The sequence below is a fragment of the Schistocerca piceifrons genome, chromosome 2 (genome assembly GCF_021461385.2).
Source record: "Schistocerca piceifrons isolate TAMUIC-IGC-003096 chromosome 2, iqSchPice1.1, whole genome shotgun sequence".
Lineage (NCBI taxonomy): Eukaryota > Metazoa > Arthropoda > Insecta > Orthoptera > Acrididae > Schistocerca > Schistocerca piceifrons.
Genome location: NC_060139.1, coordinates 361527937 through 361600025, shown reverse-complemented (window position 1 = coordinate 361600025; position 72089 = coordinate 361527937). Strand labels below are relative to the sequence as shown.

At 41.9% G+C, this 72089-nt stretch overlaps 1 protein-coding gene across 1 annotated transcript; it reads right to left on the bottom strand.

Annotated features, from left to right (window-relative positions):
* Positions 1 to 12616: 12616 nt before the first annotated feature.
* Positions 12617 to 52146, bottom strand: LOC124775387. The gene is made up of 3 exons (XM_047250221.1): positions 51874 to 52146; positions 29883 to 30473; positions 12617 to 13009 (listed from the first exon to the last, which is right to left on the bottom strand). Exons 1-3 carry the CDS (start codon positions 52144 to 52146, stop codon positions 12617 to 12619), a joined length of 1257 nt encoding a protein of 418 aa, XP_047106177.1.
* Positions 52147 to 72089: the final 19943 nt, after the last annotated feature.

The window sequence follows — 72089 nt, the reverse complement described above, 5'->3', positions numbered from 1 at the left end:
TTGCTATGTTAGTTTCTGACATGGTGTCGCGGACGGGAGCGTTAGCTGGCACACATCAAGAGCCCGCTTCGGCTGGAGGCCGTGTCGAGAAGGCGCGCCAACATCCAGCTTCTGCAACAGCGACGGCCGACAATGAGTGACTGTCGCCACCTCCTCGATCGACGACTTCAAACCTTCAATCAACCAACAAGGCAGACTGGTAGCACGTAAAGTTTTAGAACTGTATGGCAGACCTCAGATTTTCAAACTTTAAAATTTTTCTCACTAAATTACAGCAACGTAGCATGAACCTTTGTTCCTCATTGTCCCAGTTGCATTACCAAGCAGGGTCCCTTCCTTTTCCGGAATGAACCAGAGTGTCGTTGAAATTCAAACGCCAGCATTAAAGTAATATCATTCGATTTCACTGCTTCAATTTCAAAGTTCAGTTAAGGTATTCATAGTTGGCTACAATACTTAGATTACGCAAGCACAAATTAAGAGTGCGAGCTTTGCTACCATATTTTAGCTTACCTGTGACTGCAGCTCAGCTTGGTACGTACTAAATTTTACTACTGTTAATTGTTCAGAATCATTTAATTCAAGTTCAAAGTTAAATCTCTTATTTCTAAATTGCGTAGATTCAAGTAGCTTTTGAAATGATTGTTGAGGTAGCCCAAGACTAACCTTATTTTATTGAATTTCGATGTGCTTCAGAAACAAAGCTCACTATTAATTTCATTCACTAAATTAACTTTCAACTTTCCTGTTTTATTCATTCTTTTGCTAAATTAAGTCATAGCATAGCGAAATTTATTACTTCTGACAAACATTCAGTTTTCACACAACACGTGTCAACCTTCAGTTGCCACGCTCTTAGTGCTAATTATATGTGCAATAACCTTTCTTTTTCAGTTACTATAGTAATTGTCCATAGGACTGGCGACCGTAATTTCCCCCAAATCTCAAATATCTAATTACCGCTAGTTAACACTTACCACGCTAAGCCCTTAACTGCATGCCACTCCCTGTGTGCTGGCTGATTTTTTTCTATTTTCAACAGACTTTAAATAGCTGTAAAGGACGTTTAGTTAGAGATACATAAAAACTACAGGTATGGTTTAAAACTTTAAGGTTTCAACTTTACATGGGTTAACAGTCATGTGTATGGGGCATATACTGTTTCCAAGAAGTGATGCGGATTTCTCCTCGATTTTGCGAAAATAAATTTCTGTCAAAAATTTATTTTTACTACTTTATTCAATTTAAAGAAGAAATAAATTTTGGAAAGTGATCATTTGACACTAAAAAGACATTTGTTATACCATTTGCACATAAAGCATAGCTACATACACATAAGCTATTTTGCATAGTGAACCACAGTGTGATAAAGCTTGAAGCACAGGGTGACACACAAACCTACATTACACTCACTGCTCTCATAAGAAGTATCTTTCCTCCCAGCTTTCCCAGTAATGTTCTTTTGTTTTCCACTACACACTACACGACGCCTTTGTGCTTTCATATTCCCTTCTGCCATTTCCACACGGTTCGGAAAATGTTTCTTCGACAGTCGAGCAATCGTTGCAGATCCATGAGAATCCTCAATTCTCTCTCCTCTCTGTAACACTAACGCTGTGCAGACCTCCTTTATAAACTTAAGAGTGCTCAGTTTCTTCTCATTGATGCAATTGTGCAAAATACAACCATTGGAAACTGCCATAATTATACAGTGGAAGGCAAGATTTCTCCACCGCTTCACTGTTTATTGATCAAGTGCTCCATATGAAAGACGCTGATCAAAAAGGTCTACACCAGCTTTATGTTTGTTGTAATCCAGCACTGCCACTGGTTTCAACTTCTCATTGCCTTCTCTTGCAGCAACAGGCAACACTGAGGATGTGTGCCTGGTACTTATCATCCACACATCCTTCTTGTCTTTCCATCGCAATGCTAGCACATCGTTCTTGCGGCGAAATATTTGTTCACCTTTTTTGAGCTTACCCTCTTTGAGAGCCTTGGGCAATCCTTTTCTGTTTGGCATTACAGTCCCTACAAGACCAGTGTTGGCTCTAGCCAGTTCTTCGGCTAGCTGAACAATGGTGTAAAATCTGTCAACATATACAGTGTGGCCCTTACCTTGGAGTGAGCCGAGCAATCGCTTTACCACTGCAGAGGCACTGTTGTCCAGTTTATCATCCCTTCCGTGGTAAACTTCAAAGTTGTATATATACCCAGTTTTGGATTCTGGAAGAATGTATAGCTTCATGCAATATTTGTTTGGCTTATTAGCCATATAAACTTTGAAACCTACACGCCCTCTGAAAGGACACATAACTTCATCAATGGTTAGTGCTTCACCTGGCTGATAACTTTCTTTGAAATTCCTTACCAAATCATCCAGAAGAGGCCTGACCTTATGAAGGGCATCAAAGTCTACTTCATCTTTCCTTTTTTGCTTTGAATTGTCATTTATGTGGAACATAGACAAAATATTCAGAAATCTGTCCCTTGGCATAATATTAGGGCAAAAATTGCAGCTAACCACTGGATCACTACACCAGTGACTGGCCATACTTGGCCTCTCACTGATTGACATGTGGAGGATAATAGCCAGAAGCGTCTTTGTTTCAGCAATTGTTAGCGTCCTCCACTGCTTGAATCTAGAATTGGGCCCTAATTTGTATTGTGCTCTCAGTGGTGCCAGCTTCTGTCTAGCATATAGGTTTGTTCCTTCATAATTGAAATAACCCTGTCATTTATAAAATGAGAAAAAAAATCTAAATATTCACTTGACTGACAGGGTCCTACATTATTTAGCACACCATGAGACCCTATAAATAACAAAATGTTCGGTGTTTGATTCACTATAGTCCTGTCATCCTGTGAAATGTCACTCAATCTTGGCCTCTTTCGATGATGAGGATGATGAGTGGGGAGGGGGGGGGGGGGGGGGGGAGGGAAACATAGGCGGTGGCTCACCTTCATCTGACGACAAATCTGTGTCTGAAATAATACAGAACGTAACAGAACAAATCGCAACATGAACTGTCTTGTTCTGCATCGATTTAGTAAGATGTTAGACTTACCTGGACTATCCTTATTTTCTGGCATTTCGTAATCACTGTCACTATCGAAATCCGAAAAATCATCATCAGCAGGTTCAGCAAGTACTTCTTCAATCATTTTTCGAAGTTTTGCATCCTCATCACTCGCCATTGTGAGTAAAAAGAAGATAAACAAGCTAAAACAAAAATAGTAGCGCCAATTTCAACGGTAAACAAACGACAGGACACCACAGAACACCTAACATACGCATGAAAAACACACGTGAATTCGTTCGGAAATATATACGGATATATCGCATTACCTCACTAGGTGCTACGATATAGCGCTAATATGATGAACTACAAGCATTACAGGACCTACAGGTTGTAGCGGGAACGCTAACAATGCGTTTGAAACACTAAAACAATATGGAATGCGGCGGGACGTAATATTACGGCGGCCGCATTTTCTTCGTTTCCGCCCGCGACGTAATATTACGGCAGCCGCACGGTAAGTGTTAATTGTTTACGTAACGGCCGCACATTTACTTTGTTTATTAACTTTACCCCTTCTCAAAATTAATTTCCACCAGTTCCATCTGCATTTTTCCTTTCATTTAGATGTATCCCTTTCCTCCCTCTTTACCGACAGATTAACTTCGGTGACGATTGCTTTTCCCAAATTTCCATTAGGTACACGCGGTTTAATTTTTCACTGTCATTAAGGTCGATAAGTGAGAAGGAGGTTACAAAAGGCCCACCATTCTCCCTTCCCCTTTCAGAGTAAACACGCAATGTGTATACAAATTCGCATGGTTGAGATTATAGCGTAGCTCCTTCTCCAAAACTCCTCTTATCTCCACTACAGGAAGCCATTTTCCTCACGCATGGCAAGAAACTAAAAGAATTAGTGGAATGCATATTTACACATACAAACCTGAACGACTGAAAGCAGGGGTCGCCTGGCACTTTGGCAAAACTGAGGCATTGCCACGGTACTCTAAGAAAAAAAATCTCATGATCTGATTGGCCGTTGTGGATGCGCGAAGCACGTGCGCAAAGGCCACTTCAACTGTCAGTTCTTCTCTCTCAGTACGAAATATAAGTGAGAGTGCCACAATTGTTGAATGCCAAACTTATGTACTCGTGCACATTCCACAAGGTGTTTGATTTAATGTGCAACTAACACGATAGCCGTCGTACTGCGATTAATCTATCATTTTCCGCCAAATTCAATTATCTTACAGCGCTCACAGTGCCATATAGTGGTAAAGTTTTCTTTAATTTTCTGTTAAAATTTGACATCATTCTGAGCAGCGGTTCATGTTTTACAGCGTTTTGAAACTGGAACTTTAATTATAATCACCCTGCATATGTCTGTCCTCATCTGTATCTCTGTAGCCCCCTGAAGTGCTATGGTAGTTACAGTCTTCTAAGGTGAACTGTGTCGTCGGGTTGTTGAAGTCTGGTGGTAAAACCATGCTGAGCTTCTCTGCATGGGGCTTGCCTATTGATGTTACAGTAAAGGTGTCACATTCAACTGTCATTAGATCTGCGTTGTTGTTGGTAGTTCTGTTCGTCAATGTTATGGCTTTCTCAGGTTTTATGAAAATAGCACTGCCGTATTTGCTTCAGCTAATTTCATTCCAACTATTTATGGTCTTATTGCCGCTTCTTTTGTGCGTGTTTCTTGCCTGTATTATCTGTGAGATCACCTCGACATACGGCCTTAAATAAGGCAGTTCCGGGAGAACTAGCGTAGATTGAATGCTGTCCTCAATTCGCAGCCGTCATTTACGACGACTTTGGCTGTGCTTGTGGACTTTGGTTCGGACACGTTTTGGCCAGCTATATGGTTGGCTTTGTATACAGTTGGGCAATATGGTATAAACTGATCCGTGTATTTGCGTCCTCGGTAATGAAGTTATTTATTCCTGAGGAATTCACAGTTCTTATGAATAGTATACAACAACAGTGCCCTCACATTTAGCAACTCACATTTTTTGTGATGTATGTTAAAGGATATTTCTTTATATTCGGTTGCGTATAAAATATTAAGTGGTTCAACTACTTTATCTATGTACAGGTATGAAGCTTTTTGTACTGCAGTTGTATATACCCACAAACGATTGCCTGTGCTTAGTCACATTTTAGTACATTACTTTAAATTCGCTCAGTCGAGAAGCCCTGGGTCTGCAACGCCAGTAACTAGAAACTACATCAGTGGGAAATTGATGCCAACGAACAAATGTGCATGTGGACGTATAACACTGTGAATAAACGATATTTTCCCAACAATCCGTCTCTTTATTATTCATTATAGCTGCAATGTGTTATTATTTACCTGGGTTCTGATCTGCATTCACAGCAGAAATGAAAAGTGCAACATAATCTTGAGTAAACTGATGTTGAGAATGAGATACATCTCGTCGTCTGCAATGGCACTGTTAATAAACGGAGTCACCTTAACCGATATTCCCAGAAAAATAGGGCGAGTCCTACCTATTGTAATGTCAGTCAAGTGCAAGGGTGTAACATTAGAGCCTGCAGGACATGCAATGCGGGCGGACCCGGTGCTTTAAGGACCCGCAGAAAAGCAAATAAATATTATTGCTATTATCATAAGGTTAAAAATAAATATAAAAAATTAAAATATATACAAATATAAAAACAATATTACGAAAAGGATATATCCACTACGTGGCGTTTAGCAGTCTATCCTTTTCATAATATTGTCATTATTCCATCTTCATTTTTCCATTGTCTCAAGTACAAGTAGAGAACTATTTATAAGGTAAACATGCCAGTATGCACACAAAAGATCAGTTCAAAACGATTTTGTAGAATCAATCAACATTGAGTAACAGCTATAAGAGTGTGTAAACAATCCTTGTCCTTGCAGTTTCTCGTGACACTTGGTTTACAACACGGTCCTCGATCGTCATAAAATTACGACGCATATTAGTTATTATAAAACAATGACAACAATGAAAAAGTATACCAAAATATCACTTTTAGGAAGAAAATTATTTTTCTTGATGTGTAATGTACTCGCATTCGGGAGGACGACGGTTCAATCCCGCGTCCGGCCATCCTGATTTAGGTTTTCCGTGATTTCCCTAGATCACTTAAGGCAAATGCCGGGATGGTTCCTTCGAAAGGGCACGGCCGATTTCCTTCCCCATCCTTCCCTAATCCGAGCTTGTGCTCCGTCTCTAATGACCTCGTTGTCGACGGGACGTTAAACACTAATCTCCTCCTCCCTTGATGTGTAATGTACCTAAGATTCTATTAAGCAATTTTTTTTCCAAACATTTAACCTTTGTCACGTCTTTATTCGACAACAATATCAATTATCCAATAAGACGTTGTGGTGCAATAACGACAAATTAACAGCCATCTCCAGTTTCAGACGAGCGCTCTTCGTAGGAAGTTTAGAATAGGTGTATCGTTAAGTGGCGTTATATCTTTCGAACGTGACATGAATAGTTTAAAGTTTAACATTTTTTCGTGTTTATAATGCCTTTTTACAGAAAAATGAAATTGTTTAAATTTGAGCACGAACATCTTAGTGGGGCACAAAACAGAAAAGAAGGGAGAATTAAAAAGAGAAGCAAACAAATTGGTGAAAATACGTAATTTTTTCTCTTCCTGGTGGCAGAGCTAGATCAACGTTACAGAAGTTTGCAGTGCCGTAAGTGAGTGCGGTTCTTAAGTGAAAAGCGATAACAGCAATTGTGAAATCGGAAAAGAAGATGTAAGAAAATAGCCATAAATACCGGCTGTCCCAGAAGTCTTTTTCCTGATTACAGAAATTTGTAACGCATTTGATATGACACATAGACAAATTGCAAGTGACGTATTCAATTTTTTGTGGACACACATATACATGCCCAAGCTGAACGCCTGATACGGTGTCATGCACAACAAAATCGTATGACATTTTTTCTTCAGTGAAACGGCAATCACAGCCAATGTGTATCTTGAGATATTGCAGTTATTTGTTGTGCCACAAATTCAGGACATTCCGGGCTTAATTTTCCAACAAGATGGTGTCCACCTCATTGGGGGGTAGATGTTCGTGCCTATTTGAATACAGCGTTTCGGGGAAGATGTATCGGGGGTGGCGGTCCCATCAACAGGCCTCCGCGACGAAAGGACATAACACCACTGGATTTCTTCCCTTGGGGCCACGTCAAAGACCAGGTTTATCAAATAACAGTGAATGACATCGCAGCATTATGGCGCAGAATTACTGACACCGTAACAACCACCCCTCACGAAATATTGACCAACATATGAAGGGTTTATTTCAATAGTGGTACAAGTCCATCTTTCTTCATATTGAGATACAGAGTCCTAAAGTTCAATGAGCGCTGAAAAATCTGTGGTTAAAATACCAGAAATATTCAAGCATATGGCTTCTTGCTAGAGATGAACCTTTCTTTCTGTTTGTTTGGCTGATTAATTTCAGAAGCATTATAGACAGAAAAGTAAAGGTAATGGACTTGTACCACTATTGAAATAAGCCCCTCATATGGGTGGAATTAGAATATCGCCTGGACATCCTCTGGCCAACAAAAGCAACACACATGGAAATTTTTTAATCGTTTGTGTGTACACAAAAACTTGAATATACTACCCGAACTTCAAGATAAAAGATAATATGTCTGTGTCATATTTTCTGTGTTAGACGTGTTTGTTATCAGAGAAAGACTTCTGAGATACCTTATATAATTTGGCCCATTAATAGACCGGACTGTTCAAATGATAGTGTAGATTGCCGCTTAGATGTAGATGATGAAACTAAAAAGTTTTATGTTAAATAAAATCTTTATCCGCTAGTGCTTTTTATACCCAAAAAGTGCTAAGCAGGAAAATAGGCCCTTCTCCATTGAACATTACGCAAAGTACACAATGGAAGCACAAAAAAATTTGAGAGAATGCTTGTGTTATTCACTTAAAAAGACTCCATTTGCTGTAAACCATGTTGGCTCTTTGGGGGACAGAAATCGTCGTCAGCTTGGTGGGAAGGTTTCGAGATTGGAAGTGGCTAACCAGAAGTATAGTACGACACGAATCTAGCTACGCATATTTTAACGCATGCATTGCTTTCAGTTCGTTGCGTAGGAAAAATGTAGTTGAGCAGTTATGGATTCAGAAGTAAACAAAAGTGAGAACAAATGGAAACAGGCTCTTGAGCGTATTCTGAATCAACACTCGCACCCTAAACATAGCGTTTCAGGGACATAGGGAGGAAACTGGAAAATCAAACAGTGGAAATTTTTCATCACTTATCGAACTTGTCGCTAAGTACGATCCGTTACGATGCAACCTAAAAAATTAAACAAAACACGCACAAAAGAACCTTAGCCCTTCAATTAAGAATGAGTTAATAAATGTCCTACCTCGTGCAGTTTAAAAATAAATTGAGGACATTATAGTTGTCCCTGTCTTTTCCATTATTGCAGATACAACACAGAAAATTACAAAAAGAGATCAAGTAACTCAGAAATTTAGATACGTTAGTGTTCCATGTGATGTCGCTGGAAACCCTTGTGACATAAAGATAAGTGAAGTTTTTTAGGTTTTTGTGAAATAAGATAATAGTGCGTTAGGAATAGAAAAGAAAATGTCAAGTGCAATAAACGAAAAGAGGCTCTTGTTAACTAAACTCCGTCGTCAGGGTCATGACGATTGTCCGCATAAGCCAGCCATATACAAAGCTATTAGAACGAGAACTCAACAAAGACAAAAAAACTGCAAAACATATGCACTGTGCAGCGCGTAGTTTAAATCTCTGCAAAACATATGCACTGTGCAGCGCGTAGTTTAAATCTCGTACTTAACGATGCAACTCCGCCTGGTGTTAGTTGTCTTCAACAGCCAGTGCCGTTCCCACGTCCGGATGAAGGAGGAGGGCTGGGCATTAGGCTAACAACCCAATCCCGTAAAAAAGCTCTTTCTTACGAAACACAAGCTTGACGGAAAATGTGTATCTTGAAAATTGCGTACTCTTCTTCAGAATGCAGCTGATAATTCATCTTGCTATTGAAACAATTTTGAGGACGGAATGTCATCAGCTACATCCTTGCTAATGAAATCGGAAATTTCACCACAATTTGAAAATAAAAGAATTCGAAGAGTGAAAAAAACGTTTTAATGAACTCTGTCAGGATGAATGGCTAGCGGAAGGAAATATATACACTCCTGGAAATTGAAATAAGAACATCGTGAATTCATTGTCCCAGGAAGGGGAAACTTTATTGACACATTCCTGGGGTTAGATACATCACATGATCACACTGACAGAACCACAGGCACATAGACACAGGCAACAGAGCATGCACAATGTCGGCACTAGTACAGTGTATATCCACCTTTCGCAGCAATGCAGGCTGCTATTCTCCCATGGAGACGATCGTAGAGATGCTGGATGAAGTCCTGTGGAACGGCTTGCCATGCCATTTCCACCTGGCGCCTCAGTTGGACCAGCGTTCGTGCTGGACGTGCAGACCACGTGAGACGACGCTTCATCCAGTCCCAAACATGCTCAATGGGGGACAGATCCGGAGATCTTGCTGGCCAGGGTAGTTGACTTACACCTTCTAGAGCACGTTGGGTGGCACGGGATACATGCGGACGTGCATTGTCCTGTTGGAACAGCAAGTTCCCTTGCCGGTCCAGGAATGGTAGAACGATGGGTTCGATGACGGTTTGGATGTACCGTGCACTAATCAGTGCCCCTCGACGATCACCCGTGGTGTACGGCCAGTGTAGGAGATCGCTCCCCACACCATGATGCCGGGTGTTGGCCCTGTGTGCCTCGGTCGTATGCAGTCCTGATTGTGGCGCTCACCTGCACGGCGCCAAACACGCATACGACCATCATTGGCACCAAGGCAGAAGCGACTCTCATCGCTGAAGACGACACGTCTCCATTCGTCCCTCCATTCACGCCTGTCGCGACACCACTGGAGGCGGGCTGCACGATGTTGGGGCGTGAGCGGAAGACGGCCTAACGGTGTGCGGGACCGTAGCCCAGCTTCATGGAGACGGTTGCGAATGGTCCTCGCGGATACCCCAGGAGCAACAGTGTCCCTAATTTGCTGGGGAGTGGCGGTGCGGTCCCCTACGGCACTGCGTAGGATCCTACGGTCTTGGCGTGCATCCGTGCGTCGCTGCGGTCCGGTCCCAGGTCGACGGGCACGTACACCTTCCGCCGACCTCTGGCGACAACATCGATGTACTGTGGAGACCTCACGCCCCACGTGTTGAGCAATTCGGCGGTACGTCCACCCGGCCTCCCGCATGCCCACTATACGCCCTCGCTCAAAGTCCGTCAACTGCACATACGGTTCACGTCCACGCTGTCGCGGCATGCTACCAGTGTTAAAGACTGCGATGGAGCTCCGTATGCCACGGCAAACTGGCTGACACTGACGGCGGCGGTGCACAAATGCTGCGCAGCTAGCGCCATTCGACGGCCAACACCGCGGTTCCTGGTGCGTCCGCTGTGCCGTGCGTGTGACCATTGCTTGTACAGCCCTCTCGCAGTGTCCGGAGCAAGTATGGTGGGTCTGACACACCGGCGTCAATGTGTTCTTTTTTCCATTTCCAGGAGTGTATTTCAGAATCACAGTCGTAATGGCAGTTTGGACAATATTGTAGACCAGTTGGAAAGCAGGTTTGAGCGTATGGATAATGTTAGCCACATCTTTAAAATTATTTTCCCAAAATTTCTAAATTATGCTTGTTACAAAGAGATTGACAATGCAGCAGTAATTCTTCGAAATGCACATGAGGAAATATTTGCAGTGCATTATCAGACTAGGTAATTGGTTTCTAAATCGCTCTAAGAAAAAAAAAATTAATATCTGTAGGTGACTTAACAGAACAATTGCCGGCCGAAATGGCCGTGCGGTTAAAGGCGCTGCAGGCTGGAACCGCAAGACCGCTACGGTCGCAGGTTCGAATCCTGCCTCGGGCATGGATGTTTGTGATGTCCTTAGGTTAGTTAGGTTTAACTAGTTCTAAGTTCTAGGGGACTAATGACCTCAGAAGTTGAGTCCCATAGTGCTCAGAGCCATTTGAAACACTTTGAACAGAACAATTGTTAATAAAGAACTGAATCGTAGGTGCTAGCGTTCCAGATGTATGCACAACATTTTACCTGTATTAAACTATTCCTGTTACTGTTTCTTCGGCTGAACGCTCATTTTCGATGCTCAGACTTATAATGAAATATCTGCATAATTCTATGAGACAAGACAGGCTTAGTGAACTCAGCCTTCTCAGTATCGAAAGTGAGAGAACTAGATCCATTGATGTCAGTGAAATTATCAATACCTTCGCGTCACAGAAGGCACGCTGCATGGTCTAAGTTTCACTAGAGATACATACGAGTACAGCGAGGTTTTAGAAGCACAAGTACACCAGACAACAGATACAAGTATACGCCTATGCTTATGTACATTAAGTGTCAGTCACTACAATGCATTTAACTGTTTAATGTTTACCGATAATTTTGTTTAACACTTTGAAAATAATGAACAGATAATCACTGTCTTTATGTTATATGGAATTATACAACACACTGAATTGAATTTCTGCTTCTTCCTGCTGTAATGAATTCTACGTAGTTACTTACAGATTATGCATTTCATTTTAGAGAGCGCGATTTTTTTTCAGCTGGGCCAACATTACACCTCTGATCAAGAGTAATATCAGGTTTACTTGTTTCATAATTCGTTAAACATCACATAGTGTACACAGCTCAACAACCTACTTGTCCATTACTTTCTGAAATTGCGTTATGTGAAAACATAAAGAACACATCAGTAAGGAATTCGACATGGAGAGTTGATAAATTTTACAAGTGCGTAAATATTGTGAAAACAGCCACTCTCTAAAAGTCGTAACTATCGCAGTTACTTCAAATATTTTAGTTCTAATGGGATCCACAACTAACATAAATTTTCTGAAAGATAAAAATCTATTCCAGTGGCAGCTACTGGCTGTATTAAAACATTCTTTTCTTTTGAATTCACTACTACTGCGCAGTTTAGACTGTGTAGCCTGTTTCGAGCGGTTAGATAGTATGAACCACAAAATGCACATACTTAGGTTACAAGCCGAAGTATTCGTAAATTCATAAAATGGTAAAACGTAGAGGATTGGTCAGAATTTGCAATGATAGACTTGACATCAAGTTGATAATCTGTGACACAACATACCATTTACAAGTGTCAGAGTGTACTAGAGTACATACGTGAGTTATGCTGTACTACCACTTGAGAATAGCTCCATACCCAAAATTGTACAATAGTGGTGAATATGAAATAAAAGGATGTTTCAATCCAATTAATGACAACCAGAGATACTGATTTTTTATTTTTGTCGTTTAGAAAGAAATTCATTCAGTGAGAAGGTGAACGGAGCAAGTTACACATGGAGTTGAAAGTTAAATTAACAATTATTTCACTCTGCATTATTGCAGACATTGTAGTGCTGTGGCAAGATTTGCCGCATAAAATATTGAAGTCATTATGCAATTCTAGTGCTGTATCACACTGTATAGTCAATGTGATTCACAGGAGCCCCTTACTCTCGAAGTGGCGTATAATGTACTGCATATATGGTCGGGAGTATTCGTTGTCATACACGCCATACAATGTGTCTGGCTGAAAATTTAAGTCCTGTAGAGCTCGCGTGAATTTGTCTCCGACGCGCTCCGAGGAGACCACGAAACCACAGAAGGTGGAAGTGTAGAGGGTGAAATGCTTCAGGTCCTCCATGTCCCTGAGCAGTTCGTCCAGCGGGTAGGCGTCCGCCGCAGCTGCCATCCCCAGCGCGCGCAGCGACGCCTGTAGCTGTGTGTGGTAGGTCTCCAGCAGTGAAGGCAGGCGCTCGTGCACATCCAGGCCGGTGTTCGCGTACAGGAAGTATGCCAGGTCGCGGGCAGGGCTGGACACGTGTGTCATCTGTGGATGTAGAAAGGCAGCAGAGCAAAATGAATTCCGTTGAATACTGAAGTGATAGATTAACATGCCCCACCTGATACTAGAACTGTATACCTGACAAAAGCTTGACACCAGACGGAATATTAGACACTTCTTTAAAAGTGCACACGGGTCTCTTTGGGAGGATTTACATAGTGTAGAACTGGAACCAGTCACAAATATAACTCTCCACTGATTACATCAATCATGGCAGTGTAGTGGTATGTATGTGTTATTTTGTTGGATAGTGCAGTAAGATGAAAAGATGTGGAGATGTGACAGAATGGTAGACAGGAGATTCTGTGCCCAAGATTGACTCAGATTATCCAATTTGCTGCTATTTCAATGCAGAAAATCTGATTTGTCTCCACGGAATGACATAAAAAAATAGAATGAGATACCACGTATGTCAAATGACGCAAGAACAGTGGTCGTAAAAAGATCCCTACCAACAGGGATCAGAGGCGGTTGAACGTCTTTTCATTGACAATCGGTTTCAAACCTGACAGGAATTGCTGCGTGAATGAATGCAGATCCATCCCAACCAGCTTATGAACGATCATTGCTAAGGTAACTCCATGCAGTGGACATTTGAGTTAAGTACATCTCAGAAAGCCATTGCTCACGCCACCGTATAAAGCTGCTGCACGAGATCTACGGGCCAAACAACACAGAAACCGGAAATTAGTCGACTGCAGAAGCTAAATGTGAGCCGACGAGTCGTGATTTTGTCCCTTTATTCAAATGCTACCAGATGACTAGTGAACTAATGGCTCAATAAAGGTTTTAAGATGGAGTGTGTGGAAGCTGATATTCAGGCTGGAGGTGGTTCTGTGATGTTTTGAGGGTGGCTCTATTTGAAATTTTTACTCCATGTTTCGAAATTTAATTTGAGTTTTTAGAACTCTGTCTCCTGCCTACAAAAATTTACGATGGATGAGAATCTCCACATACAAAAGCAGTAAATAGTTTTCAAGGAATACACAGCGCTGTGCAACAAAAATCTACTTGCAGTACCTAATGAATTATAGAAAGAAACTTCCTCAAACACAACCTAGTATTTAAACAGCTTCTGCTATCCGAAAATCCTTGCTTCTCAAGTTAACGCCAGTGAAGAAGCATTTGTGGTGCAGGCAATGGCACAGGAATGGGATGTGGTTTGTAAAGGCAGAGTGGTCACCGTCTGATATATTCCATTTGAGTAAAGAGCAGAGAAATGGCTTGTTGGAAGTCTTGGGACGCTACCCAGAAATACTAACGATAGGCTAGGGGTCATCAACAAAGTCCAGTCTAAGGTACTGAGAGATAAGGTACCAGTTCCTCAGTCACCCTACCAGTTATCACTACTGTAGATGAGAGAGTTAAGAAAAATTATCGATCAGTTTTTAGCTGAGTGTGTAACTCCACCAATGGTCTCGCCCTACGCATTATCGATATTTTTCGTTCCTAAACCCAGTGGGGAAGGATCCTAGGTGGTTGTGGTTTATTGTGCTCTGAATCTAAAGGTAATTAAGGAATCTGAACCTTTGCCTGACCTTCGTAATTGATAAATTGTTTTTCAGATACGGAATACTTCACCGTTCTTGACCTGAATCAGGCCTACCACCATATGTCTCTCCCAGAGAAGTCCATGCCTCTTCCTGCATTTTACATTGAATTAGAAGCTCTTTGAACGCAGCTGAGTTCCATTTGGGTTGACTACGAGAGCAGTCATATTATCACGCTTTCTAGGTTGTGTGCTGGGTGACTAAAATTTAGGGGTGTTACAATCATTTGGACAACATGATTATTTGCAGCAAAACTTTCAGTGATCACCTGGATAATACAGGGCAAGTCTTTCACCCACTGTCGGAAGCCAGGCTGAGTGTGAAATCTGCTATGTTCAAACTGGCCAAAAAAAGAGATGTCATTCCTTGGTCATCCTGTGTACAGTAAAGGTGTACCACACAGATACCACCAATTTAGGTGTCGTGGTCATCCTTCTCCAAGAGGAGGAGGGAAAGAGCAAGCCTGTCAGTTATCCCTGCACCCGCATTATCAAGTGGGAAGATCAAATAGTCTGTATGCGAAGCAGAAGTGCTATCTGTGTTATCTGGATTGGAATAATTCAAGTTTTATCTTAAAGTTAACCCATTCTACCTAGAGACCAACATCCAGACCTTAACATCGGTTCTAGTTAGCCCACGGAAGACGCCGAGGACAGATCGGTGGGCTGTACACATATCTACCTTACGTTTTAATGTTCATCAGATAATGGATACAAATAACCGAGTGGCTGACGCTCTTAGATAACTGTTTCAACACGACTCTTAGGCGGACGAGGGATGACAGGAAGGATCAGGTATGGCTATCCCAGGGGCTGAATCCTCTGGTGTTTAAGTACTTTTATCATTCCTTGTGTGCAGAGCACCTGAGAGTATGTAAGACCATAACGAGGATTAAAGAGCACCTCAGTTGGTCTACTCTTGGTGTTAAATGGCGATGTTCGTAAATTACTGCGCCAGTGTGAGGACTGTTTGGTAGTGAAACTCAGGTGGGGAAGCTTAGCTCTAATAGGGGAGAGCAAACGTTAGACAAGGTGTTCATCTATTAGCTACGTCCCCTAACCTGTACTAAACCGGGTTATCGGTATGTGATGGGTGGTGATGAGTGACTCTTCTGTTTTATTTGCCTGTTGCTGAGCAGGGCAGGTATTATGAGTATAACCATTCAGCATTTTAGTCGTATTTTCTCCATATTTGGGGTCCCAAGGTTATTGTCAATGACTATGCGCTATTTACTGTGTCCTATGAATTTAAAAGGTTCTGTGTTACCAGCGCTATTTCTCATGCAACCATCACCACCTATTACTCGCACCACTATTCACGGAGCGTGTGAGCTGCAATCTTAATTTTGCCTTGATCGTCTACCACAAGAAGTCGCAGAAGAAGTGGGATGAGTATGTTGGATGGCTTAATTTTGCCTTTTACATGACCATGTATGAGACTAATAGGACTATTTCCTCCAAACTTATATTTGCATTCCCTGTTAAATTGTTACTTTCCAACCTCTGGTCAGTTAATGATCTTCTTCCAGTAGATAAGAATATTAAGGCCATTAAGAAGAACGCAGACTCTATGAGAAATAACATCAGGCTTGCACATCAGAGAGTGGCCGCCTGGTATAACAAGGGCTGTCATGTGACTTCGCTATGACTGGGAAACAGGTTCTGCTTGAACTTTTGGGAGCAAACCAAGGAAGGACAGGGGTGCGGGGAGGGGGGAGGGGGCAGAAAGTCACTTTTAATATGTTGCTACGGCTTGTGGGACTGTATAAGGGGCCCAAAGCACCTTTCCAGAGAGATTTCTGATCCAAGAACTCTATACCAGCAAATTAATTGAGGCTCATATCAGCCAGCTGAAGAACACCACTGGGAACCAAAATGCTGAGGAAAACTCTCATACCTTGCCACTCCCGCCCCCATAAGGGGAGAGGAGGCGGATGGGGCAATGTGTGCGTGACATCTTTGGCATTCAGTAATCTATTGTGTCTGTCCTGCGTATGATCTGCCCCTTTGCTGAGATACCCAAGGACGCCTGTCCGCAAGGGGAAACGCGAGCAGCGGGAGCCGGCGAAGATGGGGCGTGCTCGGCAAGTAAGAAGTGGCAGTTGTGTGGACAGTTGCAGTTCTGGGTTTGCTAAACATGTGAGAGTGCTCTGTTGTGCCAGACATAGCTGGAAGGTGGTTGTCTGGCCTGTGGAGTGCTATTGTCACCATGGCACTGGTCAGTTACTCGATCATAGGGGAAAGTGAGCCTGCTCAGGAAACCGTTTGGTACCCATATTGTGAACTGTACGGTGGTGCCTTTTGCAATGGTCAATAATTTTGTTCTTAACTGATGTATGAGACACTGCATCTTCGTCCCTTTTGGATATAGCTGGTATTTGTAGTCATTCCTTCGATTTTCTGTTGTGAGCGAAAGTGCTCATTTGTATTTTCCTACCGGACTGTGTTTAGCGGTTTTTCTTGGTACGTATTTGCGATTTGTGGCTAACGTGGATTATAATTTGATTTTCGTTGCCTACTCTCCATGATACTGTGTGATGTGGCTTGGTTGTTTGTCTACACAAGCCCGCAGTTTATGTCAACTTTTTCTGTAAAATTAAGTGTAGACTGCTTTTCAGGCTCATTACCTATTCGGTGCTTACCAGCCTTGTTTTATTTATTGGTGTCTTTATTTTATTGGAACAGTGTTTAACGCTTTCAGTGCTTATCAAACGTTGTATTTAAGGGAGTTTTGTATTTTTTTAAAATAGTGTTTAATTATGTTTATGTGTGTGTGTGTGTGTGTGTGTGTGTGTGTGTGTGTGTGTGTGTGTGTGTGCAGTTCAGATTAGCCATTATTTAATGCTTATTTATTGAATTCTGGAGCAGACAAGGAAAGGAACCTCACTGTAAGCTGAGGTTGGTCTTACGGCATTCATAAAATCATTTTGTAATGTCAGTTCCTCTTAAATATCTGGAAAATGTGTCTATATTGATAAGACAGCTGGCTAGCTGATATAGTAAATCCCCATTGCTTGTTATTAGTTGTTTTTCGAACTACCTGCCTGTTTAATAATCATCTGATGAGTTGTTTGTTTTCCCTCCCCGCCCTCCAGACTTAGATGACTCCTTCTGTGTATTTGTTCGGCTACTGCCGTTTTTGTTTGTCTGTAGCTCTTGACATAAAGCGTTCGCCTTGCTTTGGCATTCTGTATTTCAGTTCTGTATGGTACATACAACAGAACCTTTACATTTACAGTTAATTTTCCTTATGATTTAATGCAACTGATTTCTGCTAAATCTCTCTCAAGTAAGTCTAAGCAACATTTTCTACAGGCAGCCTTTAGTATAAGTTCAGTACAGTGTTTGGGTCGGCCATTGTGCCTTAAAGGTAACTGTGTTTAAAGACCTGATAACTTACCTGCCCATGGAGACATGTTCATATGTAAGATTACGATTCCTCAAAATAGGTACTAATGAATTTCTTGTATTTAAACCGTGTAAATGCTAAAGCACCTTCACCAGTCATTTACACAGAGGTGACAAAAGTCATGGGACACCTCCTAACATCGTGTCGAACCTTCTTTTGTCAGACGTAGTGCAGCAACTCGAAGTGGTATGCATTCAAAAAGTCGTTGGAAGTCGCCTGCAGCAATGCTGGGGCATGCCGACGCTATAGCCGTCCATAATTGCGAACCTGTTGCAGCAGGGTTTTGTGAACGAAGTTTTACTTCTCAATTATGTCCCATAACCTTCTTTGGGTTCATATCGAGCGATCTGGGTGGTGAAATCATTCGCCCGAAATGTGCAGAATGTTCTTCAAACCAATCATGAACAATTGTAGCCCGTGACATGGTGCACTGTCGTCCATAAAAATTCTATAGTTGTTTGGGAACACGAAGTAATTAATGACTGCAAATGTTCTCCAAGTAGCCAAACATAACCATTTCCAGTCAATGGTCCGTGTAAACACAGCTCACATCGTTGTGGAGTCACCACCAGCTTGCAGACTGTCTTGTTGACAACTCCGGCCCATGGGTTCGTGAGGTCTGCGCAACACTCGAATCTTACAATCAGCTCTTACCAACTGAAATCGAAGCTCATCTGACCATGCCACGAATTTCCAGTCGTCTAGAGTCCAACCGATAAGATCACGAGCCCAGGAGAGGCGCTACAAGCTAAGTTGTGCTGTTAGCAAAGATACTCACGTCGATCGCCTGCTGCCATAGTCTATTAACACCAGATTTCAGCGCACTGTCCTAACGGATACGTTCGTCGTACATCCCACTTTGATTTCTATACTTATTTCACGCAATGTTGCTTGTCTGTTAGCACCGACATATACGGCTCCTCTCGGTCGTTAAGTGAAGACCGTCGGCCACTGTGTTGTCCATGGCGAGAGGTAATGCCTGAAATTTTATATTCTTGGCACACTCATGGCACTACAGATCTCGGATTATTGAATTCGCTAACGATTTTCGAAATGGAATGTCCCATCCGTCTAGCTCCAACTACCGTTGCTTGTACAAAATCTGTTAAGTACCGCCTTGCGACCATAATAACGTCGGAAACCGTTTTCACATGAATCACCTGAGTGCATATAATAGCTCTGCCAAAGCACTACTCTTTTATACCATATATGCGAGACTACCGCCATCTGTATTTGTCCGTATCGATATCCCATGACTTGCTACCTCATTGTGAAGCTTGTGGCATGGTCGCCGGCCATTAATGAAGATATTCTAAGGCACTGTTCGTTGTAGAGAAGTTCTATTCACTTAAGACTGGCCAGTGCTGTTGTTGGTCGCCGGCCCTTAATGCAGGTATCCTGTTTCTAGAGTGCTATTCGTTGTAGAGAAGTTCTGTTCACTTAAGACTGGACAATGTTGTTGTTAACTGGTCTTTGTGGCCGAGGCATCGTGTTACGTAACATGGAAGACAGTGAGAGAGAGAGAGAGAGAGAGAGAGAGAGCGAGAGAGTGAGACAGAGAGAGACAGCGTGTATGTGTGTGTGTGTGTGTGTGTGTGTGTGTGCGAGAGAGAGAGAGAAAGAGCTGTTCTCTCTCTCTCTCTCTCTCTCTCCCCCCCTCTCTCTTTCTCTCCCCCCCCCCCTCTCTCTCTCTCTCTCTACCCCTGACACACTCGCGCGCGCGCGCATACACACACGGACACACCACACACACACACACACACACACACACACATGAAGATGAACACCCCCACTTTAAGAAAGTAGATTAATAAAAATAAATACATAAAATAAAAAAATAAATAAAAATATAATCTCTCCGTCTCTCTCTCTCTCTCTCTCTCTCTCTCTCTCTACCCCTGACACACTTGCGCGCGCCCGCATACACACACACACACACACACACACACACACACACACAGAAGACATGATTTCTCTCTCTTTCTCTCTGTTTTTTTTCTCTACTTAGTCAGAAAATATAAACACTAACAGATCGATAGTAGGCGCCTCGATCACTATCTAAAACGGACAAAACACGAACGCATCCCACAATAACAAAACAAAACACGGAAAATGACGAGAGGAAAGTGCTCAGCAGTGTAAATGTGTTAACCGCAGTGAAAGTTCTGTGTACAAATGCAACTTCTCAACACACGCACGTGGGGGACGAAGAAGAATGTAGTAAATACCAAAGAACGGTGAGTAACGAAAAGAATAAAAACTGTTTATAGTAATAAGTAATGCTTACGAACTGTTAACTTGCCAAAAAAGAAGGCAAGTTTAATTGTTTCTGATAATAAACTGCTGTTCGTGTATACCATATTTTGTGGTCTCTGTACCTTTCCACTTCCCAACGAGCTCCCTACCGCATCAGTTGCTTTACGTAATGACCTAAGCGCTTGTTACAATAATTATTCAGTTATTTATGAGGAAGTTTAGCGTATTCCGAATCTTATACTCATTCATAAAATCTTTTGTATAAAAATCTTTTTAACTTTGTAGCGAAATGCAAACTGCATTAAAAATGAACCCGGAGTAGAGTGAAATTACTGAAGTCATGTGTAGACTACATGAGCAACCAACAGCTGTTACAACGATTCTGATAAATATTAACACTTTCGGTTACATAAGAAAGCCGGCCGCAGTGGTGAGCGGTTCTAGGCGCTTCAGCCCGGAACCGTGCGACTGCTACGGTCACAGGTTCGAATCCTGCCTCGGGCATGGATGTGTGTTGTCCTTAGGTTAGTTAGGTTTAAGTAGTTCTAAGTTCTAGGGGACTGATGACCTCAGATGTTAAGTCCCGTAGTGCTCAGAGCCATTTGAACCATTTTTACATGAGAAAAAGAAGGAGGATTAGAGTTTAACGTATCAGCTACAATGACGTTATTACAAATGAAGCATGAAACCCGGACAATGATGGGAAAGGAAGTCAACCGTGTCTTCCCCCAAAGGAATCATCCTAGCATTCACCTTCACCAGATTAGAGAAATCACAGAAAACTTAAACCATAACTGCTTCCTAAAAGTGAGGTCAGTGTGTTCTGAGTCAGAGTGCTTAACTCTTGTAATGTAATGCACGTAAATATGCAAAAAATTCGTCATATGTAATTAACGATATATGAGTAATTGGAAAACAGCCGATTAGAGTAGAAACTAGCGCCTCAGAATGACCCTCTGTGACGTTGATCGTATGTTATGAGTTAAAGCTGTATGCAAAGCTTGCTCGAACGAGGATAACTGCCTTAAGCTTGTAAGACACTAACAGTTACGAAAGAAATCTTTCGCAGCAGCAACCCTGATGGTGTTGATAAGATCCGCTGCGTATTCTTGCTCTTAGGGGTGTCAGTCTTACAGCGCCATGGGGAAACTTCGGTAATGTGTGGAAGGAGAGGGCAGCAGCTCCTTTCAGTCTTAGGTTTTGAGTTGGTGATGGAGGATGTTCGAGTAGCCTAGCTGATAGTATATGCCTACAGTGTGAAAGAAGCTGCACCTTAATCCTGGTTTGGCACGCAGCGTTAACTTGAAGCATATAATCAATGCAGCATACCCTCTGCACAGAGTGAAAGGTTTTCTTCTCAGTCTGTATGACAATTTTTGTCATTAATGGAGGCAGAAGAAATGTGGAGTGGATTTTATAGAGAGTGATGAGGAAAATGAGAATTATGTAAAAAGTATTGAAATGAAATGAAATGAAATGAAAAGTATTGAAATGAAAAGGTGATCTATGTTGCCGGTTATTAAAGCTGTCTGTGTCTCAGAAAAGAGTTAATTATGCAGTAACAAAAATTGTTAATAATTTGCGCAAGAACACACACTGACGGAAAAAGCACGTGACACCAAGGAGCTGTGTGATGTAAACGAAAGATGGTAGGAGTGTTTCTTCATCTGAAGGACGATATCTATTCAGATTTCACCCTAATCGCATAAGCCTGTCGCTAGTAGTGCCACTGAGAAGGATGTACTGAGTTCATGTCAGTCAGGAATGCGTTTAAGGCGACAGACACCATTATCAACACCTCAGTGAGTTTGAACGAGGTCGTGTAACACGGATATGAGGAGCTGTGTGTTCTTTCTGCGATACTACAGAAAGGCATGGAAGGAACACAGTCACTGTACGTGATTTCTGTCAGCGGTGGTTACGAAAATATACAGTGACTGTTTATAAATTAAAATTGAAACAAATGAGTCCTCGGTCACAGTTTTCAGTGATATTTACCAGGTTTCAACACTTCTAAGAGTGCCTTCATCAGAATTTAGACATTTAAAGTGACCGAGCTCCAGACGACCGCACTACCTAGAGGGAAGACAATCGCATTCGATGTATGGTTCTGGCACATCGAACTGCATCTACAGCAGCGATTTGAGTAGCAGTTGGCACCACAGTGTCATAACACACTGGTTACTTCAAGGATAGCTCCGAGCCCGACGCCTGGTAGCGTGCATTTCACTGACCCCAAACCACCTCCATTTACGATTCCAGTGGTGTTAATCGAGAGTTCACTGGAGGGCGCGGTGGGGGTCTGTTGTGGTTTCTGATGAAATATGGTTCTGTTTGGGCGCAAGTGATGGCCACATATTGGTTAGAAGGAAGCCAGTTGAGCACCTGCAACCAACCTGTCTGCGTGCTAGACATACTGGATCTATGGTGCGAGTTCGTATGATAGCAGGAGCACTAACGTTGTTATCCCATGCACCCTGACTGCAGATTTGTACGTCAATCCGGTGATTACACCTGTTGTGCTGCTATTCACGAACACCATCCCAGGGGGTGCTTTCCAACAGGGTAGCGATAGTCTACATGTCAGTGTTGTAACCTAACATGCTCTACATAGTGTCGATATGTTGCCTTGATCTGCTAGATCCCCAGATCTGTCTCCAATAGAGTACATATGGGACATCACTGGACGACAACTCCAGCGTCATCCACAAATTTCTCTTTTAAACTGATAGCTTGAGTAGAACTGAAAAACAACGTTTTCATTCATGTTACACACATCCAGTAAAATGACTCGTTCCACATATTTTCTATGAAATAATGGTTTAAATGAACTATGGAACATATAACTGCCGGCCGCGGTGGTCTAGCGGTTCTAGGCGCTCAGTCCGGAACCGCGCGACTGCTACGGTCGCAGGTTCGAATCCTGCCTCGGGCATGGATGTGTGTGATGTCCTTAGGTTAGTTAGGTTTAAGTAATTCTAAGTTCTAGGGGACTGGTGACCACAGATGTTAAGTCCCATAGTGCTCAGAGCCATTTGAACCATTTTTTGAACATATAACTAATTACCTAGCACTCGCACCGCTGAAGCAAACCGTTACAGCGCGGAAGCTCTGTAACAAATATGTGTGAAAAGGCAGCGTGCATAATCACGGTTTGGGGCTCTTGGAACTTGGTTCACATTTGAACTAAAAACGTGGGGCAAAAAGGTTTTGGCTTATCCTGGACCATCGGCTGTTTGTGTAGCCATTCGAACATTTGTCTTACTATAGTTATGTGTTTAAGAAAGTTTTGAACGACGAACCGAAGCTGACACTCAGACAAATAGTGCGAATCAATTAATTCTTCTCGCAAAAGATTGTAATTGGGCTGAAATTAACGCCGAGCTAATGGCACGATTTGTATGTGCACCGTTCGAATTTTACGTGCAAAAACAGTCTCTGTTAAATAATTATGTCCAGCTCGGCACAAAATGAGATACTGTTTGATCGAGTAATTAAAGCTTTGAAGATAACTATGTAGAAAATTAAACTAACACACAAAACTGCTACGAAAATAGTTTTCAGATTAAAGGCCACCTTATTTCCAAGCAATATAAAAAGTTTCAGTGTGTTTTCTTCAAAAAAATACTATGCTATATTATAGAAAATTTGTTTTCGTATAAAACAAGCAAAGTTCGTCTATTCGCATATAGGATTGGAAAGCTGGTAGGGCTACTATTTTGTCGTACAAACATTGTTTTGTGGTTCTTCTGCTTATTTCAGCCAATCATACTCATACTTTTTTCGGACTGGTTCTTGCAATATATAATTGGCTACATTCAAGGATGTCTACATTCAAGGATGACATAATTTAAATTTTAAGATTCACTTTTTTTATTTTTTTGGATATTTATTTTACTTATTTTTCCTATAGCACCTAAATATCATATAGTTACAGAGTGACCTTGAAGATTTTGAGGGAATATTTTTATATTTAGCTTCAAAATGGTTCAAATGGCTCTGAGCACTGTGGGACTTAACATCTGAGGTCGTCAGTCCCCTAGAACTTAGAACTACTTAAACCTAACTAACCTAAGGACATCACACACATCCATGCCCGAGGCAGGATTAAAACCTGCGACCGTATCGGTCGCGCGGTTCCAGGCTGAAGCGCCTAGAACCACTCGGCCACACTGGCCGGCTATTTTTAGGTAATGTTTGTAAATATAAACAAATTGTTTTTACAGTGGATATACATAAAAAGTGGAATTGTTTATAGAATTTAAATGCTAATATAAAAAGTTAGCAGCTATCGTATTGATTTTGTAATTCCTCAAGCAGAACGTGATAGCACAATTATATCATTAATAGTAAAATGCCTCTTTTTGACTTCAATTCAAAATAAGGGATTATTTAACAAACTTCCAGCTCGAAGCTGACTGCAATAATTTTCTACTTATTCAGTTTCAGGTTGACTGATTAATATCAAAAACTTCTTAATGCAACCAAATTTTTCAAGTTAACTAAAACCCTTCTTTTTTCCTCACTTAAGTGCAATGGAAAAAAGACTTAGATCACTGATTGTAAAACCTCATGAAGAATGGGACTCACTCTTTTTGAAGGCAGTGCTTCTTGGTGAATAAGACAGTATGTCTAAATAGTGTGAGGAGTCTCTTTAGGGAACAAAGCTTGCAATTGAGCACAACAGAGAGCCGTAACATTTGAACACCCATCTACACAGTTTTCCTGATGCTGTTTTCTCCTATAAAATTGTGTAGTATTTCAAGGGGCCTGTTGATTTTGTTCCAAATTTTCCCACAGGAAAGAAAATCTTCATGACATTTGTCGCCATGCATAAACCGCATGTAACAAATTAGATGCATATCATTGTGATTGTCTATAACTTCATCCATTTGAATAGTGAAATTCAGATTTGAGTTTTTCAATCAACTGACCATTAACGCTGTCAGCTACACCGAGTATTTTGCGACTAATAGTGTTGTGGAAGGAAGACAAGGATTTCTGGTCAGCAGCAGAAAATGGTATAACAGGTGTAGGATTCGTTATGAATAGGAAGGTAGGGCAGAGGGTGTGTTACTGTGAACAGTTCAGTGGCCAGGTTGTTCTAATCAGAATCGACAGCAGACCAACACCGACAACGATAGTTCAGGTATACATGCCGACGTCGCAAGCTGAAGATGAACAGATAGAGAAAGTGTATGAGGATATTGAAAGGGTAATGCAGTATGTAAAGGGGGACGAAAATCTAATAGTCATGGGCGACTGGAATGCAGTTGTAGTGGAAGGAGTAGAAGAAACGGTTACAGGAGAATATGGGCTTGGGACAAGGAATGAAAGAGGAGGAAGACTAATTGAGTTCTGTAACAAGTTTCAGCTAGTAATAGCGAATACCCTGTTCAAGAATCACAAGAGGAGGAGGTATACTTGGAAAAGGCCGGGAGATACGGGAAGATTTCAATTAGATTACATCATGGTCAGACAGAGATTCCGAAATCAGATACTGGATTGTAAGGCGTACCCAGGAGCAGATACAGACTCAGATCACAATATAGTAGTGATGAAGAGTAGGCTGAAGTTCAAGACATTAGTCAGGAAGAATCAATACGCAAAGAAGTGGGATACGGAAGTACTAAGGAATGACGAGATACGTTTCAAGTTTTCTAACGCTATAGATACAGCAATAAGGAATAGCGCAGTAGGCAGTACAGTTGAAGAGGAATGGACATCTCTAACAAGGGCCATCACAGAAGTTGGGAAGGAAAACATAGGTACAAAGAAGATAGCTGCGAAGAAACCATGGGTAACAGAAGAAATACTTCAGTTGATTGATGAAAGGAGGAAGTACAAACATGTTCCGGGAAAATCAGGAATACAGAAATACAAGTCGCTGAGGAATGAAATAAATAGGAAGTGCAGGGAAGCTAAGACGAAATGGCTGCAGGAAAAGTATGAAGACATCGAAAAAGATATGATTGTCGGAAGGACAGACTCAGCATACAGGAAAGTCAAAACAACCTTTGGTGACATTAAAAGCAACGGTGGTAACATTAAGAGTGCAACGGGATTTCCACTGTTAAATGCAGAGGAGAGAGCAGATAGGTGGAAAGAATACATTGAAAGCCTCTATGAGGGTGAAGATTTGTCTGATGTGATAGAAGAAGAAACAGGAGTCGATTTAGAAGAGATAGGGGATCCAGTATTAGAATCGAAATTTAAAAGAGCTTTGGAGGACTTACGGTCAAATAAGGCAGAAGGGATAGATAACATTCCATCAGAATTTCTAAAATCATTGGGGGAAGTGGCAACAAAACGATTATTCACGTTAGTGTGTAGAATATATGAGTCTGGCGATATACCGTCTAACTTTCGGAAAAGCATCATCCACACAAATCCGAAGACGGCAAGAGCTGACAAGTGCGAGAATTATCGCACAATAAGCTTAACAGCTCATGCATCGAAGCTGCTTACAAGAATAATATACAGAAGAATGGAAAAGAAAATTGAGAATGCGCTAGGTGACGATCAGTTTGGCTTTAGGAAAAGTAAAGGGACGAGAGAGGCAATTCTGACGTTACGGCTAATAATGGAAGCAAGGCTAAAGAAAAATCAAGACACTTTCATAGGATTAGACGACCTGGAAAAAGCGTTCGACAATATAAAATGGTGCAAGCTGTTCGAGATTCTGAAAAAAGTAGGGGTAAGCTATAGGGAGAGACGGGTGATATACAATATGTACAACAACCAAGAGGGACTAATAAGAGTGGACGATCAAGAACGAAGTGCTCGTATTAAGAAGGGTATAAGACAAGGCTGTAGCCTTTCGCCCCTACTCTTCAATCTGTACATCGAGGAAGCAATGATGGAAATAAAAGAAAAATTCAGGAGTGGAATTAAAATACAAGGTGAAAGGATATCAATGATACGATTCGCTGATGACATTGCTATCCTGAGTGAAAGTGAAGAAGAATCAAATGATCTGCTGAACGGAATGAACAGTGTAATGAGTACACAGTATGGTTTGAGAGTAAATCGGAGAAAGACGAAGGTAATGAGAAGTAGTAGAAATGAGAACAGCGAGAAACTTAACATCAGGATTGATGGTCACGAAGTCAATGAAGTTAAGGAATTCTGCTACCTAGGCAGTAAAATAGCCAATGACGGACGGAGCAAGGAGGACATCAAAAGCAGACTCGCTATGGCAAAAAAGGCATTTCTGGCCAAGAGAAGTCTACTAATATCAAATACCGACCTTAATTTGAGGAAGAAATTTCTGAGGATGTACGTCTGGAGTACAGCATTGTATGGTGGTGAAACATGGACTGTGGGAAAACCGGAACAGAAGAGAATCGAAGCATTTGAGATGTGGTGCTACAGACGAATGTTGAAAATTAGGTGGACTGATAAGGTAAGGAATGAGTAGGTTCTACGCAGAATCGGAGAGGAAAGGAATATGTGGAAAACACTGATAAGGAGAAGGGACAGGATGATAGGACATCTGCTAAGACATGATGGAATGACTTCCATGGTACTAGAGGGAGCTGTAGAGGGCAAACACTGTAGAGGAAGACAGAGATTGGAATACGTCAAGCAAATAATTGAGGACGTAGGTTGAAAGTGCTACTCTGAGATGAAGAGGTTAGCACAGGAAAGGAATTCGTGGCGGGCCGCATCAAACCAGTCAGTAGACTGATGACCAAAAAAAAAAGTGTTGTCTAACAAAGACACACTTGCCAGTTACTTGGCAGCTGACTCACCTATCATAATAGATACCGTCTCCAGCGCTGCTGATAAACTAAAGTCTTCTACTGTGGTGTTCATTTCTTTCTCTTTGCTACAGGTAGACGAAACAAGAGCCATTGTAGGAATCTTTGCTTGTTTAGTGACAAGTATTTTTTCTTTTTAATTTCTTTCAACTTGTGTGAAAAGTATTCCCCTGATTTGTTCACCAAACTACCGCAATCTGATTCGAAACATTGTTTCATTTGATTAGGAAGCATGCTTTCAGTAACTAGGATTTTGATACAAATGACACAAAATACACATTCTTTACTTCCAGTAGTAGTAAAAGAGACTGTTGTACCTAGAGGATGGTGTACATCAGAACACCTGATGTTTTTGGATTGGTACTACAGTCTAGTGACTGATTTTAGAATCACATAAAAGGAATGTGCACTAGAGACTGCCATAAGCAGCTTCAACCATTTTCTACGGTCTTTGTTGTCGCTAGACATGAGGTTATGCTTTGTGCAACATTTCTATATATTTTGAGTTCTATATATTTGAATACTGTATGATATATGAAAGCTATTTCGAATATACTGTCAGTTCTTCAGTTACAGAATTTTATAGCAAGTAAAATTCTATATGTTTTAAGTCTAGTTATATAATGTATGAAGGTTAAGTCACACATTGTGGGTCGTGCACCATCTTGTTCCTTGAAACAGAAGGAGGTCTTTTACCACTGAACACGTGATATTTGCAAATTAACTGAGTTTCGTTAATATTTTAACGATTTTATCTGTCTTGAAAATGCAGATTTGTATTAGTTTCCAGTAGCTTCAGTTTCAAGATGTATTTAGCTTGTAACTGGTTTTTTATAGTCCTCTTGCTTAATTTGATTTATCCTATGCTCATGAGCATGTAGCAGTGTAATAATACAGTATTGTCAAGATAATCTGAATTGCAAAGCTTTTAAATTTCAAGAGAATCTTTGTTCCTAGGTACATGACCATGTTGTAGCTTGGACCATGTTTTCACATTTGGTTAGCCGGCCGCGGTGGTCTAGCGGTTCTGGCGCTGCAGCCCGGCACCGCGGGTCTGCTACAGTCGCAGGTTCGAATCCTGCTTCGGACATGGGTGTGTGTGATGTCCTTAGGTTAGTTCAGTTTAAGTAGTTCTAAGTTCTAGGAGACTTATGACCTAAGATGTTGAGTCCCATAGTGCTCAGAGCCATTTGAACCATTTTTTTCACATTTGGAAAAACATTAATTTTATCGAGTAACTTTTCTGATTTCAGAAGAAGACTGCAGCACATAAAAAGTGAGTGCCATTGTTTAAAAACAGAATAAGAGAATATATTAAACTATTACACAGCTGGCTGTAGGTGAAATTCCGAAAAGTATTCCAATGGTGCAACATTCTGCCCTACATGTAATACCAGAATTCATCTGTCTGTCGTCGTATTTATTACATTTTCGTATATTCATGTCTTTAAAACTGCATGATGCATTTGAAATATCACCTTTTGTACTTACATTTAAAAATTTGTCCATCCTGACAGAGGAACACAAATCACAGAAGACACAAAACAATTAAAAACGAATTGCATTCGACAAAACTAATCTTCAAACTGATTATTACTGAATGAAAACAACTGAGTCAAGAAGCACAGTTTGACTGCTATCTACCATGGAGACACCGTAACATCATTTACGTGCTGACCTACTAGATATCGCTACTAGCACTCACATTGTTCTTTTACTCAGGCAACAAATAAAGCAAATTACTGTCTTTATGAATGTACTATGATGAGACTACTGTAAGGGTGGACACTCCTGGGAACTGCAATGCACATTTTGAAAACCTCTCAGGTAGACAAGTAGACACACAGAATAGACATGTCACTGAATAGGTGTCACACATACCTGAAAATCGACGAACCGCACATCAACAACATCCCCTGACGAGTACTTGAACATCATGTTGTTCTTCCAGCAGTCACCATGAACCAGTACCTTCAGCTTAGTATCTTGTACTTTTTTCTTCAACGTCTTTCTCATCAGTGGCAGTAATGTATCTGTGAGCTCCATATACTTGTCTGCACAGTGTTCATAGCTAGGAATTCTCTTCACGAAATCGGCAACAGCGGAAAACGTACTTTGCATCATCGGCCGCAGAATAAATTCCATGTCCTCAGCGCTGAAGTAATCGACATAGAGTTGGGCACCGCAGTCAGGGAGCTTGCTGAGCACATAGGCTGTACCAGCATGGAGGCGCGCGTACGCTCGCATCACCACCTCGCAGTGCTGGTAGTCGAGAGGTCGATCCGCGTCTGCCAGTCGATAGCCGGCCGCCACCAGGTCGTCCAGCACGAGGAAGGCCCTGGGCGTGGTGCCGTGGTGCAGGCACGTGGCCACCAGTGGACGGAAAATTGCGCCCTCCACCAGGCGCAGAGCCTCGTGCGCTATGGGCATCACCTCGCCCAGCACCAGCGCCTCCGTCTTGAATACGTCCCACTGTGAAATAAGATGGTTATGGCACTGTCTCAGATTTTTCTACACTTAGTTTACTTAAGCTTTGTTATCTGAATTGGACAGTATGAGGTGTCACAGTCAAAATAGTTTGAATTTGGAAAGAGTCTGCAATGTACTTTATTAGTAATTCTACGACATGAAACTTCCTGACAGATTAAAACTGTGTGCTGGGCCGAGACTCGAACTCGGGACCTTTGCCTTTCGCGGGCAAGTGCTCTACCAACTGTGCTACCCAAGCATGACTCACGCTCCGTCCTCACAGCTCTACTTCTGCCAGTACCTCGTCTCTTACCTTCCAAAAAACACAGGGGTGCCCAGCCTTACAGTAGTCTCACCATACTACATTCATAAAAACAAGTTTCATATCAGCGCACACTCCGCTGCAGAGTGAAAATCTCATTCTGGAATTCTACGATAGCTATTTCCTAGGCCACTATGATGTTTCCCAGGGGCCGGTAGCACTGACCGACCGTGGGGCTGCTGCTCAGCACTACATAGTCATTTTTTAAATATAGCGTTGTGCAGGTCACGTAGTGTGTGTAAATGGTGATTCAGATTTTTATTTTATTTCTAGCTTTTCCCTTTAGTATGCTCCTGCAATATTCAAGTAAAACTCGTGGCGTACATGCCAACCAAAATAATCGCTTCAGAAAAAGTTGTTTGTTCCTGTGGAATATGCTAATAAACAACCCACTGTGCACTGTTGTTTGTAGCTAGTAGTAAGTGTGGGAGACAACTCACGTGTTGGCTGACAGTCGTCGCTTACAGTGGTGCATCCAGTCAGGAAGTTCTTTCTGGATAGGGGTTTCTTGCTAGCAATGACGAGAAATCTCTCCTATTCTGTTTCTCGGACTTCATTCCAAAACTAAAAGTAACTTCTGTTCATCACATGTTGACTGGTTGATGGCCTCACAGGCTGGTCTGGGAGCAGCCATATTTATAACATATGAAGCTAACGTCTAATAATAGTTTATTTCACTAATTTGAACTCTTATGTGAACAACATAATAAACATTAATCACTGTTGACCTCTCATTAGCTCAACTGGCATAACAAAGGAAACTACTGTTTGTGAATAACAAACTCCACTGTTCCACATTTTTACCGTCGTTCAAATTACTGTTGAACAGTACTGACAGTGGCCTTACCGGTAAACAGAACTGACAGTTGCCCATGGTTGCAGACGCTGACTTGGTTAAAATGTCACGATATCAATTATTACAGCTGACATAAGAAATTAAAATAAGTCGTACTACAAATTATAAATTTATAGATTTACATTTGTCAGTGGACAAAATTTGACTTCAGATACAGCAAAACGTCGCGAGCCACTGCTTTTGAAAGCTTAATCTTTGTTTCTGAGAAGTGAAAGTTGAATACCTCATACTGGACATTACTGGACATACTGGATATTAAGGACATACCACTTCTAGTGAAGTGGTATGTTTGGTGGGATTCGATCCTGCAACTGTCCGGTTTCCTAACCCTACTCCCACCTTACGGATGTTTTTTCCCTTGCCTCCTCTTGGTGGATAGCCGTGCGGGATTAGCCGAGCGGTCTAGGGCGCTGCAGTCATGGACTGTGCGGCTGGTCCCGGCGGAGGTTCGAGTTCTCCCTCGGGCATAGGTTAGTGTGTTAGTCTTTAGGATAATTTAGGTTAAGTAGTGTGTAAGCTTAGGGACTGATGACCTTATCAGTTAAGTCCCATAAGATTTCACACACATCTGAACATTTTCTCTTGGTAGATACTGGCACAGTTAGGTCATTTTTAGGAAGTCTGTTTCATTGAAGGTATTTCAAATTTCAGCTCAATTGCAATACCACAATTGGAAATAATAAATGAATCAGTTGGGAATTTGACAGTGCGATTGGGCATTTAAAGCATGATAGAATTACTAAATAGGTTCTCTCTGCTACATTTGGAAGGGGGAAGAAGCGCCTACTGCATGATAGCATAGACACGACAACAACAAATACTACTGCAAGACAGAGTCCACTGCAATGTACTGAGAAGCACTAAACACGATACACTTAAATCACGATTCAATCCATTTTAGCAGTTGTCATGGCTGGATGTCGGAGACAGCTGAAACACTCACACATCCTGTGTGCTCATGTTCAGAGGTCCACATGCATTTCCTCAGGCCAAATGCTGCGCAACACTAGTGGCCACCATGGGACGTATGTCTCAGCGATTGCACGAAGTCTGCAGGTAGATGGCCATCTGTAGAGGACCACCCAGTTGTGGAGGATGTCCAGGGTGACTTGACATAATTTTCCACGTAAAATTTTACATACCCCTTACGGCTATCGATGCGCTGAAATTGCAATTTCCCGCAGCAAATCCATACCTCCCTTAGACTGGGCATTCTCATTTTCTTTGCACATATCAGAACAATGACCACAGGAGCTTTACACCCCAACACATACTTTATAAGTCAACTGATCACAGCGAATCTATCACACATCTCTTACTAGGTATAATACTTCGCCAATAACTGAATGCTAGTGACACTAAACACATCGAGTGAAAATCCGTGATCGATGGATATGCTCCATTTGTTTTTCTTGCGAGTGGTATGTAATCGTCTTATAAGCGACCAGCTATTAAAAACGCGATCGCGACGATCATGTTACTGTCACCCTGCATAAAAAAGCAGTCTTGGTTCTACAGGCACGCACGAGTATCACCAAAGATACCCAATTTAAAAATTATACATGCTTTATAAATCGAAGTGTGGTATTGCTTCCAAATGATATGGTCTTCCACACAAATACTGTGACAATGAAAATAGGTGGTGATCGTGGGGTGTGTATTAAAAGTTCGAAAGTACAGGTGGACACAGCCAGCAGTGTAAGCTCGTAATAAAATCACCAATCTCACCGAAAGTAAAAGTGATGTGGCTAAGGTACATGGTATTAAGCCAATATTTGCAACTCCCTCATGCTGATGGTAGACATTTCTCACATTAACAAACAATATTTGTAATGAGCTCTATCTCGATACCATATGGACATTGTAACAGAGGTTCTGTGATGTATCTGTGGGGTTATAGGTGAGGAAGGATGATGGTTGATTGAGAATGATTACATATGAGCAATCACTTAAAAATGCAATGCTAGACTGAAGTCATAAGAAATATACAAAATCCTATGACCAATACACCGGCTTTTCAGATCTACAGTGTTACACTTTTTAGTAGAAATGCTGTCTGTCATTTGGAATCAGGTCTCTCCATTCAAGTTCATACTTTCGTTCGATCCTATGGAGATATGTTTTAGTGATTACAGCAACTGGTGCATGATATACTTGGCACTCTCACATCTCGAAGTGAGTCACCTTTTTCGAACCTATCTGCTAAGGACCCCATACAGCACACCAGCAGTGTGGTTTTAGATGGTCTCTCTGCATCTTGTAAGTGTTCCTCAGTCTCTTCCCATCCTCCATGTAGCTTTGTCCATGTGATCGTTCCAGTTTAAGTCGGAACCGAGCATAAGTTTGAGCACAGTATCTACCACCTTCTCCATCCTGTGGAGAAATAGGGTGAGCTGACTTAATACGACAAGACCGTGTTTTTGTGTAAGGCTAGCGTCAAACAAAGATTTCTGCTGCAACACAAGGTAGTGGAAAAGATCGTACAAAGAGTTATGGCGGTCTTTCCTACCGGGAAAATTAGGAAGGATAAGGATTTTGCTCCTGCATTGTGGTACATTTCCAAACTACATACAGGTATTGGAGCCTGAAGGAGATCTGCGTCCTTTAGGGTGCATTCATGCCTGTCACCCTAACATTCTCTCCTTCCTCGTTATTTTGTACCATCCAACGGAGAAAAATTACGAACTATAAAAACCTCACAAATATCACCCAGTAGAGAACTCAATAAGATATTGTTGCGTCCCTCTCTTCCCATACATCTAAAACAAATATCGTCTGCATTGTGACATCGAGCATATGTGGTGATCCTATTAAATATACAGGTACTGGCCCACTGGAGCAGGCGTCCAGTGATCAAAGTCGTTTCTACAGACCAGTGCAAACTTTCGTCACCCACACTGTAGAGGAATCATATCAAACAGACTATCAACCACAAAGAAACGGTGTCTTGTGTTGTTGTTTCATAAGTAGTTTGATAAACTGTTTTTTGTTGTAACACATTGAAGCAGTTTATGACTACATCTATGCATTTTTTTTGTACCATGACTTCGACATCTGTGTCAGGTGCCAAACTGATATTAATATATTTTGATCCATTGGCTCTCACAGAAAGCTGGACATCCCGTGGTGCAAATTACGCTGCTTCCAAACAAATAGGATGGCTGAAATAAAAGACAAAAAAAATGGCTCTGAGCACTATGGGACTTACCATCTTAGGTCATCAGTCCCCTAGAACTTAGAACTACTTAAACCTAACTAACCTAAGGACATCACAGACATCCATGCCCGAGGCAGGATTCGAACCTGCGACCGTAGCAGTCACGCGGTTCCGGACTGAAGCGCCTAGAACCGCACGGCCACCGCGGCCGGCGAAATAAAAGACAGAGGCAGTGTTTATTATTGACAAATCACAACAGATCCGAAACGGAAAGAATTTACGGCACTATAGAACGTTTCCAAACACACCTCAGAAGGTGATTACCTCTACATTTTATGTCATCTTCCACAGTGACAGGATTGCAGATGTCTAGATGTTCCGTTCTAAAGAGACGAAGAGCACTGATTGCTCATATTGCAGCCATGTATACGATCAGTGTTTTGGTTCTGGTCAGCCCCAGAAGGTGTTGCTCCCACCAAGACTCCCTCAATCTCAAACAAAAGGTATTAGTCAATCATTATGTGGTAATCAACAGCATGCCAGTGGATAGATGGGTTGGAAAAGATACTGCCGATGTGTGACGATGTACTAGCATAACCACCACAGTTAATAATGCGATCAATTTTAGCAATTTTACTAGTTTTTCCGTAAGTTTTACGTTGACCAATGACTAGACAGCATGCTCCCCAATTTCGGCATCTTCGCTAAATCACCCCTCCACTACTGTGCATATACCATATACTAGATTACGAGTGTAGATAGATGACTGTGCAATACGTCCATTTATGGTTAATTCTTGAACATATACACCCAAGCATACCAGACAGCGTCCTACATCGATGCAGTTAGTTAATCTACATAATTCCAGCACTCCTATCAGAGTGCACAATTTGTGATTACGATTGCACATCTTTCCCTATGTGGATGGGAGTCCCAGAGTATTCTCGCATTCATAGGAAAAAGTTGGAGATTGAAAGATTTCCCTGCATTGTGTTTTACTAACCCTCACAGCAACACTGTCACTGACTTAATCTGCAGCTGACCAGGAGTAGGGTACTATACCGACTACATTCCACTTCTCGTGCAGCAACAGAGCTAACTGAGTCCGTAAATGCTATTCACCGAAGACTGTTCCACATCAGTCTTACTGACGATACCTATCTCTTACTATGCAATAAGGTATCTTCGATCATAGTGGGTCATTTATGATTACGTTGTCCATCTTCCCCTCTGTGGACGGGAGTCACAAAGTATTCTCACATTCTTGAGAGAAAGTTCGAGATTGAAGGATCTCGCCACATAGTCTCTCACCAGCCCTCCCTACAACAATGTTGCCGATTTAATTTCCAGCTGACTAGAAGTAATGGGGTACTACACCCGATACATTCCACGTCTCGCGAAGGAACAGGGCGAGCTGAGCCCATAGCTGGTATTTAGCCGGGACTGTTCCATACAAGTCTTACGACACTCATCCAAATGCACGAGATCTCTGCAGATGTGCGGATGGTTAGCAACCTCTATCGGTGGAAAGTGCTTTAGTGATACAGAGAGCCGTAGTGTAGGTGCAGCCACAACGAAGGGGTCTCTTTTGAGAGTCCAGACAATAGTGTGGTCGTGAAGAGGGACATCAGCCTCTTCAGTAGTTGCAGGAGTAACAGTCGGGATGATCAGTTGATCTGGTCTTGTAACACCAACAAAAATCGCCTTGCTGTGGTGGTACTGTGAATAGCTCAAAGCAAGGGGAAACTACAGCCGTAATTTTTCCCAAACAATGCAGCTCTACTGTATGGTTAAATGATAATGGCATCCTCTTTGGTAAAATATTCTAGAGGTAAAGTAGTTTCCCATTTGGATCTCTGGGTGACGACTACTCAGGAGACGTTATCAGGAGAAACAAATCTGGCGTTGGCCGCGCGGAGTGGCCGCGGTGTTTGAGGCGCCATGTTACGGATTGCGCAGCCTCTCCCGCCGGAGATTCGAGTGCTCCCTCGGTCGTGGGTGTGTGTGTTGTTCTTAGCATATATTAGTTTAAGTAGTGTGTACGTCTAGGGACCAATGACATCAGCAGTTTGGTCCCTTAGGAATTCACACACATTTGAACATTTGAAATCTCGCATTCTACGGATCGAAGAGTGGAATGTCAGACCCGTTAATCAGGTAGGTAGGCTAGAAAATTTAAAAAGGGAAATGAATAAGTTGAACTTAGATATAGTGGGAATTAGTGAAGTTCGGTTGCAGGACGAAGAAGAATTCTGGTCATGTGAGTACAGTTTATAAATATCAAATCAACTAGGGGTAGTAAGGAATAGGTTTAGTAATGAATAAGGAAATAGGAATGTGGGTAAGCTTCTATGAACAGGGCAGTGAATGCATTATTATAGCCAATGTAGACACGAAGCCCACACCCATCACAGTGGTACAATTTTGTGTGGCATGTAACTCCGCAGATGAAGAGATTCAAGAAATGTAAGATGAGATAAAAGAAATTATTCAGATAGTTAAGGGAGACGAAAATTTAATGTTCATTGGGGACTGGAATTCGATAGTAGGAAGAGGAAGAGAAGGAAAAGTAGTCGGTGAATATGGACGGGGGGAAAGGAATGAAGAGGAAGCTGCCTAGTAGAATTTAGCAAAGAGCATAATGTAGTCATAGCTAATACTTGGTTCAAGAATCATGAATGAGGCTTGGAGACACCGGATGGTTTCAGAGTCATTTATATAATCGTAAAACAGAGATTTCGGAACCAGGTTTTAAACTGTAAGTCATTTTGAGCGGCAGATGTGGACACTGACCACAATTTATTAGTTTGAACTGTAGATTAACAATGAAGAAATTAGAAAAATTAGGAGTTTATGGAGATGGGACCTGGATAAACTAAAAGAACCGGAGGTTGTAGAGAGTTTCAGAGTGAGCATTAGGGAACGGATGGTCATAACAGGGCAAAAGAATACAGTAGAAGAAGAGTGGGTAGCTTTGAGGGATTAAATAGTCAAAGCAGCAGAGGATCAGGTAGGCAAAAAGACGAGGATTAGTAGATGTCCATGAGCAACACAAGAAATATTGAATTTAATTGACTAAATGAGAAAATATAAAAATGCAGTAAATGAAGCAGGTGAAACGGGACACAAATATCTAAAAAATGAGCTCGACAGGAAGTGCAAAATGACTAAGCAGGAATGGATAGAGGATGTACTGGTAGTAGCAAACAGCGCTAGGGGTAAGATACATGCCGCCTACAGGAAAATTAAAGAAACCTTTGGAGAAAAAAGAACCACCTGTATGAATATCAAGAACTTAGATAGAAGAACAGTCCTAAGCAAAGAATGAAAAGCACAAAGATGGAAGGAGTATGTAGAGGGTCTATACAAGGGCGATGCACCTGAGGCCAATATTATGGAAATGAAAGAGGACGTAGATGAAGACGAGATGGGAGATATGATACGTGTGAAGAATTTGACAGAGCACTGAAAGACCTAAGTCGAAACAAGGTCCTGGGAGTAGACAACATTCCATTAGAACTACTGATAGCCTTGGGAGAGCCAGCAGTTTTGAGAAGGGAGTGCTTTTCCCAAATGTTATTCGATCTGTATATTGAGCAAGTAGTAAAAGAAACCAGAGTAAAATTTAGAGTAGGAATTAAATCCCAGGGAGAAGAAATAAAAACTTTATATTGTAATTCTATCAGAGAGAGAAAAGGACTTGGAAGACCAGTTGAATGGAATGGACAGTGTCTGGAAAGGAGAATATAAGATGAATGTCAAGAAAACCAAAACGAGGATAATGGAATGTATTGCAATTAAATCAGGTGATGCTGACGGAATTAGGTAAGGAAATGAGAGACTTAAAGTAGTAGATGAGTTTTACTACTTGGGCAGCAAAATAACTGTCGATACAGAGTGGATGTAAAATGTAGACTGGCAATGGCAAGAAAAGCGTTTCTGAAGAAGAGAAATTTCGTAACATCGAGCATAGATTTAAGTGTCAGTAAATCTTTTCTGAAAGTATTGGTGTTGATTGTAGCCATGTATGGAAGTGAAGCATGGATGGTAAACATTTCAGACAAGAAGAGAATATAAGCTTTTGCAATGCAGTGCTACAGAAGAATCCTGAAGGTTAGATGGGTAGATCACATAACTAATGAGGAGGTACTGAATAGAACTGGAGAGAAGCGAAATTTGTGGCATGGCCTGACTAGAAGAAGGGATCGGTTGGTAGGACAGATACTGAGGCATCAAGGGGTCACCAATTGAGTACTGGAAGGGTAATAATCGTAGAGGGAGACCAAAAGATGAATACTGTAAGCATATTCAGAAGGATGTAGGTGCAGTAGTTACTCGGTGATGAAGAGGCTTGCACAGGATAGAGTAGCATGGTCAGCTGCATCAAACCAGTGTTTGGACTTAGACCACAACAGCAGCAACAAGAACATCGGTATATAGCAAATACGAGTGTGTTGTGATGATATAACAAATGGTTAAGAAGAAACGTGTTGTTTATGCGTGATGGAGCTCCAAACGGACGGAGTTTGAAGCATTTTACATAAATAAATCAACTGTGCTATCAATCCTAAAGTGTTGTTATAGTGTCTGAGGTCAGTATCAAGAGGATATCGACAAGAGAGAAATGATCGCAGAACACAAACACAAGCAGTCCTAAGGCTACAGGGTTCTGTACTTAAACACACTGTAATGGTAAAGCTGTGTGGTTTCAGAAATATTAGTCATGTGGAGTGCAACGCTCTTAATACACTGTGGGACATGGATGTCCGACATCTGACTTACATCCACCCTGGATGTTTTCTACCCACTCATTACGTTGACAAACTTTAAGATGATAAAATCTTTGAGATACATGCACTACATAGGTTTCTGGAAGTGTATAGCGCCCACTGTTCACACCCAAGTACCATTCAGTCAAATCTGAGTACTATTCAGAAATTAATTACACTATGCTCGCATCAGTCCTTTAAAATGATCCTCAGAAACAGAAAATTCCGCTGACAGGGACACAGACAAACGCTTAGCAGCGGTGTCTGACATAAAATTACATTCCATGCTGCATTAACTCTGTAAACAGCACAACTGTCAACCAAATGTATACATAGGGTTTGCAGTACCTCACAATCACATGTCACTAAATTGGAATCACTGCAGTTATGAAACTGAAGACTCGATTTATGTCCAAAGTATGGCAGAGAAATGGAATACTTTTCTTACATCTTCTTTCATATAAAGGAGGGTGTTGAAACAGATTTTCCATTATTGAAAATTATCCTCACACATGTGTTGAAAGTCCTCTGCTGACTACGGTATGAAGACGTTCGCTGTTAGCGAATGCAGGTAAATAGCGGTCTAAGTTACACACAGAACACACAATTGTATACGAGTCGTTCGCAAGTTTTACCGCACAACTGATGCACTCTGACTGAACAACTGAAAAAAATGGATAAATGCATGATAAATGAGCTGCTGCGATATCTCTCTCCCTCTAGAACACATCATCAGTCTACCATTAAATAGTACCTCATTACAACTTCTCTCAGCCGATCACTCCATCTACTTTTTATCATCGTTTAACGCAGATCCATGTCAGTTTATAGGCATATGGTTCTCTCTTGTAGGAAAGCATCAAAGACAGAAGTCAACTTGCATGTATCACTATTAAATCAATAGACAAACAGTAGAATGTTGTTAAAAAACCATGCAGCAACTGTTCTGTAAGTTATTTGTTAGCTGACACTACATGGTTATGATTGGTGGAGACTACACAGAAGCACATTGTAAATACTGTTTGTTAGTGTTTAAAACGCCTAAACAGCCTTGCACAGGTTCAAACACGTGATCAATTCTGCAGTTGTATGTTGCACTCCCTCCATCTGATAATACAATGCTACTTACCTAAGGACACTTTATAAAAATGTATACTGTGGTTGCCTATTACTGGGTGGTCACATCTAGTCTTCTGGTCTGACGTATATAAATTTATTACTCTACATTTGGTGATCATACACGTTAATCATTTCATTCCAGCCCCCTTATCATGTATGGTATGGCTATCTCTACTGCTGAGGCACTGTACCCCGAAAGGGGTGCTAGCCACCTCGGCATGCATGCTCCTGGAGAAATCTTATGTTCTGAGATAGGTGTCGTCAGTAAGATTGGTGTGGAACAGTCTTCAGTGAATAGCATTTACGGACTCAGTTCGCTCTGTTGCTGCACGAGACGTGGAATGTAGTCGGTATAGTACCCTATTTCTGGTCAGCTGCAAATTAAATCAGCGACAGTGTTGTAGCGAGGGTTGGTAAAACACAATGTGGGGAAATCTTTCAATGTCCAACTTTTTCCTATGAATGCAGGAATACTCTGAGGCTCCCATCCACATAGTGAAAGATGTGCAATCGTTATCATAATTTACACACTCTGATAGGTGTACTAGAATTATGTAGATTAACTAACTCCATTGGTATAGGTCGCTGTCTGGTTTACTTGGGTGTATATGTTCAATAATTAACCATAAATGGACGTACTGCTCAGTCATGTACCTACAATTGCACTCTAGTATGTAGTATATGCACCGTAGTGGAGGGATGCTTTAGCGAAGATGCCGAAATTGGGGAGGAAGCTGCTGTGTCATTGGTCAGTGTAGAAATTACGGAATACTAGTAAAACTGCTAAAACTGATCGCACTATCAACTGTGGTGGTTGTTCTAGTACAACGTCATACATCGGCATTGTCTTTTCCTACCCATCTATCCACTGGTATGCTGTTGATTGCCACATAATGATTGACTAATAGCTTTTGTTTGAGATGGAGAGAGTCTTGGTGGGAGGAACACTTTCTGGGGATGACCAGCACCAAAACAGTGATCATGTACATGGCTGCAATATGAGCAATCAGTGCCCTTTGTCTCTTCGAAATGGAATATCTAGACATCTGCAACCCTATCACTGTGGAAGATGAGATAAAAGGTAGAGGTCATCATCTTTGAACATGTGTTTGGGAATGCTCCACGATGCCGCAAACTCTTTTCTTTTCCATCGAAATTAGAATTACATATTAATACCTTCAGCTGCTGACAGGCGTTGATACACATCAACGGGGACAGGCGAAAATGTGTGCCCCGACTGGAACTCGAACCCGGGATCTCCTGCTTAGATGGCAGACATTCTAGCCACCTGAGCCACCGAGGACACAGAGGATAGTACGACTGAAGGAACTACCTCGCTCCCGCCTCCCGTGAGACCCACATTTTCACCTTGTATGTCCACACACTACATTCATAGTGTCCCACCCCCAACACACTCATTACTCTTGGAATACATCCTTACCAAGTCCCATAAGAGTTCGGGGAATTTTTGTGCATCCGCACAGAAGAAGGTCATGGCTGGTATTGCCAGGACTATATGCTTGTATAGATATGGTGTCTGTTCTTTTGGACAGAAGAAGAAGGTCATGGCTGGTATTGCCAGAACTATATACTTATATGGATATGGTGTCTGTTCTTTCGGACATTAGAATTATATACTAATACCTTCAGCTGCTGACAGGCGTTGATACACATCAACGGGGACAGGCGAAAATGTGTGCCCCGACTGGGACTCGAACCCGGGATCTCCTGCTTAGATGGCAGACATTCTAACCACCTGAGCCATCGAGGGCACAGAGGATAGTACGACTGCAGGAACTACCTCGCTCCCGCTTCCCGTGAGACCCACATTCTCACCTTGTATGTCCACACACTACATTCGTAGTGTCCCACTCCAACACACTCATTACTCGTGGAATACATCCTTACCAAGTCCGAAAGAACAGATACCATATCCATATAAGTATATACTTTTCTTTTCCATCTGTTGGGATGTACTCCACATTTTTGTCAATGAGGAACACCGCCTCTTTTTGAATTTCAGCCATCCTGTGTGTTTTAGAAGCAGCATAATTTACATCATGAGATGTCCAGCTTTCTGTGAGAGCCAGTGGGTCTAAATATGTTAATCTCAGTTCAGCACCTGACACAGGCTTTGACGCCAAAGTAGAAAAAATGCATGGCTGTGTACACAGCTGCTTTGATGTGTTACAGCAAAAAACAACGTATCAAACTGCTTATGAAACAAAAACACAAGAACCCTCTCCTTGTGGTTGATAGTCTGTGGGATATGGTCCTCCTACAGTATGGGTGGGGAATGTTTGCACACTCTGGGCAAGCAGCTTTGATCACTGGCCACCTGCTCCAATGGACCAATATCTGCACTTTTAATAGGTTCTCCACATATGCTCGATGTCAACACACACAGTATATGTTTTCGATACATTGGAAGAGAGGTACATGGTAATACCTTATCGATTTCTCTACTGGGTGACTTTAGTTAAGTTTATATATTTCGTAATTTCTCTCCGTTGGATAGTACAAAATAATGAGGAAGGACAGAATGTTAGGGTGACAGGATTGAATGCACCCTAAAGGACGCAGGTCTCCTTCGGACTGCAGTACCTGTACGTATTTTGGAAATGCACCACAGTGCAGGAGCAAAATCCTCTTCCTTCTTCCAGTTCCCATATGATGCGAAGTCTTCCTAAATATTCTGGTAAGAAACATTGCCGTAGCTGTATGAATATGACTCGCCAATGGCTGTGTTCACTAAAAGATATCTCCATAGGATACGACGTACGTATGTAGTTGAATGGAAAGATTTGATTCCAAATCGCAGACAGCATTTTTACCACAAAGTATAACACTACACATCTGAATAGCAGGTGTATTGGTTATAAGATTTGGTATATTTCTTATGACTTCAATCTAGCATTGCATGTTTAAGTGATAGATCACATAGCATACCAAGCACTTTATGCGATCGTTCTCAATCAGCAATTATACTCCCTCATCTATAATCACATGGATGTATCACAGAACCTCTGAAACGCTTTCTACATGGTATCGAGTTAGAATTCGTTACAAATATTGTTTGTTAGCGTGGGAAATATCTTGCATCAGTATGAGGGGGTTTCAAAGTTTTATTACGAGCTTACACTGCTGGATACAAGCACGTGCAATTTCGGTCTTTTAATACACACCCCACGATCACCAGCTACATTCACTGTCACGGTATTTAAGTGAAAGATCATATCATTTAGTAACAGTACAACACTTCGATTTATAAGGGACGTAAAATTTTTAAATCGGATGTCGTTCGTGATACTTGTGAGTGGCTGTAGAGCTAAGACCGCTTTTTTATGCAGGGTGGTAGTAACAATATTGTTTGTCGCGTTTTTAATACCTGGTCGCTTATAAGACGATTATGTCTCTCTTCCTAAGACACGCTGGTACCACACGCAAGAAAAACAAATGGAGCACATGCATCGACCACGGATTTTCGCTCAATATCGTATCTTGCCACTAGCATTCAGTTTTTGGTGAAGTACTGTACTCATACCTACTAGTAGGGGATCGGCAATAGAATCGCTGTCATCAATGGGCTTATAAAGTATGCGTTGGAGTGTAAAGTTACTGTGGCCACTGTCACAACACGTGTAAAGAAAAGAACAATGCCTGGTCGTAAGGGAAGTATGAATTTCACATGGGAAATTGTAGTTTCAGCGCATCGATAGCCATAAGGCGGATAAAAGATTTTACTTGGAAAATTATGTCCAGTAAAAAGGATATAGATACAGATTTTTTTAAAGCTACAGTCGTCAGCGGGAGGTATTTCCGGCGCTTCACTCATTGTTGGATGTCCCAAGATTGGCGCTATCATTACAATATTTAATTGTGATTGCACTGACTAATATGTAGCTGTTTTCCCAGTACGTATTTGCCTGGTGTTTGAGTGCATGGCAGAGGTGGCCAGTGTCCAGAACGAACTGACATTTGTTAATTAAGGCGGGTGGCATACCTAAGCCTCTGAACCGGTCGGGTGGGTATAACCGTATCGGTTTCTGGTAGGGTGAATAGCAAAATAATACTCATTATGTATTGGGCAGATTTTGTGATCGCATGTAATGGGAGTATTCTCTGATTTTTATGTGGATATTTGAGAAGATTCAATCCTGCGAGTATTGACGCTGGACATATTGATAACATCCGAATTACAACCACTCCGGTCATCCTGGACACCCTCCACAACCGGGCAGTTGTCTCTGGTTGACAGAGTCCATCTGCAGACCGGCCGCGATCGTTGAGATGTGCACCCACAGTGGCAACTAGCGGTGTGTAGTGTGCAGTGGGTCGCTGTGTTTGGGCAATGGGACACAAGTGCACAGGATGTGCAAGGGTTTCAGCAGTCTCTGACTACTACTACAGATTGGATTGTGGTTTAAGTTTGTCTTGTTTAGAGCTTCTCAGTATACTGCAGTGGACTCGTTTTGCAGTGGTATTTGTTGTTGTTATATCTATCCTATCTTGCAGTAGGCCCCTTTACGTCCTTCCGAATGTACACTATGTGATCAAAAGTATCCAGACACCCCCAAAAACTTAAGTTTTTCGTATTAGGTGCGCTGTGCTACCACCTACTGCCAAGTACACCATATCAGCGACCGCAGTAGTCATTAGACGTCGTGAGAGTGCAGAACGGGGCGCTCCGCAAAACACATGGACTTCGAACGTGGTCAGGTGACTAGGTGTCACTGGTGTCATACATCTGTAATCAAGATTTCCACACTCTTAAACATAGCTAGGTCCACTGTTTCCGATGTGATAGTGAAGTGGAAAAGTGAAGGGACGCGTACAGCACAAAAGGGTACACGCCGACCTCGTCTGTTGACTGACAGAGACTGCTGGAAGTTGAAGAGGATCGTAATGTGTAATAGGCAAACATCTATTCAGACCATCACACAGGAATTCCAAACTGCATCAGGGTCCACTGCAAGTACTATGACAGTTAGGTGGGAGGTGAGAAAACCTGGATTTCATGGTCGAGTGGCTGCTCATAAGCCACACATCATGCCGGTAAATCCCAAAAGACGCCTTGCTTGGTGTAAGGAGCGTAAACATTGGACGACTGAACAGTGGAAGAACGTTGTGTGGAGTGACGAATCACGGTACACAATGTGGTGATCCGATGGCAGGGTGTGGGTATGGCAAATTCCCAGTGAACAGCATTCGCCAGCGTGTGTTGTGCCAACAGTAAAATTCAGAGGTTGTAGTGTTATAGTGTCGTCGTGTTTTTCATGGAGGGGACTTGCACCCCTTGTTGTTTTGTGTGGCACTAGCACAGCACAGGCCTACATTGATGTTTTAAGTACCTTCTAGTTTACCGCTGTTGACGAGCAATTAGGGGATGGCGATTTATAATCTTTCAACACGATCGAGCTTAATGCACGGCCTGTGACGGAGTGGTTACATGAAAATAACATCCCTATAATGGACTGGCCTGCACAGAGTCCTGACCTGAATCCTATAGAACACCTTTTGAATGTTTTGGAACGGTGACTTCATGCCAGGCACCACCAATCGACATCGATACCTCTCATCAGTGTAACACTCCCTGAAGAATGGGTGCTGTTCCCCAAGAAACCTTGCAGCACCTGATTGAGTGTATGCCACGAGAGTGGAAGCTGTCATCAAGGCTAAGGGTGGGCTAACACCATATTGAATTCCAGCATTACCGATGGAGAGCGCCACGAACTTCTAAGTCATTTTCATCAAGGTGTCCATATACTTTAGATCACATAGTGCACCAGAGAGAACCAATTTAGGAACTATATACTGCTTTAAAAACCCAGTCGTAATGTCAAATTCCTGGATGATCAACTTATTGTTTCCAATAGTGATATTGCGAGCACGCACCCGGCCAGCCCCTCCTGCAAATTTTTTAAGTACATAGAATGCGACTGAGCCAAAACATAACGTAAAACAAAACGTAATGGACTCCCTACCCAATGACCTAAGTGTGCCAGCATCCTCTAATAGGAGGAAAGGAAAGAAAATACCCATAAAGGGGAAAAATAGGGTTTAAATCTGGGCAATTGTGGGATCAAATCCCGCCAAATGTGCCACTCCTACTGTCCTTAACAGGATGCCAGAAAAAACTGCCACTACACATAGGCTGTGTATTTAATTAATTAGTCAATCTGTCTGATAGTGGAATATTTCTAGCCTGCCGTTGTGGCCAATTGGTTCTAGGCACTTCAGTCTGGAACCACACGACCTCTACAATCGCAGGTTTGAACCCTGAACCCTGCCTCGGGCATGGATGTGTGTGATGTCCTTAAGTTAGTTAGGTTTAAGTAGTCCTACGTTCTAGGGGACTGATGACCTCAGATGTTGAGTCCCATAGTGTTCAGAGCCATTTGAACTATTTGAATATTTGTAAGGCATCCACAGTTGGGCGGGAGGAGGGGGGAGATGGGTTTACCAGGTATGCACTACTTTGTTCAGGAAAAGGGTGAGGTTAGTGTGGCACACAACAGACACTATCTGCTTCTTCTCGAATGTGTTCCATCTGCTACTGGTTTCCATAGCACTGGAAGTGTGAGGCCATACCGATTACCAATGTCAGGTCTGCATGAGTGGCAACTGGGACAGGGGAGGTGGATGGAAGGGCAGAGGGGTTGGGGGGAGGGGCATCTTGGTCTGTGTGTCTGCATATGTTGGTTCACACAAACAGGAAGCATTCACTTGAGATAGAGAGAGGGAGAGCATGTTTTTTGACAAGAATTTCTCGGGTATCGATATCAAGGGGTTGCTGCAACCTGAAGCTTTTTTCAGGGGGTTAGCATGATTCTGGTCTGTGCACTACATGAGAAGCACTGTGTGCAGTCCTGTGGGGAGGGGGGGGGGGCGTGAGGGAGGGGGTTGAAAGTTTCCAGAGGGATGTGGGAGGAGGAGTGGAGAGGTTTCTTGGAAGAACGGATTACCCCCAGGATGTTGCAAACTATTTAGAAGAACAATAGGTTAAGAGGGGGAGGGGATCACAAATCAATCAGCTGTCAAATTTTAATCAATTTGCGTTACAATTTGAAATCAAAAGTGGCACAGAACGAACTTTGTCCCACTACTCATGTTTTCCTTCTGCTGGCCGAGGCTGCACTATACCTGTTACTCCCTGGTAATGCTCGCAACATGAGTTGGTGTCGTCTGTTCAGCTCTGAGGACTGGCTGCCAGGATGGAGCAAACCTGAGTCCGTTCTGTCTGTTCGTGTTGTTGGTGTGTTTTACTGGTTCAAATGGCTCTGAGCACTATGGGACTTAACTTCTGAGGTCATCAGTCCCGTAGAACTTAGAACTACTTAAACCTAACTAACCTAAGGACATCACACACATTCATGCCCGAGTCAGGATTCGAACCAGCGACCGTAGCGCCTAGAACCGCTCGGCCACCCTGGCCGGTGCGTTTTACCTTTCCGATAGCTTCTCCTATACTGTATTTTATTAATCCTAGCTGCTTAACAAATATGTGGGTTTCGTTAAACTTTATTTCGTTGCCGCAGCCATGCTGGTGTGCGGTCACTGTAGATTTGCTGCGTTGTTCTAGGCGAATGTAGAACTCGTATTCTCGAATGCGCTTGCGATTGGCCCGCCGGTCTCACTGATGTGTACTTTTCCACACTGACATTCCGTCTTGTACACAGCTGCATTATGTATAGCATCTACCTTGTCTTTGGTGGAGCCTAGCACATCCTTTATCTTGCAGCTTCTGCAGAAGACAAGCTGGACATAAACCCGACGAAGTTGTTTACCAGTTAGGTCACATAGGGCAGCGCGCTGCTAGTTGCAGTTTGTTCAAATGTGTGTGAAATCTTATGGGACTTAACTGCTAATGTCATCAGTCCCTAAGCTTATACACTACTTAACCTAAATTATCCTAAGGACAAACACACACACCCATGCCCGAGGGAGGACTCGAACCTCCGCCGGGACCAGCCGCACAGTACTGCAGTTTGTCCACTTCTTGCCTATCTTGCTTCTTTCTTTTGTCATGGCTGTTGGGATCGATCTAGTGTTGTAACCACTGGCTAGGAACGTAGTATGCAGCCTTTTGAGCTGATGTGTTACGTAGTAGTAAAACACCCTCACAACATGAATAGAGAAGACGGACTCGGGCTCTCCATATCCTGGCTGTCAGTCCTCAGAGTCAAAAGGCTGCACCAACAACATTCTCACTCTTCACTCTACTTGTGCGGGCTTTTAGCTTCTTCAAGAATCTCATCTCTGCTTGCTGTATTTTGCTGGCATCTGTTTTTTTTCCGTCCAACTCTCTCTTCCATAAATCAGTAATAGTATCGTCACAGTTTTATACACTTTAATTTTTGTATTTTTCGGGTTTGTTGTCAAAGATTGTGTTTCCTGTTCCACATATTCCATGAAATATAGAGATATGGATTTTCATCTAAGTTATTATAATAATCCTCACTCGGGTTGCAGCCCAGATATTTAAATTGTTAGCCTGTTCTGTTACTTTGTAGTTAATTACTATTTTCGACTTTATTATCTTCTGCATTATTAATGGAAATTTAGAACTGTATTCTGTACATATTCGATTCAACCAACGTGCTCTCAACTGTAAGTCGTCTCTGCTTTCTTGAATTATTACTTTATCATCCGCAAATAATAATGCGCCTATATTTGTGTTTTTATCTAATTTAATTCCTAGATTACCATCCAATTTACAATTTTTAAGGACATTGTCAATACAAATGTTGGAAAGATCAGCTGATAGACAAATCTGCTGTTTCACTCGTTCATTGATTTTTATATCATTTTTTCCTTTTGTCTCCTGCATTTATTACTGTTCTTGTTTCATGATATATGCTTTTTGTATATTTTGAGACGTAGTGAGTAGTCACTGTCATTTATTACCGTCCATAATTGCCGGATGGATCTAAATGTTTTTGTAATAATTCTATTTGTTTCCATTACATGCAAAATGTACTACATTCTCAACGCAGAAGACTTTGTATTCACGACAGCCACAGCCTGAATATATCATTTTGAAGATAAAATCGCTTCAGCTGTAAGTACTTTACAGGCACAACCGGTTTTGCATCATTATAGCTGCATCATCAGGCGAAATAAAATCAAATCATGTACTGATGAAAAAAAAGAATGGGATCATCCACCGTTCATAGTCAACAATGTTTCGCTATGTAGCGGACGTCGATTGTAAAATAGCGTAAAACAGCACGTGATACCAAGCGTACCAGCTGATGAAACCGGCCGTGCTCGTAAATAAAGTACTTTATCTTCAAAATAACGTTCTCAACGGTTGTTGACAGTGGCGTCCCACAGGTTCTATGACGTCGTGATATTGTCTCACTCACACACTTTTGTTATATCCGTTAGTGGCATTCTGTCCACATATCTCACGATGTAAGCTTACGAGTTAGATGGATTCACCTGTTCCCAGAAATTTAGCAGTTCATAGCCCATAAGTGAATTTTACGTTATACAGACAGAATTACTGCATGCCACGTTTAGGTACATACATTTTAGCACAATAGTGTCTAGATCAGGGTTCCTTAACTCGAATCAACTTCTCCATAATCCCTGATTGTTAGTATTACCAACCCGGTGACACCCTCCATAAAATGGGTATTTCTCCACAGATTTCATAGAAGAGGAAGATGATCTTTAGTCGCCAAAACAAGAGGTTTGATCTGAGAGGAGAACTTAAAAAAATACAAAGCTGATAAAAATTGCACTTTCTAAGTTTTCTCTTTCTACAATGGTCAAAATGAAGCTAAATTAGCATTACCTTTGTATTTTTATTATGTGTGTCTATGAAATCAGCGCATCATTCAAACCGAAATGCGTGCAGTAAACTGCGCATTCGACAAGCGAGGACTCATCTGTTCTAGCTGCTGTGCTTACATACTGCTTTCTTTCAGGCAGTACTGTATGACAGCAGTTGGACTTAGTTGTTGCCACACAGTAAATGAAAGTATCCTCTATTTAACATCTCTCAATTTTACCAAGTCGTCACAGTTACCTCCAACTGCTGCCATCATATTTCTGTGGGCTATCGACTAAGCGAAGAAATAAAACGGTGTGTTTATATTTACAAGTTAACCTAGATTAGTCATAAATTTTCAGCCACCTAGTAGAAAAATTAAATTATCACTGATTTTTTCGTTCGTTAGCAGGGTCATGGCTGCAGTTCTTGTACAGATTCAAATTCAGTAACATGCCACTAGAGGAGCCAAAAACAAAATGGCGCAGGTCATTGATAAATTCGAGTACCGTGTAGTAACTTTGTTTTCTGCATTTGAAGTGGGTCAAAAGACCACAATTCTCCCCGAGTTGGTGGAAGTGTACGGTCACAACCACCAGCAGTGATGTTGTTCAGAGGCTTGCAGTCTGCTTGAACGTGTCTGTATGACGAAGCACAAAGTGACATGTCATCTCTCAGTGAAAAAGAACTGGAATCGGACGAGGAGGCCTTGATGCTCTACCAGCGTGTCACAATCGAAACGATGGTGTAAACAGTTATAAACCGTCATCGATCAGTTTTCAACATCTTACAGGTAGTTCGCATATGACAAGGTCGCTGCCTACTGGGTTCCATGACTGCACACCTACTGAAAAGGCCTGTCGAATTGAAGCAGCCACAGGAACATTGCAGTTGTGTTTGGCCAGTCCAGATGACTTCTTTGGCCACCTGATCACCACGGATTTTGTCCTGTGATAAAGGAATAAAGCAAGTAGTGGAAACATGTGGACTTACGACAGCCAAAAAAGGCACAGACCTAACCATCATCAGACAGTATAACGCTGAATTTATTTAGGACTGCCGTGGCGCAGTGTTAACAAATTATGCCCGTAAAGGGCAAACTGCCACTGCAGCATGCTACCAGACTATGCTTGTCAGAGTATAGGAGGCTCACAAAATGGAGAGTCATGGGAATCTGTCGAAGCTACATGGAAAACAGACTTCAACAAAAACGTCTCTACCAGGTCATTCATAGCTGGTGTAAATATGTCACCTTGAAGCATGAATATGTAGAAAAAGGCTAACACCATCACAATGTTTCAAGGTCACAACTTCACTCTTTCAGGGTCTTAAAACATCTTTATGACTAGCCTTCGTACTTGGTTTAGTCAGTGACCACCACCATCTTGACGCTGCATCTCACCTTACGGACCTGCTGCTGCGCCCCCACTCTGCTATGGTCGGCCTTCACGATCAACGGCAGCTGCTGAGTCGCCTCTTTCTCGCCCTTCCTGAAGGCGACCGTCACCCTGGACATCTGGCTGCTGTAGCCGGCGCCGACCTTGTTCGCCGGCTCCACCACGATGGACTCCACCGTGATGGTGTCACACGAGAAATGTCTCTTCAAGGCCGCCTCCACCATAGAGTGGTCGATATAGTCAGTCACTTCCGGACCACTGCTTCCTGGCGCATCCATCGTTCTGTGAACGGATCGAGAAGTCACAATGTAGCAATATGGTTCTTCTTGTGCCAGAATCTCTATAAAAGTGCAAAGAAACACGGAATGAAAGAAGTTAAAACTATTTTATGACAACATTTTCTAAAAGAACTTAGCATGAAACTCTATTCACGTTTTACATCTTGTGAATCACTTTGAAAACAGTTTTTACATATGTTTGCTTCACAAGATGTTACATTTCTTTACAAATAATAACAGGTGGTCACATCAGAACGTTGATCCATGCACTGAAGGTGATGTTGACTGTGTGTCTACTGTATTACGCCAGTGCAAGACGATTTCCTGTAGTTCTCCTCATGTAGGCCATTCCAGCGTTTTTGGTGGGCCTGTCATTCTGTACCACAAAGCTATGAATCCCCTTTGTTCCTCCAGAGACACAGCTTCATTATGAACAATTTACGAGGACTAAGTACACACCAATTCATTTCCCGATTTTCGTGGAGCGTTTAATTTTTGTTCGAGTGTATTCGTTGTGAGACTGTCACAAGGTCAACTAACGCTATGTTTCTGGATCTGAATGGACATTTCAAGATGAGTCATCAGTATAAGTGCCAGAAACCATGGATCCTACCTCTTTTACCCAGATCCTCCAAAGTTGGACCATGTGTTTCCTGGTTTAGAACTACGTCAATATCATTATCTACATGAAGTTTGGATAGGTACTTGTTTTTAGCTTGGCTAATTCCTTCTATATTTAAATGGCATACTCGGATTGAAGGGCCAAGTGTTTTAATCAGTTGATCTTGAAAAGGTCCATTTTTTATAGCTTTTTGATTTGTCTGCAAGTTTGTAGCCAGATGCGCAGACTCTCTTTACAAATAGGGTGCTACAGAGTCTCCGGTTTGTGACTGATGAGTCTTTCCTGATTCAAAGACATTCTTGGCCATCCTCGGATATGACCTGCAAATGACTCTGTAATGTCACTTAGCTATCCTTCAGCGTCACTCCATTGTTTTCTGGAACCACTTTCCCCAAAGTAGCCATGTTGTTCTGCATCACGGTAGACGCCGGGCGTCCTCGTCCTCTTAGAAATCCCCAGAACCGTCGGTACACGTCGCAGTGATAGGCGAAAGTTTGTCGAAAGCTCATTTAAAAGGCTGCAAAATATTATTTCACGCAAGTGATCTTGTACCCCCACGCAAGAGGTAACTGAAGGCCAGCTCTGTGTGTTCTGCTGCTCTAGGCAACGAACATACCTGTCCACCCATCGCTCAGTCTCCCTTCCCGATTTATAATTTTTTTAGCAGTACTATGAAGTGGTGTAGTTTATTCCCACCAGTTATTTCTGTTGCTGTCATCGCCGCAGGAGTTTGATTTTGTATTGTGTCAGTCATGAAACAAATCTGCTTACAAACAGAAGCACAGTTAAACTAGTATGTTGATATGTTTTTGATGTGCTTCCCAAATCTGGATAATCCACATTTTGGGACTCTAGACTGCTGCCTGATTCATCTGTATGGCAGAGTCAGCCATGAACTGAGTCCTAAACAATCGCTGTCTTTCTACAAAATTAATAACCCGAGGCAGATGAAGTCTGCAGGGTTTCTCATTGTTGGGCACATTTCTACAGAGTGACAACTTACCCTATCTCGAAAGCCTTTTTGATACCCTTGTTCGCTGTTCTTGGAATACAGTTTTCGCTGATGCACGATGAACGATAATCTGCCGTGATGGGTGACAACTTGTTATGGTTATGATATAGTGTCGTTATACTACCCCGTAATGAACCTAAATGAGCCTAAAGATGCCCATCGACACGGACAAGCTCATATTGGGGAAAGATGAGAAATGAAATGGGCATGCCCGTTGAAAGGAACCATCCCAGAATTCGCCTTAAGCGATTTGGGGAAATCACGGAAAACCAAAATCTTGATCGTCAGATGGTGGTCTCAACTGCTGCCCACCTCGCACGTTTATAATGGCTTGAAGGATGAAGTTAATCATGTCGAAAGCTATAGAATATATAGGGTGTTCGTAAATTCCCGTTAAAAAACTTGTAGGACTTGTAGAGGAGAGTGAGTACCTAATACTTTGAACAGGAACCAATGTCCGGAAACGTACCGTTTCCTTGCTACAGACATGTTTGCTATGTAGGTACGCAATAGCGTAGTCATGGTGGGGGGGGTTTGCTTACTTGGGATTGACTGGCGTCATTTGATGTCTATCCTACCTCTCTGACCTGGTTTGAGCTTCATTCATGTGTCTGTGTGTTAGAGTAACATGACTGAGTACGCGTTTGCAGGATATATTGACATGATTCTTCTGTATGGCGAAGCTCACGGTAATAGAAGAGCTGCTCGTCTCCTTTGTCAACATTGTTACAACGTCTGACTCCATCGCATACTTTTTTCGCCACAATTTCGCAATGGCTTCGAAAAATGGGTACCTTCACCGTCAGCAGGCGTGACTGTAGTGCTCCAAGGAGTCGCTGCACACCCGAAATGGAAGACGCTGTACTGCATCACGTTGAAGAAAACTCGTCAACTAGTACGTGAGCAATATCTTTGGTTATTAATGTGTGGAATTGTAAAACAAGTGTTGTACTGGGTCACGCATAGTAAATTACGTGTAAAAGTGATAGTGTTACCAACGGTAGTTTCCGTAAATGGGTTCCTGTTCAAAATATTATGTACTCATTCCTTTCCAAAAGTCGTAAAAGTGTGTAACGGGAATATCCGTACACCCTGTGTTTCGTCACCCCAGTGATCACTGTCGCCACATAAAACCGATCGAAGTTATAAAATGCTAAGTCTGCTCTGTCGTAGGGAGGCCTCGTAGCCTACATTTTACACTGAGCCACCAGAGGGTAATTACTACGTAATAACACAACGCATGTAACAATTTACGTTCACCAAATCGATTAATGTAGGTAAACTATAATCAACATCAAGTCCAGTTTGTGAAGAGCGAGGTGACGCAGTGGTTAGCACACTGGACTCGCATTCGGGAGAACGGCGGTTCAAATCCTATAGAAGCCGTCCACACTCTTCTGAGCCGACCAGACGTCTCTCCTGCCGTCTTGGGCAGCAGCCCATTCAATTTCGGCGGCTTCTTTAGGCCTGCCTTTTATTTTTATGGTATTGAACATCCATGCATTTAAAATTTGTTTGATTTTTCACCTCAACGGGTGCCCACTGTTTTCCCTTCCTCGCCAATCCTGACACGTTAACAACATGCTTACGTACACCATCGACTGCTGTGCTAACTTCATTAAAATGTACTGCCTATTACTGTCTATATGGATCACCTTCAGGCACTATTTTAAAATTTATTACAGTGTTTTGCTTTCTGAGGTATTAAACACAGTTCATTTAATACAGACTTAAACAGGCAAATATCAGTACTCATATTACATGTCCCTAACAACCATTTTATCACTTAACGCGTCTATACTCTCGCTGAAAAAGTCGTACAAATGTGTATATGCCACCTTTTCAACGTGATTATAGATGTGCCCAGTTTTCAAATGTGTTAGTTATCTGTAATACAAATACCAATATTTGCTTACTTGATTCGTATTAAGTTAACTATGTGTAGTACATCAGAGAGCAAAATATAGTAACAAATTTTTGGCAGGTGTCAGAAGATGAGCCATACAGAATAAAACCAGTGGCACGTTTTAGTAAAGTTTATACAACTGATGGTGCACATAAAAAATGGCTATCATTAAACGTATTACTGCTGTGGAGCACCATCTTGCAAAAAACAAAAAGGCAAATATCTATTCATAACATTGTTCATTGCACCACCCCAGATTAATGACTTTTTTTGTACGTGTTTACTAATTTCGGCCATAACACCAACGTAAATATCTATTGAAAACATTTCATTTCAGAATAACATAAGTCCATGTATAGATTAGTAACGTGTTTCGTGATCATAACCCGACCCACATGAAAAGTGAAGTGCAACTCATCAAATATCAACATCTCACAAGGATTCAACAAGTTTACTGGAAACAGTGCACTATCAGCAAAAAAGTTAATGTACATGAAATTCTTCTATCTTGGAAACGATTCAAAGTAGAGCATAAGTTAATATGAACATTCTTGCTTCAAATGGCCATTTCCTTCACCTCTCTGAATACATTTCCTGTGGTTGCGAGTGAGACGATTCTAAAAACAGTCTATTTGTACAGCAAGGTATGTGAGTATGACGACGTTGTAAAATACTCTGTTAAATCTATAGCTGCACTAAATTGGAATTTAAGATAAGGAGACCGCAGTTCGTAACAAAAAAGTCAAATGACTTAAGTCGATAGGGACTTTTAGGAAAGAACGTTTTCGAGACTCAGTTAGAATCCAACTACACCACATAAGGTATTTCGCACATCAATGACGTGTACATAAAATGTCATGAGTAAATGCAATGCAATATTATCTAGTATTCGACTAAAAAGTATGACCAGTTTACGATACAGTCGTGTCATGGAGAAACAGCCATACTTCGGCCGTCATAATCAAGAGTGTGTATTGTTGTGCTCCAGAATAAATTCGATGTGCATTTTTAATTTTTTTTTAATTTTACCCAGTGAGCTTAGAGCTCAGAGCAGTTAGGTGTACCAATCGAAACGCCAACATGAGATGTCATGGGTGTAGCGGAAGACAGGGCTCCAAAAGAGCGACACTCAAACGTTGCAGGAAAACCTCAGCTCAACAACCCAGAATAATTATTGAACCACTCCACGAGGGCAAGGAGCATCTATGGCCACCATGTCATAGGCGTGGGGTCGAATTTTTCAATAATGGAGCCTTCGAGGCTTGAGGACACATTCAGTTGTGTAGCTATTCTGTCCATGTCACCATAATTGAGAGTTTCAGTGAAGCCATGACAATCTGATAGACAATGGTCTGCTTGCAACCTGGTTGTTGGCTTCAGCGCCAAGACACAGTCATCCTAATTCAAACTACAGCCGTGGTCTGCCATTTCTGGCTACTGGGACGCCACAGATGAGGAGAATGGTGTACTGCCAGCCATCCTCACATTGAGAGTCATTCACAGATGACCTGAGACCTGTTACATCCACACTGCCCAAGTTTACACAGCCCCTTGGCTGACTCGTGAATATCTGATGCAGTCTTGGTCGACTCATGGTGGATGACTAGGGCCAACCTTCACAAAAACCGACATCCTGGACCACCAGTCGGCTTTTCTCATCTCAGTGTGGCTGCCTACGAGAGTGCTGAGATGTAACGCCACACCGTACTGCAGAACGTCTAGAATGGGCGACCCTGCCCATCGCCATAGTGCCACCTGCACAACACACTGGCCATAGCACAGTGACCTGCGACACTGTCACGAATCGCTGACGAGGCATGTCAGCACTTCTTCACAGCATGCGCCTAGGCCCAGCAACTGCACAATGCACTGAGGCAGCTTTATGACTTTTTATACTCATCGTGGCGAGTAAATTTTATTACAGATATTGCTGCTTTTCTAACGCATCCAGGCGTTTCTCCATATCACTCTCTCACACCATGTGATCGGCCTCCTGCAGCTCCCTAGGTCGCAATATGGACGTCCGAACTGGCTATCACCTCAGGACATCGTTGACATTAGGATGATGTCTGCAGCATCGACCATCATCTGGCACGAAATAGTGTGGTAGGCGTAAATTTTCTTTGTTGTTGCCCTTTTGGTGCATTTGTGTATCTATAGCACTTCGAAAGCGTCATTTCTTAGACTGCAGCAGCCTGTGGACTTGTCGTTATTCAAAGGAAATGTCAGGGAAATGTACTTAACGTTAGTACGATGCAGTTTTGTAACCCGACAGTGTTTGAACTGTCATATACCAAGGCTGTGTCAGCCGCATGTAATACCTGTAGACGATTCGGACATTTGGCACAGGATTGTTCTGAATCCCAATGGCAAAAGGACGGGTGCATAATTTTTTTGCGTATTTTAAGTACAATTTTCCTTTTTGTACTTGTTTGTTGATGTAAACAGTAGTTGTAGGTTACGCAGAATGGCAGAGGCATGGGCCGCAGCCTCTGGGTGAAGATGTTGCTGCTTGCACAGAACGAATACAGGTATTGCTAGGCTTGAATTCTCATGAACAGCAGGAAGAGGAAGAGCTACGTCAGCACGTTGAAACTTTACAAGCTGTGGTGTAGCAATTTCAGTTGGAATCGGAGAAAGCTAAGGTAGTGTTGAGTGTATCTTCCTCTTGTCTCCAACCATTAGGAGCTACCTTGAGAATGCCTTTCTCTGGTAAGTCAACAGAGGACGTAGCTGTGTTCATTAACGAAGTTAGTGTTGCCACCGCAATGAGTGCGTGGTCAGAAAAGACTTCTCTCCGTGTGGCTAATTTATGACTGAAAGGTGAAACTAAAACGTATGTGCTCTATCACGAATTTCTTACTAAATTGGAGATTTTAGAACAGTTAGCTGATGGCTTAAGTTGTGCCATAAGAAAAATAGCACCAGATTCTTCTGAGAAAAACTGAGTACTTTAACGCTAAAGCACAACGAATCAGTGGAGGCCTTCTCAGGCAGGATCCGGAAGATCAATGTGCAAGCATATGAACTGCTACAAACCACCGAAGCTGATAGAGTCTTACTATATGAACCCCAAAAAGAGTTGTCTTTCTGGGTTGTATCCCTGCCGAGATGATACGTAGAGTTGGGACTGAAAGTCCTGGCGACTTGGCAGCAGCTCTTAAGGTCGCTACCACATTTAGAAGAAACTGGCGTTGTCACAAACGGACGTACAGACCACCGTGTTTTTGTTTCAGAAGTAAAAGTGCTATACATGTGGGCATAATGGTCATATACAGAAGGAGTAGCTGCAGCATGAATGGTATAGATGTGGAGTAGATGGACCCCGAGCACAGCATAATGGGAAGCATGGTCAGAGGGAGCAGCCGTTAAACGCAAACGGGAGTGCTTAAACTGTTGCAAAGCATTCTCAACAGGACATAACATTGCACAAATAGATGCACAGATAGATTGATGCTTGGCAGGTTTTGTTGACGGCAAGGAACATAATTTTCTGGTAGACAAGGATGTGCACTTGTCAGTCGTCAGTCTGGAGGAGATTAGGGTCTCTGCGTTACAAATTACGAAAAGTTGGTGGAAATAACGTACAGTCATTGGTACGCAACTGTTCACTTTTAGTATTGGAGCTAAGAATTTTCGTGAGTGTATGGAAGTGTCACCGTATGTAGGTGAAGGCTATTCAGCGACTATTAGGCCAGATTTTCTCGATAAACATCATGCTAAGTCGATCTTCTGCAGTACACAGAAGAACTCAGTGGAACATTATTTCTACTGGAGGTTACAGCTGTAAGTGAGGCAACATCACATGGCCACCCCTCACGAAGGTATTGCCAACTTAACAGCGAACACATACACAGAGGTTTGTTCCCATGATAAAGCATCAGCAGGTAAGGCAAATTCGGTGTGGGATTCTGTGTTTATACCGATTTACCAATTGAAGCGTTATTTGTAGTAGAGCTACTGGTGGATGATGAAGAGTTAGTCAAAATGCATTGTTCTGTGCGCAGAAGCATAGCGCGTATAAGTGGTGTTAATCGTGAATTTAAGGTTCCTGTAAGCTTGAATAACTATGACATGGACGTGATTAGGCTGTCAAAGACTAAGAAGCAAATATCACCAGATAGAAGCTGTGTCAGACGGTAGACCACAGACAGCTTTTAGGGTCCCCTGGGAACATTACCTCCATAGGAGGCTGCTGTTTGGGGTTAAAAACGTGACAGCCACATTTCAAAAGTTATTAAATGGGTTGATACAAGGTTTAAGGCCGGAAACGCGCATGGTACATTCGGACAACACCATCGTATTCTCGAAGGATGTGCGAGAGCATGCAAAATGTTTGAAAGACATTCAGCTGGATTTGATCAGCATGTCTGATGCTTCGCATAGGTAAGTGCCATTTTGCGGAGATGCAGTTGTACTACCTTGGACATGTGTTTAATGGAAAAGGTGTTCAAACTGATCCTGGCTCAACAAAGACGATCCGAAACTTCGTAACATCACAGATCATGAAACAGAGTCATTTCTGGTTTTATGCAATCTCGTCGTCTTGCGGTACTCGCTTAATGCGGACGGGGTCCCGGGTTCGATTCCCGGCGGGGTCGGGGATTTTTCCTGCCTAGAGATGACTGGGTGTTGTTGTGTCGTCTTCATCATCATTATTCATCACCATTACGGTCGGAGGAAGGCAACGGCAAACCACCTCCGCTAGGACCTTGCCTAGTACAGCGGTGCGGGTCTCCCGCATCGTTCCCTACGCTCTTCGGAGTATGGGACCTCATCATTATTAGTTGATAAAAACTTTCTAAAGCAAAGATCGCATAGATATTTATTTACAAACAGCCACTTTCGACAGACTTTGCTTTCATCTCTAGGTCTTCAGAAATTTATGTTATAAAATGCGTTCATTTGAGTTGGATCTCACGCCAAAAAGTCGTAAGGTCCAATTCAAAATTAGCACATTTTATAACACGGATTTTTGAAGATCTGAAGGTGACAATAAATTCTGTCGAAACCAGTTGTTTGTAAATAAAGAAATATTTTTGTGATCATGGTTCAAAATGCCTCTGAGCACTATGGGACTTAACTTCTGAGGTCATCAGTCCCCTAGAACTTAGAACTACTTAAACCTAACTAACCTTAGGACATCACACACATCCATGCCCGAGGCAGGATTCGAACCTGCGTCGTAGCGGTCGCGTGGTTCCAGACTGTAGCGCCTAGAACCACTCGGCCACTCCAGCCGGCTGTGATCATAGGTTTGGAAAGTTTTTACCAAGTAAAACAGATCGCTTCTTCTAATGTCTCAGCATGAGAAAGATCAGTTATTATAACATATCCGAAAAGAATTTTGCACATATCACACAACCATGGAATCGGTTAATAAGAGAGGATTGAAGTTCTAGTAATCAGTGGGATTTCAAACAGCATTTAACACACTGAATACAGTGTCATGTGCTAGCTTTTTCCCAAAACTGTCCCATAAACTGTTTAATAATCCAATATCCTTATTTAACTAGTAAATCTTATCAGATCACTAATGATACATGAAAGTGGCAAGCAATAACATCAACTGCCAATGATTGCTGTTCTGAATAGCGCTACCTCTGAGGAATCTTGTAATGTTCTGCAGCCTTCAGGCTTTTAGCCACCTGGAAAATGGCGAGGGTCTCTAGGGGAACTCTACAGGCGTAAAAATATATCTGTTGAAAGCCAAACTCTCGACAAGTAAATGCAGGACAGAGCACTCTGCAGATAGAACGTAGCTGGAGCAACTAACGAGTGCGACTCAGCTTGTTACAAAGTGTCGTTGTGCACAAAGAGAAAAGAATTCCTTTTAGCAAAGATAATATCTGAAAGACAGGAAAAAAAACAATAGTGCTAGCATAGAATCCAGTCGTCAGTCCTGGACTGTTTTCAAAATTTTGTTAGGTAGTCCCTAATCGGCTCATAGTAACTATTTTGGTAGTGAGGGAGAGTTTTCTAGCATGTGTTTGTGGATGCCCTCTTATTGGCAGCGATTAGAAATTTTTTACATGGGAAAGGGGGGGGGGGGTGGAGGGAATTTCTGGCCTTCTTCTATCCCACTCCAAGGCAAAAATATTATTAATTGACAAACCATGGCAGAATCCGTAATAGTAGACAATTTGTGAAGATGTTTATTAATTTATCATTGGTGGGAAATTGGTAGCTCTGTTTCAATTGGCTGATGAGATTCTGGTGTTGGCAGAGTCAGCAAAGTTCAGCAAAGGAGATTAAGAGAGCATTTCTTTTTAGGACATCATAGAGGTAGTACACTTCCTCTTAGAACTGCAGAGCGAGGTGCCTCCATCTTACAGCAGAACTCCGATGGTGGGGATGAACTTAGAATTCTCAGACGTTACTGCAGCCGTCTTTTGTTCTCATACATCATTAAGAGTTGCAAACATGGGGCGTATTCGGTATCACTGAGACAAGGTGAGTTCTAAGGCATTTCTTTTGCATTACAGTGCCATTCTGCTAATCTAATTTTCACATCCAGCAAGCTGTACGCACTACACACGTAGGCAAGAGTAATAATGTTTGTTCATGTTTTTACATTACTTTTCATTAACTCATTTGCTCATTCCGCAATCACTGGTCGTATTTGAAAACGAAGTTTTGTCATTTCTGTCATGCGTCCACTCACCTACGCCAAGGTTGTTGCACATATTTTCAATCTTTTGTTCACTCGATAATTGAGTGTATTCTTGCTTGAGTGGATAAAATAGTTTTTATCTCTTTTAGCAATAAATCAGATTTTTATAATGATCCTTAGCTTTTTTCGTATTTTGTTGGACCTTTTTATCAATGTATCTGTGTAAGGCTTGGTACCATCTTTAATTGGACCATCCCTGTCAATTTAATTATATACGCCGATATTTGTTGCACAATAAAGTTTTTTTTTTCATTCACACGATCTTTAGGGGAGTTATTAATCACTGTAGGTCACTGGAGATGGATTCAGTACCATCTCATGGGTATACTAAACTACTCAACTGACACCACACAGCAGTATTAGTTTCTGATCCAGTTGTGAGCTTTCCTGATTTTGAGATGGAATCAGCAATGGGGCGGTTGCTTGTATTCTCAGCCACAACATCGATGGGCAGGAACATCAACTAGCGTATGCTTCAATGCAAATGAAGAGTGCGAACGTTAGTACTCCACTACAGAATAGGAAATGCTAGCGGTTATACATTTTCTTTGTTATTTGTAGAGCCAGAAGTTTAAGGTTGTAATGGATCATCCATGACTGAAATGACTGTTGGAGCTGAAAGACACTTCGAATACCTTAACGAGGAGGGCACTCAAACTCAATGAGCTTGATTGTGAGGTGTTTCATAAACCATATAGAAAACACACAAATGTAGATACATTGAATAGAAAGAGTGCAGTGTTGAATGCGCTAGGCAATCATGGGATGCCAGAGAGCACAGACTGCTGACAAAGACTGACAGGCAATCGGGTCACAGTTGCAGTCCATGACAGATGAGGGCTTACTCCGCAGAATGATGAAATGTGGACGACATACAGTGGTTTCGGCAGCGTTGAAGAATGACAGAACTAAGTCTGACAGTTTTGTGGTGAATGTCAAAAATAAGTTTAACCTGTTGCTTCAGTTAGAAACTGATGAGCCTCAAGTAGAGGTAGGTGTAGACAGGACACAACAAACTTTCAATAGGAAATTGAAAAAGAATGTAGGAACGTCATCGAAAAGGAAGAAAGTTTTGTTGTTAGGCAGTTCTCATGCCAGAGGTGTAGGCCAACTTCTGCAGGAGGAATTAGGACCAGAATACCAGGTCACAAATTTTTTCAAACCAAGTGCTAGTCTGGATCAGGTGACAGAGGATTTAGGTTCACTCTGTAAAGGATTTACCAGGGAAGACACCGTGGTTATTGTGGGAGGGCCAGGGAACAGCATCGACAGAGATCCTGGGTACAGTATAGAGTGTGACCTGGTAAAGATTGCGTCGGCATCGAGACACACCAATGTTGAATTTGTATCTGTCCTGAGACGCCATGACCGGCCTCATTTGAACTCGTCCATTGGGAGTGTTAATTTGGAGTTGGAACGGCTGCTTGGGTCGGGTGCGGGGGCTCATATTGGTGTGGTTCCTGTTGATTAACTCAGTAGGTGGGACTATACCAGGCACGGCCTACATCTCAACAGGAAAGGGAAGGGGAAACTGGCTGGGGTAATAACAGGAAATTTAAGGGGGGGAGGCACTGCCATGAATGGTAAAATACCAGTGGTTACAGGTGTTGGAGCAGCACCTTTTTTAGGATAGGTAAGACAGAAAGATGTCAAGTTCTACGAGAGGTCAGGATTGAAACAAATCTTCAGTTTAGGAAAGAAATTAAACAGCACGATTCTAGCACATTGGATCACCAATCACAGCTGTCAATTATAAATTTTCACCAATCACCAGAAATTTTATCTCCACCGAGTTTTATCTCAGTCCTAGGTAATTGCATTGATGAATTAAAGTCACCCAGCCCAGTTGACATAATCTGCCTCTCTGAACACCATGTGACCACTGGTATAGGAACTAGGCCTAAGCACAATGAGAAACTCAGACAGGAGAGTACTGCAAATGTTAGAATAAGGAAAGGTTCTCATAAAAGTATAATTAAAAATAATGTAAGTATATTTCATCAAAATATTGGGAGTTTAAAGAATAAAATAGATGAGCTTCTGGTTTGTTTAGAAGATTTAGAAGTTGAGGATGAAATAGATATACTATGCCTGTCTGAGCATCACATTGTTACTGATATGGATAAGGTAAATGTAAGTGGATATAAGCTCTCTGCACATGTAATGAGAGAAAATATGGAGAAAGGAGGAGTTGCCATATATGTCAAAAGTTATCATTGTGCAAAAAGTATAGAAACAAAACAGTTTTGTGTAGAGAAACATATAGAAGCATATGCCTGTGAGATAAATTAAATGAAGGCACATTTATAATTGTAACTGTATATAGGTCCCCATCAGGAAATTTTCATCTATTTCTGAAAAATTTGGACTCCTTGTTGTGCTATCTGTCAGACAGGGGTAAGCAAATTATTATTTGTGGGGACTTCAACGTAGATTCTCTGAAAGAGGGTAATAGGAAAAATGACCTTGAAGTATTACTCGGTTCTTTCAATTTGACACCCGTTATTGATTTTCCTACTCGGGTGCTAAAGGATAGCAGCTCACTGATAGATAACTTCTTTATAGACCAAGATAAGTTTAACCAGATAAATGCTCAGCCTGTTGAGAATGGTCTTTCTGACCATGGTGCACAGCTAGTTACAATATATAACATAGCTCCATTCAGCAATACTAAACAGTCCTCCAAAGTAGTACGTTCAGTCAACGATTTAACAATTGCAAATTTCAGGGAAAGCCTACAGCAGTTAGACTGGGATGAGGTGTACCGTGAACCTGATGCCAATTTAAAATATAATTTATTTCATGACATTTTTGTAAATGCATTTGAAAACTGCTTCCCCAAGAAAATAGTTAAATATACTCGTAAGAAACCTTGTAACAAACCATGGCTTACTAAGGGTATAAAAATATCTTGTAACCGGAAAAGGGAAATGTATCTGGCAGCAAGAAAGAGTAGTGACCCAGAAACTATCAAAAATTATAAAAACTACTGTGTTATATTAAGAAAAGTTATTAAAAAATCCAGGAGTATGTGTATCATGTCTGAAATCAGCAACTCTGATAATAAAATTAAAACAATTTGGAATATTATTAAAACAGAAACAGGTCAACCAAGAGCAGAGGAAGACAGTATTACCATCAAATTGAATGAAAACTTTACGAACAAAAAGTCAGAAGTTGAAAATATTTTTAATAATCATTTTCTAAATGTTGTGGATATAGTAGGATCCAGGTGTTCATTAAAAGATGCTAGGCTGTTAATGGAAGAGGCCATACCTATGTAATTTGATACAATTGAAATCTCACCCACTTCTCCCTCTGAAATTAGGAAAATAATAAACTTGCTTAAAAGCAAAAACTCACATGGAATTGATGGCATTTCCAGCAAAATACTAAAAGCTTGTTCTCAACAGATAAGTAAGATTCTCAGCCACCTGTGTAATAGCTCTCTGGAACAGGGCATTTTCCCTAATAGACTGAAATATGCTATTGTTATACCTTTGCACAAAAAGGGGGATAGATCTGATGTCAACAATTACTGTCCAATCTCCCTTCTAACAGCTTTATCCAAAATTTTTGAGAAAGTAATGTATTCAAGAGTAGCTTCACATATCTGTAAAAATGAAGTACTAACAAAATGTCAGTTTGGTTTCCAGAAAGGTTTTTCAACAGAAAATGCCATATTTGCTTTCACCAGTCAAATTTTGAATGATATGACGAACACTACCCATTGGGATTTTTTGTGATCTCTCAAAGGCTTTTGATTGTGTAAATCATGAAATTCTGCTAGACAAGCTCAAGTATTGTGGCATGAGTGGGACAGTGCACAAATGGTTTAATTCGTACCTAACTGGAAGAGTGCAGAAAGTTGAAATAAGTAGTTCCCATAACATGCAAAGATCAGCACATTCCTCAAACTGGGGAACTATCAAGAATGGGGTTCCACAAGGGTCAGTCTTGGGTCCTTTGTTGTTCTTATTATATATTAATGACTTGCCATTCTATATTCATGAAGAGGCAAAGTTAGTTCTCTTTGCTGATGATACAAGTATAGTAATCACACCTGACAAACAAGAATTAACTGATGAAATTGTCAATACTGTCTTTCAGAAAATTACTAAGTGGTTCCTCGTAAACGGACTCTCACTGAATTTTGATAAGACACAGTACATACAGTTCCGTACAGTGAATGGTATGACGCCATTAATAAATATAGACCTTAATCAGAAGCATATAGCTAAGGTAGAATATTCCAAATTTTTAGGTGTGTCCATTGATGAGAGATTAAATTGGAAGAAACACATTGATGATCTGCTGAAACGTTTGAGTTCAGCTACTTATGCAATAAGGGTCATTGCAAATTTTGGTGATAAACATCTTAGTAAATTAGCTTACTATTCCTATTTTCACTCATTGCTTTCATATGGCATCATATTTTGGGGTAATTCATCACTGGGGAATAAAGTATTTATTGCACAAAAGCGTGTAATCAGAATAATAGCTGGAGTCCACCCAAGATCATCCTGCAGACATTTATTTAAGGATCTAGGGATATTCACAGTATCTTCTCAGTATATATACTATCTTATGAAATTTGTTATTAACAACCAAACCCAATTCAAAAGTAATAGCAGTGTGCATAACTACAATACTAGGAGAAATGATGATCTTCACTATTCAAGATTAAATCTAACTTTGGCACAGAAAGGGGTGAATTATACTGGCACTAAAGTCTTTGGTCACTTACCAAATAGTATGAAAAGTCTGACAGATAACCAACAAGTATTTAAGAAGAAATTAAAAGAATTTCTGCATGACAACTCCTTCTACTCCATAGAGGAATTTTTAGATATAAATTAAGAAAAAAATTAAAAAAAAATAAAAATAAAAAAATAAAGAAAAACAAAAAACAAAAAACAAAAAAAAATAAAGTTGTTATATTAACTTAAGTATGTTGTTAAATTAACCTAATTATGTCATGTATTCGAAAATTTGACTCGTTCCACATCATTACGAAATATCGTATTCATGATCCATGGAACTAGTATTAATCTAATCTAATCTCTAATCTACATGCTGCAGTAGGCACGAAACCATCTGTTGTCAGGACATGGAGGATGCATATTGATGAACAGAAGAGTCACGGAATGGTTCTGGTGGAGAACAGAAAACAGGATGCTGAGCAATACGTAAAGGACTGTGTACCTTGTGCAGAAGGGACTCACCTTAGTGATCAAAAAATCTCTTTTCAAAGTCTACCCGAGATACCTATACCTTTTCAGACGATATGTTATTGATATCTTGGGGCCATTCAATAGAAGACCTGCCAGAAATAGATATATACTAACAATTACAGATCATGATATAAATTAGTAGGCTTCAACAGCCAGTGTCAATTTGAATAACATAATTTTGGGTGTTAGGCCAATCATTATGAAATATGAAAGCGACTTAACTGCCGGTGTTTTGTCAACATGTTGCGGTACTCTTCAGGTTAACTGCTGGATACCGCTGAATGTCTTCCCCTATATATTTTCTATTTCGCTCATCTGATCGCTACTGACTCACAGATCTTGGATGTCACTAGACAATGTGAAGAGGGATTGCTATGGAGGGGGATGGCTGTACAGTAGGCTATTGCCTGTGGTACTCTGGTGGTTAACAGAAAGGGAACTCTAGCAGGCGACTGGTGGGAGATAGTGTATTGGCAGGCTGCTGTCTTTGGTAACCTAGTACTTGATTGGTAGGCAGCTCTCGTTGGCGATTGGTAGGCAATAGCAAATCGGCAGCATGTATCCAATGAGTAGTGTTTTCCCGCAGCGAGCTTTAAGTCCACACGGCTGTTCTATTGTGGCCGCTGTTTACGCTGTCAGACCTGGGCCAAATGGCGCTGCTGGCTGGCAAACGCACGTGGTTCGCTGTACTTGAATCTCCGGCAGCCATGCCGCAGTTAACTTTTAGCCATACTACCTGTTCATGATGCCAGGGTGTTTGATTACGTCAATAGTTTCTCTTATTTTTCGCTGCTGCTTGGCCACCTGCAGAGCAAGCATACGATAATCTACAAAACTAATAGAACGGCCACATTCCTGTTGATGTTTCGCTACCGCTGCTGTGTCTTTCTATTCCAGTCTTACATAATGTTCATGCTCCGAGACACGAGTGTTAATGGCTCTTCCAGTTTCACAGTTCCGTCGAAACAGACTTCGCCACATTCACACCGAATTTCGTAGACGCTTGCAGTGTGGAGAGCATCCAGAGGATCCTTACTGGGCCTCAACATATCTCAGTTCTTATGGCATCTCTGGAGCATGGGTCTGATTCCTTCATGATGCAGAATCTGGCCGATACGGTCACTTACGTACTGTGTGTGATCAACAGTATCCAGATACCTGACTGAAAATGACAAGTTAGAGGCAGCCTCCATCGGTAATGCTGGAATTCAATATGATGTTGGCCCACCCTTAGCTTTGATGAAAGCTTCCACTCTCGCAGGCATACTTTCAATGGCAACCCATTCTTCACGGAGTGCTGCACTGAGGAAAGTTATCGATGTCGGTCGGTGAGGCTTGGCACGAAGTTAGCGTTTCAAAACATCCCAAAGGTGTTCTATAGGATTCAGGTCAGGACTCTTTGCAAGTCCAGTCCATTACAGGGTGCCACACGTCGTGCATTATGCTCGATCGTGTTGAAAGATGCAATCGCCATCCCCGAATTGCTCTTCAACAGTGGGAAGCAAGAAGGTGCTTAAAACATCAATGTAGGCCTGTGCTGTGATAGAGCCACACAAAATGACAAGGGGTGCAAGTCCCCTCCATGAAAAACACGACCACACCATAACACCACCGCCTCCAGATTTTACTGTAGGCAGTACACATGCTGGCAGATGCTGTTACCAAGGAATTTGCCACACCCACACCCTGCCATCGGATCACAACATTGTGTAGTGTGATCCGTCACTCCACACAACGTTTTTCCACTGATCAATCGTGCAGTGTCTACGTTACACCGAGCGAGCCGTCGTTTGGCATTTAGCGGCGTGGTGTATGGCTTATGAGCAGCCGCTCGACCATGAAATCCAAGTTTTCCCCCCCTTCCGCCTATCTGTCATAGTACTTGCAATAGATCCTGATGCAGTTTGGAATACCTGTGTGATGGTCTGGATAGATATCTGCCTATTACACATTATGACCCTCTTCAACTATTTGTATATCACATCGGAAACAGTGGACCAAGGGATTAGAAGTGTGGGAATCTGGCATACGGACGTATGATACAAGTGACACCCAATCACCTAATCATGTTCGAAGTCCGCGAGTTCCATGGAGTGCCCCATTCGGCTCTCTCACGATGTCTAATGACTACTGACGTCGCTGATATGGAGTACCTGGCAGGAGGTGGCAGCACAATGCGCCTAATAGGAAAAACTTATGTTTTTAGGGGTGTCCGGATACTTTTGATTACATAGTGTATCTCACGTAAGGTATGCGAACAACAGAAATAGTTTCTTTTGCATTTTTGTCTGTTTTACCTTTGCTGTTCCTCACAGCTCATTGTATGTCTCTGTTGTTGTATCCATTTGTATGGAACGTTGTCTTAAGCTCGTTCAGTTCATGTTGTGCGTGGTTAGCATCCGGTGGATCTGGGCTGTCAGTATATGTAGTAAATCGTTCTTTTGTCCTGGGTGGTGGTGTGAATCCTCATACAAGTACGTTTCAGTGCGCCTTAGTTTCCTGTGAGCTTTATGTCCTAGTTTCCTACAAGATGTTCAATAAATCTCCATATCCGGGAGAGGAAGCACTTTGTTGTTTTCTATTTCTAGCATGAACTTTATGTTCTTTATAGGCTGTTGATATGCTCATGAAATCTGTCTAGTTCTGCTTCCACGTGAAGCCATATGAGGCTCGTGTCTGCCACATACCCTTAGCCAGTAGGGTGGATGCAGTGACACAAAAGTTAGCACGGTCTGCTCGAAAACTTCCATGAATATGTCAGCTGCTGCCGATAAAAGGGGGGAGCCCATTGTCATTTTCTCTTTCTTCTCATAAAATTTGCCCTGGCAACTAAAATGAGTTGAAGACAAGCACTATTGAACCAGCTCGCAGATGTCCGTCGGTTTCTGTTCTTGCAGGATGCTGATGGTTTCAACTATGGGCACGTTGGTAAATAAAGATGTTATGTTCGAGCTAACCATAAGATCCATAGCCAGTAGTTACCGTTCCCGTATGAGCTGAATAAAATGCATAGAAACCTTAACATAAGACTCCATGTGGCTAACGGGGCTGCGTACCTTGTGGTCCAGGTGTTTTGCCACATGATATGTGGGTTATTTGATTCCCTTGACAACCGGCTTCAAAAGACAGCCTTCCTCGTGAAGCTTTAGTACTCCTTATATGCTTGATGGCACTGGAACCCGAGGGAGAGAAGTTGCCGATTTGTTACTGCGTACCAATCACCAACAGGAGATACCTGTCAATCACTTACTAGAGTGGCTTAGCAAATAGTCTGCCGATACACTATTTCCTACCAATCACCTACTGAAGTTGCCTTCCAGTCAACCACTAGAGCAGCACAGGTAATACCATACAGTAAAGCCATTCCCCTCCAAAGCAACATCTCTTCAAATTGTCCAGTGACACCCCAGATATGTGACGTCGGCAGCCAACATACAGCCGGAACAGAAGACATTCACCAGTAGCCATCGGTTAACCATCGCGAAGAGGACCTTAATGAATCAGACGAAGCATCGGCAATTTCGTCGCTTTAGTTTTTTATAATGACTCAGCCTAATAGCCAAAATTATTCAAAATTATAAATCTTTTTCAATATTCCTGGCAATGATGACGATTCCTTATCAGCAGGCTGGTACAGTAGCTCAGGCTATAGTTAATGGCTGGATATTTAAATTTGGTGTACCTTATACGTCAGATACAGATCAGAGTACGCCTTTTATATCAGACTTGATGAAGCATTTATGTAATGTACTTGGTATTTGGAAGTTACTAATAAGTCCGTTCCATCCATAAACTGTCATAACGGAGTGAGTTCATTGAACCGTCTCTAAACTGTTAAGCTGTTACGTTAATAGCCAGCACAGCAACTGGGATAAGCAGTCAGGGTGTGCAACCCCTCCAGTCTCAATTCCTTGCAATCCGTGACCTGCCTGTTCCTCGCAATGTGTCAGAACTGCAGTCAGTTCAAATGTTCAAATGTATGTGAAATCTTATGGGACTTAACTGCTAAGGTCATCAGTCCCTAAGCTTACACACTACTTAACCTAAATTATCCTAAGGACAAACACACACACCCACGCCCGAGGGAGGACTCGAACCTCCGCCGGGACCAGCCGCACAGTGCAGTCAGTACCAGGCGAGATGGCATACTGCATTCGGTTCATACCGAATGCCGCTCAGATCGCAGCTCCATTGTATCGCCTGCGTCGGAATTGTGCCATTCGTGTGGGCCAGAGACTGTCAAGACGCATTTCAGGAACTCAAAAATGCTTTGCTTGGTGACAGATGTTTAGTGCATTTTGACCCTGCCAAGCCGGTAGTTTTGCAAGTAGACGCTTCTTCCTACGCAATAGGCGCTGCGCTTTCGCATAAATTTGGTGCAGAAGACAGACCTATTGCTTTTGCCTCAAAGTTGTTAACTCAGTGCAATTATTCACAAATTCAAAAAGAAGCTCTCACTATTGTGTATGGAGTGACCAACTTCCATCACTATTTAT

What these genes read in the sequence shown, in the direction of transcription:
- LOC124775387 (XM_047250221.1), bottom strand. Translation starts at nt 52,146, where the DNA reads ATGGATGCGCCAGGAAGCAGTGGTCCGGAAGTGACTGACTATATCGAC. An exon ending in CGCAGCAGCAGGTCCGTAAG is followed by an intron (nt 30,474 to 51,873) that starts GTGAGATGCAGC and finishes CTTATTTCACAG; the next exon opens with TGGGACGTATTCAAGACGGA. An exon ending in TGCGGTTCGTCGATTTTCAG is followed by an intron (nt 13,010 to 29,882) that starts GTATGTGTGACA and finishes CTACATCCACAG; the next exon opens with ATGACACACGTGTCCAGCCC.